The sequence below is a fragment of the Parus major genome, chromosome 2 (assembly GCF_001522545.3).
Source record: "Parus major isolate Abel chromosome 2, Parus_major1.1, whole genome shotgun sequence".
Taxonomy (NCBI): domain Eukaryota; kingdom Metazoa; phylum Chordata; class Aves; order Passeriformes; family Paridae; genus Parus; species Parus major.
The window spans coordinates 139,840,963-139,901,335 of record NC_031769.1 but is presented as its reverse complement, the minus strand read 5'-3'; the positions used below and the strand labels follow the sequence as shown (position 1 = coordinate 139,901,335).

Here is a 60,373-nt window from a genome sequence, read left to right as displayed (position 1 = left end):
CAAAACAAAACAACTCTCATTATCTCACAAATGTCAAGTATTCCTATTTGTCAAGTATTCCTATTTATCAAGAATTCTGAATATTTTTTTTCTAACATTTTCTTTTGCATTTCCAAATAGCTCTGTAGAAGTTTCCATTATGTGAAATTTCCTGCCTTTGCTGTAGCAGTACCAAACATGTTTGAGATTTCTGGTCCATTTCAGACCTTTTACTGATTTGCATTTATTTCTTTTCCGAACCTGTTCAGTTTCCTTACATGTCTGTTGTGTCCAGATTTGCCTGCTCTGAAGATCAGTTTGACCAGTTCTCCTTTTAATTTTGTTTTATACAGCAGAATCACACACATTGTTCTTCAGTACTTAAGAAAAACCAGAAATGTAATGTGATGTGTTAGTTTATTTTGTAACCTACCCCAGAGTAAAATGCTAAGAAAAAGTAAACTCTTCAAAGGCTTTCAAGGTTCATTGAAGAGTTTTGTATTTGAAATTCTATTGACTAGTGTTACCCTTCCCACTGAAGTAGATCATCAAACTGCAAGGCCTTGCCAGGATTTTTTTTCTACTGGAATAAAAACTGCTGATACAAATTGGATATGCTCTTAGTATAGTCTTGTTTATTTGTAAACAATGTACATAAATCCCATTTCTACGTAGGTAGAAGCAGCAGACTCTGGTAAGATGTTTCATTGTCTGTAAAAGAGGGTGACTCCAAGGCCTGATCGCAGGAAGATCAGCTCTCAGCTTCTCCTCAAGGTCACATCTGCAAGTCTTTCCTCTGCCTTTCTGTTGTTCACATTCACAGCTTGCAGGCTATACCACGTGTCACTGTCAGACACAAAATGATTCACACAGATGCAGCTCAAAGTGAGATGAAAGAAGCACATTTATTTGTTCTTTCAGTATTTAAAGGTTTTTGACAACAACCAGGGATTGGATAGTGAGGTTACCACCTTCCCAACCACACTGGCTGTGAGAGACATCCATCAAAAGGGATATCTTTAATGGAATGTATAAACACCTATGTTTATAGTTACTTTCCTGAGAAAGTGGCTAGAAATTATGAAAACAGTATCGAAAGGCCTGATTCTCAGGGCAACAATCACAGCCTGCCTTTTTCAACCACTCAAACCTTTCTGAATTTATCTTCCTTAGCTCTGTGTATGCATTCCTGTGCATTTGAAAGCAGGTCTTAACTGACAGTCTATTGCACTGATCTTCTCAGGGAGATAGTCAGGAATTTCTGATGCTTTAAATTCAAAACAGCATGGCAAAAACACTGTTTGAACTTAGGAATTTTATAACCACAAATTAATATTATTCAGAATTTTTCCTTTGTACCCATTGTCTTTTGATAAAACTTAAGTTGGAGATGTCAAACTACCAAAATAATCATTGTACACTTTGGTAAACATATCAGAAAGGTCAGAAAAATTCAGTCTCTGGCTCTTACATAAATCCAAAAGCTACCAAAAGCTACCACTGGAAAGACAATCTTTTATTCAGACTTTCACTTGCTTTTCTGACTAGCAGTCTTTGATCCTTAGATGAAAAATTAAAGCAAGTGTTATAACACTTCATGAGACAATAGAATAGCTGTCAGATCCTAGAAATTTAATCACCAATGCATCAGACCCAAGTAATGAAACATGCACAGTCAGTAAGGGTGTGGTTCAAAACAAAAAGCAAACATTAGGAAAAAAAATAACAAGAAAATGTAAGAAGAATCAGGTATCCACAAAGTTTCATATCATTAAGTAACAGTCATGATTTTTTAAAATTTTATGAGTTATAGGGAAAAATACCAATTGTTCCATAGAAATCTTTATAATTTTTTCCCCAGCTGTCAAGCTATCCCAATCTCAGCTGCAAAAATAGCAACATTTTCAGCATGGAAATAGTAGAAGCGAAATCCAATTTTAAAAGTTTCTGGAAGTATTGAGTACCTTTTCTTCCATCATAACATCTGAGGTAGCCTTTTCTTGCTGTATAGAGGCAACCTGAAAATTGTCTGAAGATGGCAGAGCCCTGCTGAACAAGGTCAGCTCCCACAAGAACTTCACTTGCCCTTGATTGTCACCCTCAACATGAGTCACATGAACAGCAGTGGGCAGAGCTGTAACAAGGTTGAATGCTTCCTGGATAAAATCCCTAGGTAATGACCCTTCCTAGGAGTGGGAATAAAGTAATACTGCCTGGCTTTAATAAATGTGATGGAGAGCAGTGTAAGTATGGGCCAGGGGGCAAGCAGGAAGTGCTGCACTTCACTACCATGGGGTGTTTGTGTCTGTAGTGCTGCTGCTCAGCCCAGCCAGCTCTCAGGACCACATTGGCACAGCTTGGCTGCTCTTCCTACACCTTTGTGCCTACCCCCAGCAGCCTGCAGCAGGTGTCTCCTGTGAGCCACTTCTGCAGTGGTCAGTAAGTGGAGAGGGGAGAAGATACATCAGAAACAAATTGTTAGATAAGAAGACCTAGCTGCTACTTAGTACATTCATGGCTGTCCTGAATCACTGTCTATTTATTTATTTGTTTGTTTGTTTGTTTTTACTTTTTAAGAATTCTGAGGTTTATTTCAGCAACACCTGAGAGACCTTCCCTTGTGATCAGAATGAAACCTCTCATTTTAAATATGGTTTCAGAATTTTATCTTGCTTACTTTTAACACTGCTTGACCAAAGAGGACAGCTTGATGACTTCAAAAACCATTTTTCTCTGGATGAAACTGCAAAGAACCACCCTTAACTTTTTCTTTTATACCTAATTACATCTACCTCCCTTTCTCTAGCATTTCCTGCTTTGTGTTTTGTAAACACTGCAGTGTCCCCTGGAGGCACTGCAGAAGGTAACTTTGAATTTGGCCCAGGTTTGTTGGAGTAGTTGGACCAACCTACCTCCAGAGGTCCTTCCAAACTGAATTATCATATGACTTTAGATTTCTTACCTGCTGAAAAATCACTGTTGCATCAGTTTTACTTCAGCAGTTATTATCTCACCAGGATGATTATCCTCTTGTTCTTAACCTTGCACTTGCTCATTGACACAAATTTTAGTCAACAAGGTTAACTTAGGAAAAATATGTCAGTGTTTTCTCTGCTAATCAGAAAATAAGATCACTATGACTTTCCCAGCTAATTAGGTCCCTTATGAATATTAATATGCATTCAATAATTAATGTCAAGCAGTTGTGTCACACTGAAACTTTCCTGCTTGTATTTTTGCAGAGCTTTTTAAAGACCATGAGAAGGACTCTCCAGCTGAGTGATAGAGGCAACAACACAGTTCCCATTATTTAATAGGCTTTTTATTATATTGTGAACAAAAACTGTGTAAGAAAAAGATTAAATACAGAACAGGCCACAGGTAACTTCACAGATATATACTACACTCAGGCTGATGCTGGAAAAACCAATGAAATTTATATCTGCCAGATTTCCTACTAAAATTAGTATAATTTGCATGTTTAAGTATCCCCCCCTAAAGTCGTTGCTGGATAGTTCTAAGGAGCTAAAAGGAGCAGGTCTTCTCTGCAGCTTAATGATAAGGGTTTCATGAATAAAAAAGGCTAAGGAGCAAGACAGAACGGGAGGGTTTTGCAGTTATCTATGAAAGATGATTATCTATTTACAAGATTTTATTAAACTTGTATCAATTTTGTAATCAAAAAAATGACAGCTTTACTGTACTTGCTGCTTTCAAACCATTTGCATTTGGGGTTCTGATTCTGCAGTTGCTGAGTTGTAATTGTCCTCTTTAGAAGAAAAATAGGATGATGGTCAACAGCCCTTTCAAAGGATAGCCAGGGTTTCACCTTTTATCTAAATGCCCAAGGCAATTGTTTGGATGCCCAGGTAAGGAGGTAAGGCACCCAGAATGTGGGAAAACAAAATTAAAGTGCCATTACTCTGGAAAAGGTGTTAGTCCAGAGCTCCTTCCTCTTTGCTATCACTCTATCCATCTGCTGCAGGATATTCTGGGAAGTTCTGCTTTGTATGGCACACTCAAATATTCAGTAGGACAAGGACATATGTCATACAATATGGTCATTAAAGCATTCAAGTAGTGGGTGCTTTACCCAACTCTTCTGGGTATTTAATCATTCTATGGAATACACAGTTTAGAACTTCTCCCCTGAACAGCTGGATGACTATAGCACTTACCTAGACAATTCCAATGTTCTGAGAGAAAAACTGGAGGTGTTTTAGATCCAGGTGAATGCCTCACTTCTGAGCTATTATGGATAAAAAAGCAGACGCCTTCATCCATGACTGTATAGAAATACATATCAGCATATACATTGTATCAAATCCTGCAGATGAAATAGGAGGGGCAAAAAAAATTATCTCCTGAATCTGGGGTTTCTGTCTAAATTCAAAGTATCTGGGTCCTGTAAAGATACAGGTGTTAGTATCATCAGGTTATGGCAACGTCTAAGTAACTCTCACTAATTTCTTTTTAAAAAAATGTATATACTGTTTTATTACAACAAATAGCGCCTATATTTTGGTCAAAACCACCTAAAATGACATAGAATCCTTTGAATCCTTGTTTTGTAACTTCATTCTGTAATGCTTTAAAATTGTACAGATTTGAATACTAATAAGCCCAGAATACTCAGCAGTCCCTCTCAAAAGAGAAACTAGGAACCTCAAGGAAGAAGAATTCATGGATTAGGAAATACACGAAGGTAATTCTTGCACAACTCTGAAGTGCTGAAGTTTTCTTAAAAAACCTATGAACTAATATAGTTGAAGGATCCTTCTGAGTCTAGCTTCCAGGCAACTTAATTCCTTTCTCTTGTTAAACCAAGACATTCAAGGTGTGAAAAGCCCTAGTCTGAGTACTACCTTGCACAACTATGTCAAATCTGGGATCTAGAAGTACAACACTGAGTCAGATAATACATTTGCCTCTGATATCACATATCAGCATTGCAGCTCTGTAGTCATACTGTACCATTACTAAACCACTGTTTACTGCCATGCAATTCTGTAAAAAAAACCCCAAACTTGTAAAAACACATATTAATTTTCCAAGAAACCTTAAGGTATGTCACAAACAAAGACATTTCTTGGCTAGAAGATTTGGTACAGTATACAAACATACAGAGAGCAGAAAGAAGAGAGTGAAAACAAGAAACTCATCCCATTAGCCAAATAGTATAGCATTGATAATTTACTCATTCCTACATTTTTCCTACTCATTTCCTACAATTTGAATTCCTGGGAAGTTTTGAGTGTAGCACAGTGATGTCTGGTGAATAGCTTTGGGAATAATATTGTAAGCACACCTTCTGCCAAATGGTATCAGCAGCAAGCGGGAGCTAAATTTAAATATCAAAGACATTTAAATTGACACACACATTGGCTGCTGGCCAGAGACCCAAGGAAAGCTGTGTTGTTGGGTTGGTTTTTTAATGAGTTCCTTTTTTGGATCCCAGGGAGCTTGGTAGCAAGCTGTCTGTCAGGATGTAGCACTACGGAGGCAGTGAGATGCGAAACCGATTTGTGGAAGATCAACAGTAGATAAGTATTTTAAAGGTAGTTGGATAGAGGTAATAATTACATACACATCAGCAGGAGAGGTCACCCAAGGACAGAAGGACTGAGGATGGGGGGGAAGCAATACCTTTTGAGAAGGCTACACCTTGAGGTGGGAGGAAAAGCTTTAGGGAAAGATGCTTGAGGGAAAGTCTAGACTGAAACAAAAAGAGCATAGAGAAGTCCTTATGCCCAGTGCTATAAGGTATCAAAGGACAGATATTTAATAGTGGTGTCAAGGGCAACAAATACATCAGAGAGGATAAGGATCATCCAAGATGTGCAGGCTTGAACCTTGGTTAGGAAGTAGACTTTCAGTGATGGTACAAGGAGGATGTCTGCGAAGAGGAGCCATCAGGAACAGACTGAAAGTGTCTAAGACTCAGATCACAGCTATTTATTTCCTTATTACCATCACTGTCACTTTATTCATCTGCTTTGTGTTTTGTAACAGTTGTAAACATCAAGAGCTGAAGAAACAAGTGTTCTGTTTCTATTAATTTGGATAGCACCAAAGTCAGATGTGAAGAGATGCACAATGGGCCAGGAAGATTTGGTTTCCCAGGAAACAATAAATCAACAGGGTAACTGAAGGATTAATGCACTGAACAGAGGAACATGGAAGAAATGGCAGAGTCAGCAAAACAAGAATGGAAATAACAAAAGCTGTTGATTATCGTATTACATTGTGGTTAGTGGATCCAATTAACATTTGTTACCTTTGCTGTGTGTGTTTACAAAACCTACAACTAGTACAGAAAGTTGCACATTAATTTAAAATAAATAAAGAAACACAGATAATATTGTTTATTGCTAAAATAAAAGTTGTCACTTTGTAGCTTATCTTGATAAGGCCTTGCTGAAGTGGAGTGGCATCTTCTCCACAGACATCAAGCTGAAGAAACCTCTCAGGAGCCACTTCCTTAAGCAGACCTTCTGCTGCCTTATTTTATTTAGTTTGCATATTATTTTCTAAGCACTTCTTAATTTATTAACATATTTTTAAGTACATTAGGGTATAGCTAATACTGGCTATGCAAATTTGGTAAATCAAAGTACAACCCACAGCTCATCTGCAATACATTTTGAATTTGCATTGTGTTTTTCAGGCCATCCTTTCCCTTCTTGCATTCTGCAAAGCAAAATTCACCTGTAGGGAAGGACAGAGGGTGAAAAGATATCCAGGGACTCCTCCTGTACCTTTCAACAAGGTGCAGTAGATCTTATTTCCCAGTCTCTCCTTCCTTGGGGCCAGCATTTCAAGAAACCCCAGCAAGTATCAAACTGTGCAGACAGGAATGGTCAGACAAGGGTCCCTACCAAGGTCTCAGAGACCTTGAGCTTCACCTGGCTTAATTCTCAGTACTCTCTGCTGCAAAATGGGTATAATTATACCCATCTTCCATGCAAAACTGTTATGTTTCCATTAGCTAAGATGTGCTAAATGCGTGGAAGAAACTTGGCTCATGTAAAATGATTAAAAGAGAGCACAAAGGCAGTAAAAGTTCTCAACAGGTGTGTTCAGAACGACGAGCTATGCTCAGATTAAATAGGTGATATTTGTTTAAAAGTATATCGGTGCTATGAAATACTGACACCCCATCTTCTCCTTATGCCTTACAGGAGCCTGTGCAGAACATTCAGGATGAAGGGATGAGCCAGCAGGTGGCTGTAGATGGCAGCGGCTGCCTGGAATGGGGCAGGTCCCAGGATGCCAGAGAAAACCCGGGGTAGGCTCACAAGGTACCTTTACAAGCAGTTTTTCGGCAGTCTCCGGTCCTTAGTTATGCCCCATATAGGCTCAGCCAAAATCAATTTCCCCCGTGTTTTGAAGTCAAACCATTCACACTAGGGAATTTCTACTTCAGAAGTGCCTAGTACTGAATAAATGGTTGCTTTGTACTACATAAAAGGTAGTGGAAAATCATAAATATATTTATCAAAGCATTTCCCAAATCAACAAGCCAGTATACCTCAATTCTGAACTCACCCAAACACGTTCACTTACACCACTCCTTGATACTTTAATTTTGTCAGGCTCTTTATCAGAAATTTGGATCCTGCAGCCTATCAACCACACTCATCTCATTCATTATGGCAAGTGAGACTTCAAGGAGAAGGAAGGTGGCTTGCAAAATATTCTCTCTAGTCGCAGCAACAGGGTATAAAAAGGCAGGAGTATTTCAGATTTTTCTTGGAAAGAGATTGGGAAAGATTTTGTATTGGTCTTCCTGCTGGACTCCCATATTATGCAATTTCAAAACACAGTAGTTCTTTTGGGGGGATCTGTCTGTCAGAACGTTCCCATGTCAAAGGATGAAGAAATCACCAGGGCCGGTGGAGGCATTCGAGAAGGGAACAGTGTGGAGCCTATCGCAGCTTCACAAACCAGCACTAAACCAAGAGAATTACACAAGCATTGCACAAGGGAGGCTTCACTGGAAGTGTTGCCTCTGGCTCTCATTCCTTTTAATCTGTTATAAAATTTTAAATATAATTAATAAATAACCAGGCCTCTCAAGCAGAGATGAGTCCAAAGCTCTGCCCCCTGCGTGAACTGAGGTTGTTATTTCAGCTCTGGATACGCGAGTCCAGCGTATCAGGGCGAGCGGCAGCGCTGCTCCCGGCTGCGGGCCCGCCTGCTGAGGTCAGCCAGACTGGCCCGGCTGCATCGCTGCTGCCAAGGAAACAAACCCGGCGGCTTCAAAAGGTGGGGCAGGCTAAATCACAGCCCTCCTTTCAGGGCAGGATGGAGGCAGGTCCTTCAAGCTGCCGTTCGGATGGAGGGCGAGGAAGGTTATCAGGGGGTTTCCTGCTCCTCCTCCCCTTTCCGTGCAGTATCAGCGGTGGCCTGAGCATCTCCGCTCACAGGGCTGGGAGCTCAGGGCTGGATCTGCAGCCTTCATTGCGGTGCTCCTTCAGGCAGGAGGGGCAGGGTGGCAGGAGAGAACAAGGAGTCACTGGATTGAAGAAAGAACTCTGTCTTTTAGCTGCCTGACGGGAAGGAATCTTCACCTCTCCCACCGTGTCCTCACGGCAATTTTCTAAGGGAAAACTCAGAGTAGTCCTGCCCCTCTTTCTTTTATTTATCAGCCTTTGCAGAGCTATTGATTAGATCTGAAATTAAAACATTCTCAAATTCTTGAAGTATGTAAAGACAAGTTTTTAGACCTTGGTGTTACACTTCATTATTTTTATCCACTCACAGTAATTTCTAAACCATTACAAATCTGTTCTCTGAGACACCAGTTGCAATTAATGTATCGGTATTACCTGTGTTATGGGAAGGGCCTTTGTGCCACAGCCACTGCTGTGAAACATTAATATCAAATTTAGGAACTACTTTTCTAATATAACAGCTGTTTAATGGGAGTGTCTGGGCTAAAGAAGTGAAAGAGGCATGACTAGACAAACACATGAGAGTCAATGTAGACTATTGCTAATCAGAAATACCAATAATTACACTTCATTGATTTCAGCTGGGATTTCAATGGAGTTTTTATGTTTCTAAAAATCTGATCACTTTTATCTAAGGGTATAAAAAAAAGAGTGCAGCTTCTGACAGCTTTGAAAACATTACCTGTGGTTGCTGGTCTTGATTTCTAGAGCTGAGAAAATCTCTATGCATGTGAAATACCCCGCAGAAGGTTAAAAACTGAATACCATAATCTCATGTTTTATATTGTAGTATTTTTCCTAGTAGGTGCAAATTCAATGCATGAAACAAAATAAGCACTGAGTACCAAATACTCAGCAGCCAGATGCTTGTAGGTAGAGGTTAAGAACAGGAATATTACTGCAGCTTTATAAAATGTTGAGCTACTATGAAGCAATAATTAATATCAGCTCTTGTTTAGACTTTTAAATTAATGATGCATGACAAATTGCAGCTCAAAATTGACCTAAAGATGGCATTAAAATTCACCATAAAATATTTTCCAGGGTTGTCACAGAAGATAAAGCCCAGAGTACATTAGATGGCTAATTTGTCCTCTGTTTGATGATCCATGATTTTAAGACTAACTCTTGTAGCAATATATTATTACAATAAATCAATTTAATATTTTACCATGTGTAAAATGGTGAAAAGCACCTTATAATCTGCTAAGAACCTACTCACAAACTCTGGCTTTGAGTTTGGACACATGAGTATACTAAAAGAATCCATGCATTTTCACATTTTATCTAAGAATAAAATACAGTAAAAGTAAAGAATATTACATAAAGAGGAGTTGGGATCAACAAGCAGGTTTATGCCAAGGATGATGTATATTCAGGTAATGCATTTACATATGAGACAATAGGCTGGTTGGTTGCTGCAGATTTCCCTTCTCTTCAAGTGTCATTTGTGACTCATATCCTGGGACGTCCAAGAAGAACTGAGACAGAGGCTGGAAAAGGGACAAAGACAGAAAGCTGGTTTAGGAGCTTCATGTACTTCTTACAATTTTAAAAGTATTTTTTTATCAAAGACAGAGCACTTAAAAAAATATGCTGTGTATCTATGTCCTATGGATGATATGCAATTGCCTTCTCTGTTATTCTCTCTATTTAATAAGCAGCTCTGTGAAGTTTGGATGACTCCAGGTTTTGTAACGTGGTTGATAATCCCTATTGCATTATTGTGCCCAGGAAAAATGAAAAAATTCAGGAAGGAAGGAAGGAAGGACACAATGTACTTTAGGGGAGACAGGAAATGGTTGACCCCTTCTTCATGTGTGTTAGCAAGTCCTTGCTGTATTACCCTGAGAACACTTAAGCTACAAGACAAGCTGTATGATCTCTGGGAGATTTCTCCTAGCCATATTTCCAAAAGTGGTAGTTGTCATAGGAGGAAAAGGATGTTAAAGGTGTTCACTGAGCACAATGACGGGATGAGGCCCTTCAGGCAATTTGGGTAGGGGATGACCTGGCTGTGGAGCTTGACTGGTGCTTCTGAGCAGGCCTAAAAGCAGACTTGTAGGTTGCTGGAAAAATTTATGCGGGAAAGTTTAGATCTCTACGGACATCGTGTAATGCTATGTGAAATTTTTGAGATTTGCATATTTTAAAGTGAATACCTAAACACCACCAAAGCTTAACCTCAATCATTCATGGCCCTTCACAGATCCAACCCAGTGGGCTCAGAGAGTTATAGAGGAAAGGTCATAAACCAAGTAAATTTCAACATCTGTAATAAAAAGATATTGTGTATGTCAAAGTATGTCAAGAAACTCAGTCTTTCCAATTCTGGATCAGTTCCCTCACATTATCACAACTGATTTTATTTGGGCTTACAAAATGCAGGAGACTAAAGTGGACTTTTATACATTTTCATCTACCAAACTATCAGCTTCTGTTTACAAGATCCATTATAGAGAAAGGAGGAAGAGATTTTCATAGAGAAATGGAAAATAAATAAAACCAATTCTTCCAATATTTCTTAAAAATTATTTGTATAGAAGAAAAGATATATATTTTATGTTTCTAAAAAACAGCAAAACATAATCCTGATAATTATTTTTAAGGGGTTATATGCTGAAAAGTGACTGTAAAAAATTTAAAGTGTAGCTCCTTTTTTTTCCCACGTATTATTTGAACACCATAAAACACTGTTCTTCCATGTGTTCTGGATGTCTGACCTGATGATATGGAGGGTGTTGCATTTCAGTGGACAAACTCCAGTACATTATATTACAGTATTGTAATAATTTGAAAGAGCACTTAAGGTGGTTTTGGCTGGGATAGAGTTAATCTTCTTTATAGTAGCTGCATGGGACTGTGTTTTGGATTTGTGCTGGAAACAGTGTGGTTTCCTTACTCCTGAGCAGGGCTTACACAGAGCCAAGGCCTCTTCTGCTCCTCACCCCACCAGCGAGGAGCTGGGGGTGCACAAGGAGCTGGGAGGGGACACAGGCAGGAAAGCTGACCCCAGCTGACCCAAGGGACATCCCACACCATATGGTGTCATGCTCAGCTCATCAAGCTGGGAAAGAAGGAGGAAGGGAGTACATTCCAAGTGATGGCATTTGTTTTCCAAAGTCTCTGTTATGTGTGATGGAGCCCTGCTTTCCTGGGGGTGGCTGAACACCTGCTTGCCCATGGGAAGTGGTGAATGAATTCCTTGTTTTGCTTTGCTTGTGTACACAGCTTTTGCTTTTCCTATTAAACTGTCTCTATCTCAGCCTACAAGTTTTCTCACTTTTACCATTTCAATTCTCTCCCCCGTCCCACCACAGGGGAGTGAGTGGCTGTGTAGGGTTGAGTTGCCAGCTGGGGTTAAATTACAATAATGGTTCACAAAGACTGTTTTTCTCTTGGTCTTTTTGCATACATCTTTATAATGTGTATCTTAAAATAACACAACAGCAGTCTGCAGGGAAATGAGCCTGAGCATGGAATAGACAGGCAAGGACTTTCTTCCCGCTGCTCCTACTGTCCTCTTGGCTGGCAGAATTTGTCCCTCATTCACTCTGCCAGCCTCCCAGTATGTTTTCCAGTAGTATTGATTTCCCTTTAAGTATGCTTTACGACCTGAACCTACCAGCTAAAAACACTTCATAAGAGCAAGATCTTATCACTTGATGACTTGTGATATCATTCATGTGTTTTAACTTTGGTGTCTATCCAAGCAGGTGTTTCATCTTTCTTATGAACAGCTTTCATGATTAGAATTCATGCCCTGTTTTCATGTCAGTAATAATAAAAAAAAAAAGCCCCTTCTTCTACTTAATAGCTGGATACTGTTCACTGGAGAGTGAATATTATAGATACCATTACCAAACCAAAGAATTTTTTTTCCTTTTAAATTATCACAGGCATCAACACTGAGTTGTACTACAAGTATTCTATCTGCTCAGACATAGAAATGTATTGAATGACAAAATCTTTATCACAACTATAAAAAAAATCAAAATAATTAAATAGGACATGAAACAATTTGTCCACCTTATGTTATACCTGGTGTCAGGAAAGCAGATGATGTAACCTCAGGCATTTTCACTCACACCTTTGTTGTTCATCACTACTAAACACAGAAGACTGGCTTTAATAAACCAAGAAGCTGATCTAACACTGCAGCACCTAATGTCACTGGCTAATTAGAAACACTTGAAATTGACTCTTTCTGAGGTCCAGCAACAGCTGGTACATTCAAATTGGTAGAAGCAGATCTGGTGTATTAACTGCTATAACTGAGAACTGTCAACCCCCCCCCCCATAGAAAAATGAGTCTTTAGGTGTTAGTTCTTTCTGAACTGGTGCAGTATGGTTCTGTTTTAGGGGAGCCTCTAAGTGTTACTGGGAATAGTGAAAAAAAGCAATTTATGCAGAAAACAACCATAGCTACCCTAATGAGGCTTCACTGCTTAGAAGGGTATGTTTTGCTCAGCTAATCAGTTTTCCTTCTGCCTTGTACTTAGGTTGGGGAAAATTGTCAGCCTGCCCTTTGTACAAGAGTGCCTTTAACAAAAACAAAGAAAAAATATTTTTTCATTCCTTCCACCCTACTTCAGTGTTTGTTCTGCCTTTGCTGTGTTACTGTGTAATCTTGCCTACTGCTGGTTATTTGGGTAATGTAGACATTTACAGTTTGCCATTACAGAAATATAAGATTAGATATTGTAAAGACTTAGCTTTTCTTATATTATCCAATACTGATTTGTATTTGATAGCCTTATTGCTCTCCATTCCTGTTAGTCTTTGATGAGGTCTGGTAGCAGTGCTGGCTTACATAACCTACCTGAACCTTCTTGCCTTTGCATTGAGATTTGTCTGTTTGTTGACAGAAGAATTAGGCCTGTGTAGCTTCTCTTCTCTTTGAACTGAAAGAAACAGCACAAGAAGATGTGAGATTTCTAAATCATTAGAATTCACTCAAAGGCCAAGTTTAATTTTATTTTGGCCTGAGTTTGGCTTGGGTTATTACTTTGGTTGTTTGTACCAGCCCCAAACACTGACTACTCCTGTGGTACCCTGTCTCTGTAAAGGAAAAGGCAAAAAAAATTACTAGCATAACTGTGCTTGTAGTGAAGGTAACATAATAAGTAATTTACCTCAAAACATATTTTTAAAAAATTTACATCTATCTTAAAATGCAGCTGGTTTAACTATTAAGATATATTTGATTCACAGTGAAAAACTGTGTGAAGAACATAATTATGTGTTCATCCTTAACCCAGATCTTAACTCTGAGGGAAAAAAGATTCTTATATAAGAAATAGAGGAACAAAAAAGACGATTGGGTCTATTCTATTAAAGCTCACTACATTCAGAAAACATTTCCCTGCGGCCAGAATCTAATTGCTTTCTGAATAACCATTATGTATTTGCCTTTGCCCACTGGGCCATTCCAAACGTGACATTCCTTAGAGGGGAAAAATGACATCCAGCTGTTGTGTTTGAATTTATTTTGTGCTAGCAAATACCAATATTTCATCCAAGAAGCTGTATTAGGAAAAAATGAGTTACAAATGCAGTAATTCTGATGATAAGTGCTAAAATTAGCATTTGTCACACTCCTTTGTTTATTACCTGTCTTGTGTTATGATACAGGTTTTCATGGCATCGCTCTGTGCCATGTGTTCCATATGATGCTTGCTTTGCTTAGTGCTAAGGAGGGGTGATGTCTGCTGAATGATTTGCTTCAGCAGTTTCACTGTGTGGTTTCAGTTCTATTTAATACTACACCCAAGTCACAAATGTTAATTTCCTCACAGGGTCCTCTGTGGTTCTTGGAACTACCATCAATATTGAATTAATTTTCATACCTTTCTGGAGATGAATATAATTCCTTGTTTTACTAAGGCAGAGCTGAAGCCCGGTTAAGCAAATATCAAAGATACCCTGTTGTTTTGGATTTCCATTTTGGGGTCATGAGAATACTAAGTGCATTTGGAATATTTTACATGTGCTTTAGATAAGAATATATTATTACCATGGAGAGAAAACACAGATGAGCTGCAAAGCAGTAAATTGTCCACCCAGTACAGCCCCATCACAACTGCTTTTCTTTACGTAGTCCCATTCTTTTGGAACCCTTCCCATTCACTGTACTAGTCACCTGAATACTATTTTCCTTGACTGTCAAGATCAAGTCATACCACTGGTGTTCTGCTCTTCTTTCTGCTCAGTCTCCTCTAATTCAACATCACAGGATATGTCTGAAGTAATTGCCAGGAAAAACTACGCTGCTAACAGTGTGGGAAAGGAAAGTATCCCAGTATTAAGGCTGTAGTTGTGGCAGTCTTTGAAGATCCTGACTTTTTCATGATAAGTGTCATTGGTATGGGAGGCATGAGAGGGACATATAGTTCGAGCAGAAATAGCAAATAAAAGGTGAAGAGGTAACTGGTGGATGAGTCCGACCAGGAGTGGGACTGGAAGAAAGCAATGTCTGGTTTTATTTGGGTTTATACTAATGAAACAGCAGTGGAGGAGCACGAACAGGCAGGCAGGTGATAGCAGCAGTCCCAAATGTAAGCAGATATGGCTAAGCCATCAGTAACTGTGCTGACACCTGGGAGCCACACATGGATTTTCAGTTGTTCCTGTGTAACTCCTGTTCCACAGCACCTCGGGCCAGCATAGCCTTGCTGTGGTCATAGACCTCACCTGTGGGATCAAGCAAGTCTTCAGCTGCCAAGGTTGATGTCAGCAGATCATCCTGAGTCCAGCTGGATACCTAAGACAGGTTTTACTGGCAAGGAAGGAATGACATCCTTTGAATCACTGATTTCTTTTCCTGGCAAAATCTGTTGGGAGTTCGCCATCCATCATCTCTCTGTAGGATCCTCGTACTCTTGATGGAAACAAATTCCCAGGAGATACCTGAACTGGAAGAGAGGCTGTGGGATAGCTGGAGTTTTCTTAAAGGAAAGTTGATCTGTATGTTAAGCTTGATTGGTATTTTCCAATGAATCCTGTGGTCTGGGACCTGTGAGACAAGGGGTTGTCTTAGCATTTCTAGTCTTGAATATCTGAGCACTGTATGCACTGACAGCTGCTGAGATCAGTTGGTTTTCATCTCCATGTACCTCCTAAGGCTGTGGTTCCCCACTTGAAAGCAGAACCTGTGTCCTATTGGATGAAATTAGTGTGTGGGCTGCAAGTGTGCTTTTGTTCAGCTCACAAAGACTCCTGAGAAGAGGTTTATACTGGTTTTGGCCAGCTACAGGAGAACAGACAGCACACAACACAGCAATACAATTCTGGTTACCCTGCCTAACCTAAAAAAAGGGTTTTAGTAAAAAAGAGCTAGCAAATTTAGAAGGTATTAATTGAACAAGTCCTTGTGTTCATGATGTGTGAGATATGCAGTACAAGAACTTCGAACACAGACTTTAGCATCTCATTAAATTGTTGTCTGGGTTGGACTAGAGCAGTCCCACTGATCTAATCTGAGAAGTAAAGGTAAATAAAGGCCTACATTTTATGACAGAAGTTTGTGACCTCTTTCTCTTTCTCTTTAAACATATATTTCTTTATAATGTAGAGGATTTTTTCATCTGAAATATAGTCAGCTACAAAAATAAGGTATGTAAAAATGTCAGCAGGAGATTGACCTTTTTGAAACTTCTAAATAGCCATTCTAACTTGTAATCTATTTTTTTCTGAAAATACAGGTCTAAGTTTAAATGCTGGCTGCAGGCAAAGTGTTTGAATTGTTCAGCTGTCTAAAAATATACTTAAAAGCTGCATATGAGGAGACAAGATGCTGATGTAGAAGCAAAGGAAAAGACAGTAAGTCAGAGCCTTCAGGAAGCTGTAGCACAAAAACTCCACAGAAGTTCCTTTCAAATCATCCCTCATCTGCCTGCTCATAGTGCAGATATTCATGTGGAAGGAGCATGCTGAATTCTTCCATGGAAGTTACATAAAAAGAACTAATCCAAAAATAATTTTTTTGGCCAAGAGGCCTAGAGGCAAGGAAGAACAGAAAGATACAAAATATTAGAATTAAAGAAGGTAATTTGCTTCAGACAATTTTTCTAGTAAGCAACCAGGCACAAAAAAAAGTAATGCTGTTTGACATAGCCTCTAAACACAGAAGACCTTGCAAGCTCCTTAGATTTTTTCCTTGCTAACATGACATAGCAAGGCTTTTTTCTTGGGCACAGGGTCTGCCAGATCAGGAACTGAAGAATATAAAAGCAGAAGATTTCAACAGTGACCAAAGGAGCAAGGCTGATGAAATGGGCTCTTGGATTTTGTTCTCTGAGGCAAAGAAAATTTTGCAAGGCAGATCACCTGATTCCTTGCTCCATGTAATCTCTTTTCATTCAGTCACCGGAGGCTGGAGATAGTATGGTTCTTTACAAACAGCTTTGAAAGATTTCTGATCTGCCTTTAATTGGGTTACCATCCTGTCTTTCCCTGCTGTTCTCTGTGAAATGCCGCTTTGTGACATACATTTCCTCTTCCTTTCTGTACAAAAGAAAAAGATGAAGATCAAGTTATTTCTGAATAACAATGTCTAGACACTATTGCTGGACTCCATCCAAAAATGTTTAAACAGGTCATAGCTTAAGCTGGTGTAAACTGGCACAGCTGCACTGGCTTTGTTCTAGTTATCCTGACTAAGGCAGGTGGGGATGTAGCAGATGTTAACCATGCCCTTCTTCTTCCCCGTGCTCTGACAAAGATTTTTCTGAGCTTTACTCAGGCTTATTAATTTTTGGGTACTCTGAGTGATGGTTTAATGTTAGAAATTATGAAGGGGATTTAAGTGCATGACCCAGTGTCTAGACTATTGCTGGCACTTAATCTTCTGCCTTCCACGTAGGCATTGCTTTTGTACATTGTTTAATGTTTTACTGCTGTTCCTGCCTGTTTGTTGGACTGTGTGCTCATTTGTGTGTGCAACTTAAGGAATGCACAGAGGGGTGGCTGAGGATTGCAGAGCAATTGCTCTAAGTGCACTTATTACTTCTTTGTGTCTTTCTTCCTTCCCTCACCATCCTCAACCTTTGGTTGACAACAGCTTCAACAAGTAATTATGAATCATCCAATCTGGGAAGAAATACTTCAATTGATTTTCATAATCACCTCCCTGTCATCACTAACTACAGAAAAACAAAATACTGTCAACACTGACCTCCACACTCTTGTAAACAATTTGGTCTTGCTATTTGCCTGCTGTTGAAACAATGAGGTAGACAATGGCCTGTAGAGAGATGGGCCCAACCCCTCTGCCCAGAGTTTTACAATGACTCATCTCAATACGTGTTCATTGCCGGCATCATACAGGTCTCAGCACGCTGTGCTTCATGACAATCGTACTAACTCAACTTCAATCAGAGGAAGAAATCCTTTCCTTGTTAGCTTTGGAAAGATTTGGGTTCTGTTTCAATGCATTTCATATTAAAACAAAAAAAATATAGAGAAGCGAGACAAAATTGTTGCTGACACAGAGCGGGAAATGAGTGTGTTATCTCACCTAGAGGCACTTCGTTCAGAAAGACTCAAAATGCAAATTTCGTAATCTTGATCGTGTTCCAGGGGATGGCTCTGGTTAAGCAAATGAGTATGTTTTAACTTTGCAAACTGCTGAAAATGCAGGAAATAGAGAAAACAGCATGAGCCAGCAGTTGCCTTGTTGCATGGGGTATGAAGGAGGAAAGGCCCCCCCGTGGCCTCACTGCCTGGGAGCTGGAAGTGGAACACAGCACATTGGCAGGTGCAGACTGCAGGGGTCACAGAAGTGGCTGTGCTGTTCTGGTGGCAGGGGGTTGCTGCTGCTGGTCAGCACAGGTGTGAGGTACAGAAGGAGACAGCCATGTTACCATTGTCTGGGCAGTTTTAGTTTTGCAGGTTTCTCTTTCATATTAATGTTGAATTTAGCAAAACAGCTGAGGGCCAAGGCACCCCCTGAAAAGCTTGCTTCTATATTAATGGATTTCAGGGGTTTGCCATTTGATTACATAACTCTTTTAATGGAGGGAGAAATATTCTTTAGAGACTCAGGGATTATTAGACAGGTTGAGTTCTGCACACAGGCAAGCCTTGTGTAGGCAGGGAAATGATAGATCCCTCTTTGTGCTTCCTTATAGTCTAATAGATAATGTAATGGAACTTAAGGGTATTTTTTTTAAATTGTCTATAAATGATAATGCCTGGGAAGAGGCATCTGAGACATGGTCTGTAGTTAAACTGCTGATACTTTTATAGCAAGATATAAAAAAAGATGTCTAGTCTACTTTGCTCCACATCAACCACCTCAACTGCCAAATTACCCTCCTCTTGTCAAAGCACAAACTTTTACAATGTATTTGCTTTCATTTGATTTGTCTTTTCTCCCTCTGCTGTATCTCAGAAGGCCTCACTCTTCACTGGTGCCACCACAGTGTGTATAGGAGACCAGAACCTGCATCTCTCTGTTCATCACCATACTTGAACTTCACACCCCTACTGCAGTGGGGCCTGTCCTGTCTTGCTGCTGCCAGACTCCTCACCCAGCCTTTGTTCCAGTCCTCCCCTTCCCTGTCTCAGAGCCTCCTTCTCCTGTGACACATACCCCCACTCATGTGCTGAATGTCTCAGTCCCCATTTTATAGTCAGGAGGTTGAGGCGTGGGTTTCTTCAGGCCTTTCCTGCATCACAAAGGGGACAGGAAAAAAAGATTGCACGGGACTTCCTGGTGACATGGGAGGTGGAGGAAGAAATGCCTGGACCTTCTCCAGCAGGCAGAAGCCCTCTGCATCCTGGCTTTCGGGGAAGGGCAGCTCATGGGGCTCCAGTTCAGTGGCTGCTGCATTTCCCTTTGAGCCTAGCAGCTTGCAGATGGACAGGGAGGAAATGAACCAAAACTTTGAATTCTCTGCTTCTGTTGCAGTCTCTAATTTTTCTTCATGGTACAGGTCACTTCTGCCTACAGAGCACCCCCATGTCTCTGCATGAAAGGACCAGGGAGGGCTTTGCTGTAGCTGGGATAAAAAAATCAAGAATTTGAGGGCACGTTTGGCATAATTCAAGCAATGGCTCTGGCTAAAGATTTTACAGAGCAACTTCACTTCTTGTAAGTTGTTCATGAGTAGACTACATTTTTATGCACTTGGTTTCTTGGTTGTTTTTGGGCAGGTTTTTTTACATTTTGGTTTGTGTATTTTCTGCCAAATGTCTCCTTGATGTTTGTGAAAGATTGATTACAAACGTTTAGCAGCTAACATTTGAGCTGCTCCTATTGAATATATAGAGATACATGAGATTTAAATTTCACCTAGTCATGGTTTGAGACACTTAATTTGACTCTTTATTAAGGCTGATCATATGGCCTAAGCAGTTTAAGAAAACCTTAAAATCAATTGATGGTTGAAAATAGAGGCATTAAGTTGCCTGGGAGCCTAGGTCAATGCTCCTGTTTAATTCCCAGAGGTATTGATCAAAAGCCAAATACATTCAAATCTATGAAACTGGGCAGCAATGAAATCTAGAGAGAGGAGGATGATTCTCCCCTTTAGCCTAATGGCAACCTGAGAGGGTATGAGACCATTGTTTCCACTTCCTCAAAGAGTATCTTAACTATCCCCATGTATATTCAAAGAACAACATTTTCTGGTGTCTGCTTTGGCAGGATGCTGTCTTTTGGTTTTGTAGTGCCCAGCAATATATGCAGAAAACTTCTTGTGCACGTTCCTGACAAACAAATCGATGACTAAGAATATTCTTAGCAAGTAAGTTGCAGTTCTTTGTACTCTTCGTGCAGCCTGGCATGATGGGGTGTGGGGCTGTAATCAATACTTCAAGTCAATATACCACTGGGTGTGTACCAGTGATCTATCTTCTCATCATCCTGCAACAGGAATTGCTGGTACTGCGCTGACGTGCTGTGTCTGTTGAAGAAAGAGAGAGCTGGGTAAGGGAAATATTTCTGTTGGATGTTAAATGAAATTGTATAAGAATTTTATAGCAAGGTCTTTAAAGTATAGCCAAATAAAAAAAAAAAAAAAAAAAGCTGATAATTTGAACTATAGTCACAGTATTACCATAAGTTTTATATAAAATTTTATATAATAGGTTCAAAGTGTAATTGTTTTTGCTTCAGTTTCTTAAGCTTCATTTCTCCCTGTACTGTCTCAGCAAATTAATTGCCTCAACACTCTTCTCCCAGTGACAGGAAACATGGTTTTATAGGCACTCTCCTTCAGTTACTAAGAGCCAAGGGTATGAGGCAGTGGTATTTAGTAGGTTTTTAGAAAGGTGACTAACAAGGCATTGCCATGGAAATCAGTGGGATTTAACCAACTGGAAAGCCTCTCCCCAAGACCCATCTACCTCTGCAGTGATCTCAATGCTTTGTAAAACTTGGCCAGTCACCTCTGCTCAGGGCTGTCATATCGTTCTGTAAGGGTATTTCAGTTTGGGCACAGGGCAGGTTTCTGGCCACATCAGAAAAGCACTGCAGTGAGAGGGAGCTGCACTGGATTATGTTATTTCCAAGCTTCCAGTTAGGAAGCACAGGCAGGATGAAAGGCACTGAAGCCTCTCTCCCTGGCGCTCACTCTCTGATTGTAATCATAAGGTTTCAGATTGCGAGGGAAGCGGGATGGTTTCACAGGAGGAAACTACCGTGCTTAAAGTGCCTCCAAGCCCTCTGCTCTCTGCAGGTTTGGGACTTCCTACAGTAGGAAGATGATGATCACATTCCCTCCAACGTTAGCCATCGCAGTGAGCAGCACATGGGACTAGAAGGTGTAGCTTTGGCTGGTGTCCTTCAGCTAGTCCCTCTAGGAGACCTCCCACTGCAGCAGGCAAAGGCTGGAAACAACCCATTATCCTCTTGCTAATGCTGGAGTGCAAATTCCTTTTGCCCTGACCCAGGATAAACACACCTGCATTCCCTTATTGCCTTAGTATTTTATTTTGCCCCAGTGAATAACAGCAAAACAGAAGAGAGAGCTTTGTGGTTCAGGAAGCTGACAGTTATTAAAAGTAAATTTTACAAGAAGGCAAGACAGAGGAAGGGGAATTCTGACAAATCCCTGATATGTGTGGAATGTTTGCTTTTTTTTACATGGGAATAAAGCAGAGTTCAGAGTTTCTTCAATTACATTTTGGGAGTTTTGTTATTTGAAAATAATTGTTTGTAGTTGCTTTATTTTTCCTGAGCCAGGGCAACTTTCATTGATATAACTGGAACAAACAGGATTGCATAAGTCTGCAGAGGTTTCCTGGTATGCTGGCCAGGCTTTGTAGTGATTTTTATCATAGCTGTGAATTTCTCACCTGACATCTGTACTAGCACATCATGTCATTTGCAGTAATGCTAACATAAGGCATTCCCACAGAACGGTCTCCAGCATGTCACTGTGGAGGGATGGGATGCAGATGCTGCAGATTTCTGCTGGACATGGACACAGCAGCAATAAAAACAACATCCCTGATTTGGCAAAAGAAACCACAAAGGCCAGGTCAGCTTTGCATCTATAAAAATGGTCCAAAGTGCTGACAGTTTTTTATATCACTTTTGTATTTAATTCTACAAGTCTTGTAATCTGGAAGAGCATGGGCAGGTGCAAGTGAATGAAATGACAGCTCTAGGGGATTTTCCTAATTTATATTTATTAATATTACCTACCATTTGTATTTATAACTAATTCAAGAATTTCTGGTTTTATAGTCAATGTCTTTTGGATGGTTCTGGGATTCCATATCTAAAGAACTCTTTGAAGGACAAAATGCAATATTCTATTGGATAAGATAAGGTTATTACCTGAAATGTTTGTTTGCATGTGAGAGAAAAACAGGTTTATAGAAACACAAAATAAACTAACACCTTGAATGTTAGCAGTAAGAAGAGAAAGGACATTTGTGCTTCTGATATCCTGAGACTGTGGTGGCAATAATTCATTACAAACAATTGAGAGCTGCAGAAAATCACCTGAGGATAGTCTGTGATGACCAAAATCTCCTGACATTGATGCTGGAGTGATTCCCCTGCAGGTAATATAAAAGTCCTTTGGAACACCAGCTTATAAATCTACAAGACAGATTTACAAAACCTAGAAGGCTGTTTTTCATCATCCATCTGACATACTCTTATTTCTGACTACACTGATATTTAGTACTGGTCACACAGTTAATGGAGAGGGCTGAGCCCACAGTTATGCAGGACTGCCCCTATGCAACCTCACTTCATCCCATGCCCTTCTGGCCTGAGGGAGGCATCCAGCCACCACAGTGATGTCCAGGTCATCTGCAGGGTGGAACTGACAGCAGATCTTTCTCAAGAACAGTTGAGCTTTTAGACAGGTGGGAAAGTAGCTTTGGGGTTTAGGTAAACTTTTCAAAAGCAGCAAAAGCCAGACAAAAAAGGGTTCTTAAATGTTCTTTGGTCCTGCTGATGTGTCTCACAAGGCCATATTAGGACAGCTAAGGACTCCAAAAACCCAGCACTTTGGAGTCTTTGTTCCATTTCTTGTTTGTGAAACTCAAGCTCCTGGCACAGAGTCCCAAAAGTATTTGGGCATGTTGAATCCTACAGATTCCTGTGATCAGGTAACTTGGCTGCAGCTGCCTCGGGGACTTGAGCTCAAGGGCTTCCTATCACTTCTGAGAAGAAGATTTGCACTTTTAAGAATTTTATCCATTATTTATGGAAACAAAGAACCCTTTCAAAAGAGGAGCTTCTAATTCCACAGCACGAGGCCAGCTGTGCCATCATTCCCTGGGGTGAGGGCTGCTCTTGCTTCACTGGGAGCAGCACCAAGCTCCATTCAACAGGGTGCTGAATTAAGTTGGACTTTGGCACTAGAGTAGCCCTGTTGAGGGATATACCTGCCTGAGGTAACAACTGATGTTTTTGTTCCTCATTCCTGCTTATTTAGAAAGCAAGCAAATAGCAATAAGCTTTAAAACAATTCCAAAAAGCTTGTAATCACAAACATACTGTGGGAACTCTGATTTAAATACAATTTATTTTTTTTACTACACAGAACATACATCTTTTTACACCAGGAAACTAATAAACATAGTGTCAACAAGAGGCATCAGATTAATTCTTTAGGATTTGAAGGGTAGTTTGTTCATTGAGTGACTGTCTTCATTCCCTCCCCCTTCTGTGTAAATCTGAGAAACAAAGGGCTCTGAAAGAGCTAGTGGGACCTGTGTCTGCATTTGGAGTCGTAGGGATTTTAATTTCATTCTTCTCTATGAGCTTTGTATAAGCCTGTCACCAGCCTTCAGTAAAGAACAAATAAGCAGCAATAGCTTGTGTGGTGCCAAACCTATAAAACAACTGTCATTAGTGGGAGCTTCTAGTGCTTATGAGATACTTAGGAATGTGAGCTCCGATGTGAAGGACCCAAGGAATGATATTTTGTATTTTCCCTGGTAGTACAAAATCATTAAGTTCATACATTATTTTTAAGAGGCTGTAGCTAAGTTAAAATTCTTGAGGAAAGTACAGGCAATGGTAGGACTGAATAATGACTTTGTGATCTGGATTCCTGCTGTGTAAGAATGATCTCACATAGAATGTCCTATGATGTAGCTGTTCTTTTCTTCTGAGAATAACATCAAGATTTTTTTTTCTATTTTAGAGGTCCAAAGCCTTGCAATAAAAATACTTGCCTCTATAAAAAATACAGAATTGCTTGTACGCAGTAGAAATAATGTAGTTTGACTTTCCCCTTTATTTAAGTCCTATAACTGAATTTCCATTGTCTAAGAAGGGTTGAGTAGTTCCTGCATGCCATTCTCCTGTCATGTCACTCTGCTCCCCTCATAGAGACATTTTTCCATGAAAAATATAGTAGGAACTTTGCATGCTTGAGATAGATATTTCTCTGAAATCAACCAGAAGATTCAGAAGATAGCTTCATGTGAAAGAGCAGTGGCATTGCCTGTAGCTTTGCGTAGGGGTGATGAGCAAGCCGGGAGCTCATGGGTGGGGATTAAAGGGCAGACCAGTGTGAGTAACTGTGGTGAGTGCTGGCTACAGATCATCTGATTGGGAAGAAGCAGCAGGAAACTGGGAGAAGTGTCATGTTTGCAGGTCTGGCTCTTGAACCACCCTGGTAGCTGCTGGGAGAACAACACAGCAGGGCACAAGAAACCAAGGCTGTTTCTGGAGTGCATAGGGGATAACTCCTTTCCAGAAACAGGTGACGAAGAAGTCTGCAAAAAAAATCTGCTCTGCTTGATACTTAACAGTGTGGAAAAACTGGTTAGCAGTAGGGAAGTCAGGGGTAGCCTTGGTTGCAATGTTGATGAGATGAGAATGGAGCAGGGAAATTGGTGACAAAGGACATGGAAAAGATCAAATTCAGTGTCTTCTTTCCCTTGTTTTTTTAGGTAAGATTTGCCTACGGGAATCCCAGGTGCCTGAAACCAGTAGGAAAGTTTGAAACAAGGAAGACTTGCTCTTGATGTATAAGGATTAATTTAAGGAACATTTAGCCAGACTAGACATGTAATACAAGTCCCTGGAATCTGACGGGATGCACCCATTAGTACTGAGGGATCTGCTCAATGTCATTTTGAGACCACTCTCCGTTATTTTTGAAAGATTGTGGTAACTTGAGGGAGTTCCTGAGGCCTGGTAGAAAGTAAATGTTGGTTCTGTCTTCAACACAGGCAAGGAAAATTTCAGGAACTACAGGCTGATTAGCCTCACCACGATCCCTTGAAAATGGAGGAAATAATCCCAACTACACAAATTTGCAAAAGTCAAATCATACTCCAGTAACCCAACAGCTTTTCACAATGAGATGACTGGCTCAGTGAATGGAGAGCAGTGGATGCTGTTTATTTTGCAAGGCTCTTGACATAGTCTCCTGTAACACCCTCAAGACAAAATGTTGAAGTACAGATTAGATAAGTGGACAGTGAGATGGACTGAAAACTGGCTGAACTGCTGAGCTTAGAGGGTGAAGATCAGCAGCTCGAAGTCCAGCTGGAGGCCAGTTGCCACTGGGGTTGATACTGGGCCAGTACTGTTAATTCTCTTCATCTGGAAAATGGGACCAAATGCACCCTCAGCATGTTTGCAGATGATAAAGAACTGGGAGTGATGCAAGAGCTATGATGTCCTTGTGGCAGAGGTGGCCAGCAGCCTCCTGGGCTGCATCAGGCTGAGTGTTGCCAGCAGGTCAGGGCAGGTGACTCTGTCCCTCTGTTCAACCCTGGCGAGACACCTCTGGAGTGCCGTGCTCAGCTCTGGGCTCCCCAGTGCAAGACAGACATGGACCTGCTGGAAGAAGTCCTAGAAAAAGGTCACAAAGATGGTTCAGGGCTATATAAGCAGAGGCTGAGTTGTGATTATTTAGCCTGTGGAAGAAAAGGTTGCAGGGAACTTTATCAATGTTTTTAAATATCTGACAGGAGGGGAGAGGGGAGTAAGGAAGATGGGCCAGAAATTTCCCATGGTGGTGCCCAGTGACACCACCAGACAGGTAATATGCATAGAGAAATATAGGAAATTCTGTGTGAAACAGAGAAATAACTTTTTATTTTTTGTTCAGTGGTTGAACACTGGAGTTTCTTTCCCAAAAAGGCTGTGGAGACTCCATCCTTGGAGATATTAAAAGCCTGACTGGATGCAGCCTTGAGCAAGCTGATCTAACTGCCCTTGCTTTGACCAGGGATCAGACCAAATTAACTGTTTTGTGATTCTGTGGGATGGGCACATCTATGCATTTACACATGTGTGAATACACAGTATGACTGAAAAAACTCATCAGAAAATGAAGTTTACAAAGATAACAGAAATTCTGTGAGGTTTGTTTCGGGAGAAATTAAGAAGTTTGGTGCTCATATGCAGAGCACCATTTTAATCAGTCTGTGTTTAGTTTTGGCTCTTTTGTGCAATACAGGCCTTTTTAGCATATAATATCCAGAAGTGTATTTAATGTATTTTGATGAAAATCCTTCAAAACTTATAGAAGATACATATTAAATGCAGTACCTTGTGTGTCAGCTGGGCACGTTGGACCAGGTTTTTGTTGCCTTACAATGTCCCTCACCAAGTCATGGTGTTCTAGCTCAGTGGGGTCTTGGGCTGCCCAGTCTGCCTTTCATGTTTATTCAGTATAGGGAACCACACATTTGGGACCACCCAAAACTGCCACAGAAACACTGGGAAGGACCTTCCTTCTTAATATCTATCCAGTGCTATAATTAAAAACACCCAATAAATTTCCACATTTTATTCCTTCCTAAGGTGACCAGGCACCAGCATCTTGCTTCCATCACTTCTCTCTGACAGTGTTTAAGCCCTACTGAACAGCAGCCCATGGAAGGCAATGAGTGGGCAGATTATCTACTAAAACAGGTAAGCTATTTATTGTGCAATAAATAATTCAGCAAAAATCATAAAGTCTAGCTAGTCTGTTACTTTGAATGTCTTTAAATCAACACATTCTATATTTTATTTTCCAATCAGCTGCAAAGATGATGCAGAACACAAACAAAGGAAGATCAAAGTCTGCATATTATTACACTGTGTAAGTCTATAATGGAGGTACAAAGGAAAACTATTTCTCCTCTTCAGTCTATCATGTCATTGTAAGTCAAGGATAGTAAATCAAGGCTCTTCTCTGATGCTGAGTAAAGGATTTAACAGGAAATCCTTAAGCTGAGGACAAGGCAGAACAGTTCTGGGGAAGTGTTCTTACTCTCCATCATCTGCTAGAGTCTGCTGTCAATCTCCAGGAGGAGCTTGGATCTTGAATCCAGTCTTGTTTTGAACCAGTTAGTGCAGCTAAGCCAGATAAGCTTAGTCAGTCAGGGGAAACACGGATGTTATAATTGTTCTCTTGAGGAGTTCCTGTTATGTGTAGTATGCTAGTTAGGGTCTGAGTCAAGAAAACATATGAACTTGAGCTTTGTTCACTCAAATTCAGATAGGTATTTTGGAGCTTTGTGCACCTAAACATTCTTCTGGAGTGAGATAGTTTTCTAAGGTAATGTCTATAGCCATCTCAGTGGAGCTAATGGAGAAAGATACTATTGACTCTTGGAATCAACTTTTTCTTTAGTAGCGTTGACAATGCTGAAAAAAACAGGGATCATCCATAGCATGTAGCCCTGGAAGGGGATAGGTTGAGTTAAGCCACTGCTATTGTTTTAACTTGGATTGTCCTGGAGCTGCAGGGACAATCCTGAGGACGAAGAGTGAAGATTCAACAAATTCAGACACTTGTGGAGACTCTCTTTTTCTCTGCCCTCTAGCTGAGAAGGAGCGAATATTACAGTTGTCTGGGTGACTTTATGTGACTGTGGAGATTAAACCAATGAGGCTGGAAGAGATGAGACCCCCAGAACAAACTCTCATTTCTTCACCCCTGTTTCCCCCTAGCTGGTAGCTACCAGAGTGTGACAGAGCAAGGTCTTTGCTGAGGAAAGGGAATATCCTGGCTAGAGGTTTAGAACCTACCCAAGGGGTGGCAGTGCCAGGCACAGGCTCTTTTCAGAAACACCATCCCTGCTACCACATGCCCTGCTTCTCAGAAAGCAACTGTGTAGATGGTCCACAGGAGTCCTGCCCTACCTAGGAACAAAGCTTTCAATCCCCCCTGACACCACTCTGGCCTTTCTGTGCTCTATGAAGTGCTGTGACTTCACATCTCTCCTGTGTGTGTATTGCTGCTCAAACCAAGAATCCCCGTTAGCAACACGCAGCCAGGCCCAGCCGTGGTAACAGCGGATGTACAGTGACCTACTTTTAACACAGCTTATGTAGCCTTTCTTGCTGCTTTATGCTTGAATGGCAGAATTTGCAACAAAAGGTCAATTTATGGCAGCCTTTTATTGCAAGGTTCTTTTTCTGTAGTCCAAACTTATAATGACAAAATGCTCTGTTGAGTAAAATGAGGACTGCAAAAATCAGCCCCACTTTTTATGTAAGGCTTTAAACTTTACCTGTTTTAAACAGCTTTTGATGCTAAGCTTTTTGTTTGTTTGTTTGCTTTCTTATTAAGAGAGCTTTATTACTTGCATGGAGAGCAATACAGAAACATGTCTGAATATTAATAGAGAGGTCAGAAATGGTGAGTTTAAGTAAAATCATAATATGCTTCTGAAGCTCAGCAACCCACCCCCCTGCACAGAAGGAGAAGAGCCTAAACCACAGCAGCCCAGAAAAGGGAAAACTACATGGCAAAAATGAAATGGGAACCTGTCCTCTGCCAAGGGAAGGCACGAAGTAAATGTGTTGTGACCCAACCACACAGGGTCATAAGCCAGCCAGGATAAATACAGGAGGAAGGACACTGTGACAATAGTTAGCCCAGAGGGCTGAGACACATGGCTGAGTTCCTACATGTCAACTCTGCTGCAAGAGCTGACTGATTCATACACTTGGCCTACGGCAGCTGGGAGGTGAAACACATTATGTTAAGCCTCAGTGGAAGAGGGTGAACGTGCTCTCCTTGATTCTTGTAAAGGAGTGAGAGTGTGACCATGAGCTGTTTCTGCAGTTCAGCTAATGTGGGCACCCAACTCTGCACTGAGCATCCATGAATCCCATTTGGAAATTACACCAACCCCTTTCTAACAAGGCTTAGCCAGCAGCAAATAGGGGCTGTGGAGCATGTTAGCATAAACCTTTTCTGCTGCCTGATCAGGGTAAGCATATGATGGAGAAATAGTCCCTGATACCATGTGGGGTCTCCTTAGAAACTCCCTTCCATGACTGAGCCTTTAGCAGGGCCATGCTGCTGGCAAATGTTGCTCTTGGGGAGATGTCCTAAGGCTGTATTGTCCTTGCTGAGCTGACAGGATGATGGCAGCCTGGGTTACACTCTCCTAGCAGGTATGCCAAGGACTGTGCCCCAGTACAGGCAGAGCCTTGTTTTCTTCTCTACTCAGCTTTCTTCCAGATAGCAAAAGCAGCTTTGCCAAGGTTGCTCTGCAGCTTCTACTGCTGCCAGTAATCTGGGTAATCTCTTATCTCTTCTTACTTTGCTGTTTATAGCCATGACAGCTGAACCCTAGACAATGTGTAATGGGTGAGTTATGTTAGACATTGTTGAGCCAACAATGATCTGGAGCCAGAGCATTGGAAGCTGTGTGCTAAAGCTCAAAGCACCAGGGGTGGAAATAAGCAGTGGCAAGTGATTTGAGAAATTGCTATGTCCTGGCTTCAGTTTACTCATTTGGTGCACAGTCTACTCCTTGAGACTGATGGAGAGTTTTGCCTAGAGGCAGTTGAGTGTTACTAGTTTTGAGAGACTCAGCCACAACTTCAAGTGAAAGGCTTGTTAGTCATCTTTCCTTCTATCTCATGTATCATTACGGTAATAAACCTCTCACAGCTGCCGTTCAGGATGCTGGGAAGTTAGGCTCCCTCAGTTTGAGCCTTCACTATCTCTGTGTGTTCCCCATGCTTTGCTTGTATTTGTGCTGGTTAGGACTCTGACTGAAGTGAATCTCCTACAGCACTTGGAGAAGATACAAAGAAATCGTATCTTTCTTAGCTGGAGTGACTCCTGAGTTTTGGCAGTACTAAGGCAGTCTTCCGTCAGTACTGAAGCTGCTAATATAATGAGTTACTCCACACAGAGCACCATCTTTTGCATGTAAACATATGTGTACAGTCCCTTTCTGAATCCTAATGACTAGGTGGATCTAAAGATAAAGGTGATTAAAAAAATTCATCAGTCATGAACTGACATCCTTCTTTACATCAAAGAATTAGGTCCATATTTCTGTAACATCATGAAACCTTAGCACAACCCATTACTGTAGAACTGGTGATGCTGATGGTTTTTCTTATTATAAACAGGGAACAAGAATTCTTATAAAGACCTGATCTTAAGATGGCCTGAACATCTCATGAATCCTTTCCTGGAAAGAGCTCAGTACATTTCTGAATAAGCTGGTTAAAAGAACAGTGTACTATGAAGACAAGGGTCTGGATGAATTTTCTCAGATACAGCCATAACCACATCCTGAGTTAGGGCACCATGTTTGCAGTCATCTTATCAAGCAGCCCGTGCTATTATCACCCTATCAGTAACAGCAAGGCACGAGTGTTGAAGGAGAGATAAGGAGAAAGGAAAATTCTCTGAGCAGCCATCTGGGAAGACAAATATTCAGTCCCCATAGTTGGGTGTTCTCTCTGTGTAGGAGGGTTCCCACATCCTAATGTCCCATAATAACCAAACAATTTTAATCAGGAACTGTTTTGGGGGAATTTGTGCTTTATTCCTGTTCACCATGCTGTTGGGAGAACAGTTTGACCAGGGTGGGTATTGCAGGCCTGCTGGTTGTTAATCCGATTATTTTTGTGTATCTCATTGCAAGATACCCCCAAGAAGAAGAGAAGGGGTGGGCATGAGTCTCACCCCAGTGGCACTTGCTCCCCTTGGGAACACACCTAAAGAGAACTATAAGGTTGGCAGGTTCAAGGCTGTAAGAGTAGCAGCATGGGAACAATAGTACTGAGAACAACTGACAACAGAGGAAACAACCATCCCAGAAGTGGGAAACATTCCTGTGGCATTTTAGAAGACAGGATACAAAGCTGTAAGTGAAAGGCAGGCTGTGGAATGGCAGCCAGAAGGCCCTGAGGATGACATGGGCTAAGGCACCTACAGCACTGCCACAATGAGGGGGCTGGCAGTCCAGAATGAGGCCCACAGTATCAAGGGTCTGAGCAGGACATAGCTAAAAGAGACCAAAATGTGAAGAAGTCAATCCTGAAAATGCCGTCTTTGACTTAGGTATTTCTCTGAAAGCTCAGATCAGGTGTCAGCTTGGGACATGCAGCTGTGTGTCTGCAGAACTCTGATGATCCACAGTTCACCCCATAGACCTCCATACAGACAAGCCAGGAACTGTCTGGGGCAGGCCATGACTTCCTACCCACACATCCATGTCTTCTTCCCATGAAATCCAAAGAGTGGAAGAGAATGGAAAGTTACAACACACCTTGGTGTCCCCATGGCACAGTCAGGATATGGCAAGGGCAATCATCCAGGCTGGGGATTTGCAGAGCACTCCCATACATCACCATAATCCTCCCATTGGCTGGAGATTACTAGGTAGCTTGTTTGTTGTTTGTTTTTTTTTTTCTTCCTGAGTATACCTGAAACAGGTAATTCCTTCTTTTTGTATAAAAAACCTGCTAATTCAAGAACTTGCCTAGAAATGTCAAGACTGTGTTTCAGCCTCAGAGATTTCAGTGCCTCTGTTTCCCTTTCCACTTGAGCATCTTCACAGGTTTCCTGAAAGTGAATGAGAGAAGGAAATGTTCTGTACATCCACATCCCTAATTGTAGCTGGTCTATTGTCTGTCTTGGTCTTTCTTTGTGCAGGGTTCTGCTCCAACAGAAAGGATAAGAAAGATTCTGCCTTGTTGTTGGGTTGCTCCCAAAGTTGGCAGCTTTGGACTTTCCATTATAGTCTTCACTCTTCAGTTGTAAATTTTTCTAGACAAAACTCAGATTTTTTGTGATGTGTCTATAAATCAGCTAGAATACCACTGCCAAGCACCTTGTTATTATCTTGTTACTGTCATTAATTATCTAATTCAAGCCATTTATGTTATATGTTAATGATAAACCTCAGCCTGATTTCTGAGGAAAACAGAAAATTGGCTTAGTTTTGCTAGCTCTGGTCTCATGTAAGCCTCATGTCACTCTCATTATAATGGGATTTTCATGACTTAATCCATTATTTACTGCAAGGAGAATCTGAAATGCACAGAACATATTTACACTGTGAAAAGGCTACTTGAGTGCTGGTCTTTGAACCAGTGGTTTTGTACAAGGAATTGCTTTACAAGTCTGTCTTGTGTCTACTTTTAAAAATAATACTATTTAAAATAGATATTTAAAGGATGAGTAACAAGTCTTGGCTTTGCAAATGCAGACATTAGATCACAGTGACCCTCTGCCTCCTGGGAACAACTTCCCTCTCACTTCTGAGCCATCAGATAATGTGTGTTGAGTAAAGCAAAGTTAGGTCAGAGAGCTACTCACATAGACTGCTAATTGGTGAACTCCTCATTTAGTGTTTTAAGAGATCTGACACCATGTAATGTTTCAGCCTTACTCCCCAGAGGCCTCCTTGATCCTGTTGAGCTTGCTTTTTATTATTTTTCATTTCAAATAGCAATGTTTTCTCCACATAAGTCTTAGTAGCCATAAGCCAAGGTGTTTTGTCTGTTTCATTCAGAACATGGTACCTTGAGAAGCTCTGTGTTTTCCCATCTCTGTGATGGGTTCAGTGGTGACTCAGACTGACATGCAAGGAACAGTCAGCGCCGCTCCCCGCAGTGTCTGGCCATTCAGAGAACTCCCTCACCACCCATATGTCTTTGTGGTTTGAGAGGTCTGACAAGTCTGCCATCAAAAGTGGAAAGTTCGGGGAAGCCCAACTCTGTTTTGACATCAGCCGTTGGTTTAAAATGCCAAAGCACAGAGATAGCAAACCCACAAAGACAGAGGAACTGCAACGCAACTGTTGTCAAGGTAAATCAAAAGCATGGGGTTTGCAGGCTTGGTTTGTCCTTACAGTCTGTCACAATGTATTTTCATGAAGATGCCAGAGGGGAAATGGCACAAGAGTTCCCTTCTTTGTGTGTACCCAGTGAATGGGCCACCCAGAGCCATGTCTCTTGCTCTCAGGAGGAGATGAGTCTATTGTGCCCAAGAGAGATGGAAGGAGCAGGAACAATGTCAAGCTCTCTGTCAAGCGGGTCCTCCAGGGACAGATGAGCAGGCTTGAAGTCTTTTAACAGTCTTAATGAACACGCTTCCTCACAGCTACTGTGCCCTCCTGCCACCTGGCATCCATGGTTAAATCTGTGGATGTTTGATATGCTCAGAACTGATCAGCAAGAGTTATACAGTCTCATTTCTCCAAAGAAAGCAAAAAGTCCCTTATCTTCAAGGCATCACATAGTTTCTAGTGCCTCACTACTTGAATATCAACTCAGAAGTATTTTTGGTCAGGTACTTAGTGGCCCTGAACTTCACAGCCATAGTAAGTGTTATGAAGCACCACGGCTGTTCATGTTTGGGAAGAAGCAGATGCCTGGAGTTGAAACACACCATTTGAGGCAGTCCTTTGAAACACAGTGGAAAGGCAGTCAGCTGTTGTCCTTATATAAAAGGAATAGGAAAGAACACACTAAATTATATCTGGTCTTTGCCTTCAAATCCAGCCATTCATGATGCCTTCTTTTTATTCAAAATGCAGCATGCCTTTAGCTCTTGCTATCTGCTCTGTTTCTTCAAGGAAAATCTGCTTAATTTTACCTCCCTTAAAAATTAACATCATAAAGAGGAATGCACTTTGCTGTACTGGGTTGCAGTACACCAGGAGACAAAATGACCCCCAAGTCTATATCCTTGACCAAATTTGCAGTATCTTGGCATGGATGTATTTATAACCTCGAAAAGGTATCCACACTGAGTGATAAGTGGGCTGGAGCAGCAGTGCCAGAAAGCCATCTCTCTGTGCTGAAGGGTTATCTCTCTTCAGGGAGCTGGTACTGTGCAGCTTGTCATGTGAGAACATTGATAACTGCACAGTGTTATATCTCAAGCCATTGCTTGTACTTGTATTTGGTATCCTAAAGCTGCTTCCCCTTCCTAAAGAGGAAGAAGGCATGACTTCTCTCCAGCCATGGAAATCCCACCAGGTACAGTCCCAGGTGTGCTGAATGCCTGGATGTCCCCATCTGGCCCACAGGTCTGTTGAAGGTTTTAAAGGGGCTGGAGCTTAGTGGTATTTGGGACAGGACCCACAGCGTGGTGTAGACTGGCAAATTATAACCACACCTGTTTGGCTGAGGATGACATGAAGTGAAGCATGGAAGCAGGAGAAAGAGGAAAGCAAATGCCAATGTGGAAATAGCCCTTCACCACCTCCTTCCTCACCCAAATTACAACACCAAGGGGATTTCTGGTAGAAAACAAACCACCTTCAGTGAGAAGGCTGAAAATATAAATTGAAGCAGGGAGGAATGGGGAAAACCAGGCACAGTCATAGTCAGATGTAGGCCAGCATATAGAGGTGTTTCTCAAGCTGCTGCCCAGGCAGGACACAGTGGTCAGGAACAAGAGAACCAGGCTAAGATTTCAAGATGGATTTGAATCTCAGCCAAGTTTTTGTGGCAGAGACGATGGAGACATCATTCTCCAAGTGAACTAGAGAGAACTGAGTTACTTGTATATGATCATGCCAATTCTCCTGGACGGGACAAGAACACCCCCACTGCCTGCTTTACTGCAGGATGATGAAACCCAGCAGTAAAGAGGTGCTAAAATGCTCCACACCAGCCTCTGTGGAAGTGAACTGGTTTTTGGTGCAGTAAAATGCAATCAGATGTTAATCCAAATGGAACTTGGGTTTCTTTTTGTAGAGCCTGATCTCATACTGCTTAATATAAAAAAGGGAGATAAAGAAAAAAGAAAAAGAAATAGCGTTTGATTTTCTGATTAAACTGAGCTCAATTTGTTTTGAAAGAAAATTTTGTCTCTACAACAATGACTCATAAGCTGCAAGCCAAGGAGAAAAGAAAAATTAATCACAAGGGAAGGGAAACACAGAAACAAAACCAAAAAAACCCCAGAAGTTCTTCAGCTCTATGGGGCTGAAGGAATGAGTGTGTATCTTGTGATACACTTGGCTTTATGCTAGTGGTTTTCCTCCTGCATTTTAATCTCAGTAAAATTAGAGGTTGGAATGTGGGGGATGTGATCTCAGCTTTTGATTCTCCACAACTTCCTCTGAGGCATAGGATGAATTTTCAAATCTCTCTGGGTCTCACCTGTAAAACAGTAATAACATTCTTTGTCTATTTAAATTATTTGTTCTTCCTATGAGTTTCTACTAGGCTTAGAGTAACAGGGCCCTAATGTATCATTAGAATCTCCAGCTGCCACTGTGCTATGAATAATAATGTTTATTAATCATAATGAACATGTCAGTGCTGTCAGAGCATGTGCATGGAGCAAATAGAGCAGTGTCTGACAATCACATCCTGCCATGTAAGGCTTGGGGTGGAAAATAAGACTTATTTTGTAGGCAATATAAAACCCATGGATGGCCAAATTCTTCCTGCAGGCGATGCTGAAAGAAAAGAGAAAAGATCATGTTTGTTCTTAAAAATAATGCAAGAATATCATGGTGTCCATCTCTAAAGTGCCAAGAGAGCTCCCCACATTTCCAGACTGCAGTAGTGAGAGATCCAAGTAGGATGTCTCCAATTCAAAATATATATAACAGAAAACTCTAGCTTATATATTGAAATTATCTAAATCTATTCCTTAAATCTTCCCCCCACTTGCTATTCTTCTCTTCCTTCTTTATCCATATCTCTGTTTTGGTGGAGAGGCAATGAAGAGCAGAGTTTGAGTTATTCTATCCGATGATCTCGGTTACTGGTCCCTCCACCTGTGTGCCAGCAAGAGACAGACCAGGTCGTATTTCTGACTCACCATACTGAGAGAAGGTGGGATGGCAGCCTACCTAGGAGAACCTCATATTTTGCATGCTCAAGAAGCTGATCTTATGGTAAGGCACAACTCAAAGTGGGTCAGGTTATCCCAAATTAGACCTTACTTGCCAGAGTGGTGTAAAAACCAGAGATCATTCCAAAACCAGCTGGGGTAGGATCCACCCTTGCCCAGATGAAATCATTGCTGCTGCTTGCAGCAGGGAGGTCAGCTCAGATTTTGGATTATTTATATTAAACCAAGATATGTAAAGCCTTTGATGCTCCTGGAGTTACTTGAGAATCCAGCTGGTGTAAAGGAGGCTAGAACCTGCTTCTAGGTCCTTCGGTTGCATCTTATTGCTTGATCTATGCTGGAGATACTTGCTGCAGGGTTAGTCATCCTTGTGTCCTGAAGAGACCTCACAGCACTTTCTATTACTCAGATGTACCTGCTGGGAGGAATTGTCTGGTGAGCTACAGGACTGGAACAAAAAAGAAGGAAATTCTGTATATTGAGAAAGAATCCAGCCAACAAAAACTCTGTAAAAATGGTGTGCTGCGCAATGGGGAAACAGTCTCTGTCCTTGCTAGGTTGCCTGTGGGTAATAACAGTGGCTGATTTATTCTCCCCTGGAGCACTCCTGGTCCCTTGCTCTGGAGTAATCCATCCCTGGCCACTCCTGCCAGCCCCACCATCTGGGAGCCAAACAGGCCACTGCCACCCTGCATCTACCAACATCAACCTTTGACTTTCAGTGACAGCATCTTCTCAACACTGCAGCCCAAGGAAGGCATCACTGGTCTGAACTGAAGAGCATAATTTTCCATTTTCATATTAAATTTAAGTATGAATTGTCTGTTATTTTAAATGCTGAAAGGTGCTGGGCACTCAAAACCCATTAAAAAACTGTAGGATCTGAAGACCCAGCTCTCTTCTGTTCTTTCACAAAGAATTTCAGAGGTGTCCCAGTATGTGAACTCAGTCAACATGTCACATGTGACTGCCTTTGTAATTTTCTCATTGTGGCACTGCCAATACCTTTGTGCTTTTCAATCACTCTCTGTTTGTTTTGAAACGAAACAAACATTATTTGCAAAGGGTGTCTGCTTAAAGCAATTCTCTGAACTGTTCACACTGTGGGTCTCACCCATGCCAGAAAAATGTGTGTCTCCATGAAAAACCAACTATGCACTCTACATTTGTAAACTTCTCCCATGCTCAGCCTGTGGCCCAACTCCTCTGTTACGCCAGAGGACAATGATGATGCATTCACTGCTGTGTTCCTAATGCTGACAGACAGCAACAATCACAATGAAACAAGAATAGCACTTTTACTTAACCCATGTCCTTGCAGAGAACAGTCTCTGGAATTTCTAGCTGTGGCCACATCATGCCAGGCTCTTGGTACACCTCACTAATTTTCTAGCACCAGCATTTATGCAAGGCAGGAAATACTGTTTGGTGCAGGCAGGAGAACAGCAGGAAAAACAAAGCCTTGCCCTAAACCACCATTCCCAGTCAGTGGTGGAAACTAACAAATGACGGGAGATTCCCAGTCCCTTGTTTCAGCCACGAGGCAAATCCTGTTTTTGCAGAGACATCAGCAGCTCACTAACACCTATTGACTGTACCATCCAATTTGTTTTTACAACCTTTGTGGCACTATGGTTAGCCAAGGAATCCAGAGTGAACAATCACTTTCATTTGAACAATTTTTCAGCTGTGGATATTAAAGACACAGGTGAATAGAAATAACTCCACATGGAGCATCTGTCATTTTTCCACCTTTTTCATTGTCTTTGGTGTGGGAGCTGCACCACTGTGCCCTCCATGTCACTACATCATCTAATAGATTGTTTAAAGGGTTACTGAAATGTGCATACTAAAGAATGAAAACATGTCAGCTTATGTTCTATTCAGACTGAGAGCACGAATGTTTACCCTGCACTGCCCAGGACCAAAGCCATGGTGCCACCCAAACCCCCGCTGATCCTGAGATGTCACCCCTGATGTGACATACCAGTTTGGAGATGCTATTTCCCAAATGGATATGTCAAAAGGGTGGCACTCGTTCAAAAATCAGCCCCCTGCTTTTGTTGACTGTATGAGATAGGTGTGGATGTGTTTAGAAGCTGGTCAGATCCTTCACAGCAGGCTGTAAAACAGAAAATCTGGAGTACGGAGGAAACAATTTAGAAAGAATTGAAGAGGACTGAGATGGGGAGAAGGGCCCTCCCAGCTGTGCCAATATGGTATCATCATGAGATGAACTCTCTTTTTACAGCAGCCTTATGAGAATTAGCTCTGGAACAGCATCATCTATTCTCAATCCTTTCCAACCTGGCTTAGCTGCCATTTGGCTCCTGCTGTCTCCATGCAAAGGGCACCTGGGAGCCAGGCAGATGGAGTGGGAGCACTAACACTGGCACCTCCCTACAGACCATGCTATAGGGGCAGTCAAGGCCTGACAGCACATGCAGCAGCCTTGCAGCAACACGGGGCTCTTCCTCTCAGTTCTTCACCACCATGTACCAAGAAAACACCAGACATTCCTGACACCTTTCTAAATAGCATGGAGGGAAGGTCTGTTCCTAAAGCATTTCCAGATCCCAGCTTTCCAACCAAATTAATAATAAGCATGAAGCATTGGGTTAGCCCCACTCCTCTTGGAAGCATCACTCACTTGGCCAGCAGAATGGGAGGACACAATAAGATATATTATGGATGATCTGTGTGACAATATCAAGTGTTTCTTTTTTCTTTTTCTTTTTCTTTTTCTTTTTCTTTTCAGTTTGGTGCTGGATGAGATTGCTTCTGGGATGCTTCTGTAGCTTTTGGCTCTGGCTAAATAGCAAGAGAGCTCCCAATAGCAGGAGTCATATGACATGCTCTTGTGCACTTGTGAATGGAAAATCATATGTCTTCACAAGTCACAGGAATATAAAGACCAGATGTGATGTTCTGAGCTCCCACATATTCACATGAGAATGGGCCAAGGCTAGCAAAGAAATATGAAAGGAGAATTATCTGCACTATGTGTTTTACTTTGCTTTAATACTGAATGTAAGTGGAGAAGGGAAAAAATATAAATAAAAGAGAATGTCAAGAATAATGAAAAAAATGTGTGTTCCAGGCTTAGAAAATTTTTTTTGACACCAGCTTTCACATTTTTTTATTATCACCCCTTTGGGCAAAGTCATTCAAAAGAACAAACAGAAAATCATACCTCAGACTAAGATATAGAACCTACCTCTCTTAGCAGACTGGATGTGACAGCAGAAATAAGACCCCAGGATCCAAGTATGGTGGAAAATAAAAATGTTATTTTAAATTATTTTAGTAAGTGAGGAAGTGAGGGGTGAACCCTCTGTTATTACAAAGGTGATTACCTTACTATTACCTCACCCTAATTTTTCCCCAGTTTTAATACAGGCAGACTGAACCACTACCTCCTGAGTGTGATAAGCATCCGCCAGGATTTGCTCCAGGACTTACTAGGGCTATCTCTAAAGACCTGATTTGCCCTTGAGTGTGTCTGTCCTCTTTGGATGCTGGAGAGCCACCCACAGTTGGTGCAGAGGGTGCTCATGTGTTTGGAGCTACGTGTGCTACTTCTCACCTTCACATGGAGTACCTACCTACCAACCACACCACACTACAGCTAGCAAGGATTAGTTGGACTTCCCTTTGTAGCAGTCCTTTGCAGACAACAGGGTGCACAGCTGGCCTTCCTTGCTCTTGTCCATTCATTCTTTCTGTTTTACAGGGCTTTTATTTTTTTCAGCCTTCTCCAGTATATCACTGTCATGGAAGTTGTTTTACTCACCTTTGATTTGTAATATATGAACACACATACAACCAAGACCTTTGGACCATTAAATTAGCATTCCTCTGCCCTATAGGGCTCCTTCTTTTCTCTTGGGATTTGCTTTCTGAATACTTTTGAAGCTATGACTCTGGCCTATATGAATTAAGGTTGCTCCCATGTATTTTACAGAGAGAAAATATTAAGGGACATAAACATCGAATAGTTTGGGTTGGAAGGGACCTCAAAGATCATCTAGTTCCAACTCACCTAAACATGTGCAGAGACATCTTCCACTAGACCAGGTTGCTCAAAGCCCCATCCAACCTGACCTTGATCACTGCCAAGGATGAAGTATCAACAGCTTCTTTGCACAACCTGGACCAGTGCCTCACCACTCTCACAGAAAAGAATTTCTTACTATCTTATATCTTAATATCTAATCTGGATCTACCCTCTTGCAGTTTAAAGCTATTCCCTCTTGTCCCATGCCTTTATTAAAAGGTCCCTCTCCAGCCCTTTTTTAGCCCCTTTACAGACTGGAAGATGCTCTAAGGTGTCCCTGGAGCCTTCACTTGTCCAGGCCGTGCAACCCCAACTCTCTCAGCCTGTCTTCATACAAGAGGAGCTCAAGCCCACTGATTATCCTCATGACCCTCATCTGAAGTCATTGCAACTGGTCCATGTCCTTCTTGTGCTGAGAGACCCAGAGCTGGATGCAGATACCATGTCATGAGGCCATCACCTCATGAGGTCCCATCACCTATTAAATTTGACAAAAATGTGCTCCAGTGGCTGCTGAGCTGGCTTGTCTCTTGGAATAGCTGTTTCCACATCCTATTCAAGCTTTCCTCATGACCTTTACTGAGCTATTTAGGACCTGATCCTCCAGGCTTTTAAAACTTTGGAAGGCCTGGGGCATACGATGTGTCTATCTTGCAGAAATACCAGCTGGATATGCAGCCTGGTATTCAGCAGGGATTGGTTTATCTTGCTGCAGATAAATAAGGGAAATTGTGGACTATGGTTTATGATTACTTTAAACCAGAGATTTCTGTTGTATCTCTACAAAACTGCTGCCACTTTTTAATTGTAGTGAAGATACACACATAGTGCTGCTGCAGATAATGCCAAGGGACACATGGACTGAAAACTGAGATACAATGAGGGGATTAACAGAAATTAGCACCAACCAAACAGGGAAAAAAATCCTCCCTGTCTGAAAATAAGATATTGCTACAAATAAGAAATTGCTACAAATCTTATTATCACCACAAAGCAAATTGGCACTCATTTGGCATAAAGAGCACTGGGGACTCTTTATGGGGTCAAATAAATAGAGTACAGGGTCAAATACTAAACATCAACACTGCAAAAGCTCTGGAGTGGTCTTGGCCAGAACTATGGCCCAGGGTAACCAGCAGTCTCCTCAGGAAAGGCTCAGGAGTTAGCCTGGACTAGGGACTAATAGTAATAGGAAGCAAGGAAGTTTGAAAACTTGTTTGGGAAGCGAAATGAAAAGTAGGAAGATGTCTAGATGATGCCAGCTGGCCCCAGGACCCATGGGTGGGCACTGGCACCCGTTCCTCAGCACAGGTGTAGCCAGGAGAGGCCAACAGACCCCACAGCCATCAGTGACTTGGCCCTGCTCTGGGCTGTAATTTTTTTATGCCCTAAAGAGTGGCTGGCAATTCCACAGAGTCAACAGGTTTCTGCTCCACCGAATATCTGTTAAGGTGTAAAGGAGATGTATCTGGGCCAAGGATGGAGGGTGAGATACAGAAGGATATCACAAAGCTCTGAATGCTCAGCCTAAGTGTAGGCATATTTCAGGTGAATAAAAAGTGGTGGGCAAAAGCATGTAAACACAGCCCAGTCAACATAACAAGGAAGAATATTAAAGAACCTCAGTAAGTCTTTTTGCCAGGTCCATCATGGTTTCAAAGTGACCGTGTCCTGCACAGACTTAAAGAGTGAAAGATAAGAGGGTTTTTAATCCATCTCATTACATGAGCTGTGAGAAGACCAGCCAGGTCAAGCTAACTGCACACAAGTACAAGAAAACCTCTGTGGAATCTGACAAGGTTTAGACATGGTTTAAAAAGACATTTCTGGTTTCACCCCAAGTCACACCTCACCTGCAATAAAGAATTGTGGTTCTAGGTCCTCTCCCCACCCTTTACTTCACTCCCTGCATCCCCCCTATGTCACTATGTTACATTCCTCACCAAAAGGTACTTAAAACAGCAATACACTTGAATTCTCATAGATGAAACCTAATATTTTGACTTAGATTAAAATTTCCTTCATAAACAGAGCTAATTTTTGCCTTATTTTCCAGCAGACAATTCGCTGAGGTGTATCTTTTAGGCACACCTCTGGATACAAGGGAGATATCTATGTAATAGAGGAGTTCTGAACTCTCAGCTCTGCCTGAGCATGGCCAGAAGTCTTCAGAATGAGGCCTCTGATCTGCATGTTGATGATTGCTCACAGAAAATTGGATGGACTTTGAAACATTAGTCAAGGCTCACAGAAAAGGTTCAACAGAAAGGATGATTCACAGCAAGAATAAATTTCCCCAAGAAAATTAACCCTTCCACTAAAAGACACTTTTTGGGAACACGAGAGTGAAGTTTAAACAAAATACCTTGTTAAAAACAGTTATGAAAGAACTCATCTAGTGCTTCAAATGTCTGGTCTTGCTGTACTTTCACCAACTGTTGGGCTGTATCAGCTGCAGGTGGATGGTTTTACTTGGTTAAATCAATGTGATTGTCTTTGTAATGCTGGCCTCCATGGCAAGAGACTGCCAACAAGCCCACAACAGAGCTGAGCTTTTGTGAGCTGCAGCAAAGTGATACTTAGGTCTGAAGGGGGACAGGTAAATGGAAAAATAGGAGAAAATGTAATGATAAGCTCATGTGGCTGTATTCTTAGTTTGAGTCCTGTTTGGGGCTTGTCATTGTTAACCTGAGTCCTGATTTCCCTGTGTAGAAATATGATCCAGAAGAGAAATTCTGGTTTTGAAGTTCAGTCCCATGAGTAATGCATGAACTTTTCAACTTAGCACTAGTTTTCAAACACTAACTGCAAGTTTGCAGTTTTTCATCAGAACCAAGGGAAAAAAGCAAAACATAATTTGCACAAGAAGTGTATTAAGGCTATCACAGTAGAGCACACTAGGATGGAGCTCCTTAGCCCCAAACTTACAATGTAATATTGTAATATAGATATTCACATTACTTTAATAGTGAAGGGAAATGAAGAAATAGGGTAAAAAAGAATCTCCGAATCAGTGTGTAACTGTGCTTTACTTTATAGATGAATGATGATGCTTAATGGCTTAGAATGAAGCAAGGAGCTCAGGGTCTCCATTGAATGTCACCGTTTAAGGCTGTAGTGCAATATTTTTGATATAATTCGAATCTGTGAAGGTCTAATTCACCCATGCTTCAGCCCCTGAAGTGAGGAGGAGCATGAGTAGGGTCACAGACAGAGTAAAAGCAAGTCAGTGAATTTAAAAGAAAAATCACATCGGTAGATCAGGATGTGGGGTTAGTCCAAGATCATCATGAATGGTTCCGCTCACTGCAGCACTCAGGCTCAATGGATTCATAGATGTAAACTGCTTTGAGATTTCAACGGGAGAGGAAAGCAGGTGTCAAACATTGTTATTTACACTAAGTAATTGCATAAAGAAAATCCCAGAATCAGATCTTTGTTCTACATTCACAAATGTATTCCCTTAATGATTTCTTTTCAAGCGTTTTGAGCTATAAATAGGTTTGCAAATTTAAGAGCTGGAAATAAGCCACCAGCAATTGTGACTGGGTATTGTGAGAAGGGTTTATTAATTTTGTGTTGTGAGAAGGGGCCAGGCTAAATCAGAGTGGAGCAGACATGCTGAAACCAGCCTATGCCTGTTGGGAAGGAGACCATGGGCTAGGGTCCACTGAGGAGTGAGGGCAAGGAATGAAGGGAATAGGGAACAAAAGCAACACAAAACAATTGGGACTAATATGATACTAAATGTTAAGGTAGTAAAACCATGTTAAAGTTTTTGAAAATAAGCAGAGATAACAAAGAAAGTCCTTGCCTTGCTAAAAATAGTTGTAGGTCATGTAAACAGAGGAAAAGCACAAGCACATAGACTTATGCTGTAGGGATTTCTTGATGTAAGTGGCAAGGGATTCTATTTCTCACAGCTAAAAAAATGTTTCACCACCAGACACTGTCTTTGTAACAATGGGTCAGTGTGGCCAAGCAGGAACAGCATGTGAGAAGTGAGTGGCTGTGATGGAAATCAGGGGAAAAGGGTCTGCTGAAGGATCTCTTCCTCTCCAAAAATTTGCAAGTGTACTGCCTACTATGCCAACTCCACAGACTCCAGAAACTAAATTCAGGACATCATCTGCTGGAGATAAGCTGGAGCAAGCCAGCACCCAGAAGGAACACAGCAGAATCCTGTGTTAAATTGAGCATACAGCACACTACTGGTGCTTCTCCCAGGAGTGGATGCTGGGCTTCAGGCTTTGGACCATTTTTACCCCTATTTGACAAAGCTTTGTAGCTCCTCAAGGTCAAAATTTTGGTCCTACTCATTGTGAATTTAGTAGAGACTAATCAGCCTTTCCCTATGCAGGGAAATGTTTATTCTCATGTTGCAACTCACATAACAAAGAACTAAGTAACTGTATCACCAAGGACGTTTTTTAATGAACTGTGCTAGCAAAAATAACTCTAATAATCTCTAGCATCTTGTATGCATACATTTCTCTGGCCAAAAACTGTCTGAAAGGGACTTCAAAACCATCCTACTCCAGCATTGCTCACAACAGTGGAGGGCTGAGGTCTGCAAAATGTCCCAGGCTCCACACCCAGTGTGACTCCTGTTGAAGACACCAATGTAAGTTTAGTGATGTCAGCAGGAGCCCCTCTCTTCTAGCCTTTGGTTCATCATCCACATCCTCTGTCTTTCAGAAGTATTTTTAATGAAATTTGCAGTTAACTATCAGCTACATGATAGGATTCCCTGTGCATTGCACCAAGGTTTTGTCTATCAGTGGGACAAACAAGTTTGTTGCTTGTGCTAAGAGATATACAAGAGCCCAGGGAGGCAGGCAGAGGTTGTGGGAATTAGACAGCAGTGGGATGAAACAAGTGAAAGAGTTTTTTCCCAGTTTATTTTTTTCTCTTCCCCTCTGGCAATGATCAGCTAATAAGATACAGACCAGGCTCTTGAGTTACTTTAAATACAGTAGGTCAGAGCTGCTTTTATAGCCTTCCAATACAGAAAATAGAGAAGACACCTGCTCTTATCACCTCATGCAGTGTGAGTCCACAGCAGAGGTGGGGATGTCTCTGAGCATCGTGCTCCTGCACAGCCAGTCTGTTCCCAGTCCCACTGTGGTCTTATCCTACAGCACACAGCCAAACCAACCTGAGGCTAGGTTTGGGGGTGACATAGCAGTGCAGAGGGCAACCTCACTTCATCACATCATCCTTTTGTATAAAATGTATAAAAGCTACAGTCCCATCTTCTCTCAGGGGCTTCCCAAAGTGCTGCTGTCCCCTACTAGAGCTGAGGTCTGCAGAGAGACACAGGTGCCAGGCAAGCTGTGAGACAGGAAAAAGGCAGGCAAGGGATCCTCTGCTGCAGGCTAGGAAAGGATTGCAAGGGGAGATCTGCTCTGGATGCTTGGCTGCTGAGGATGGTGCTGTGTGGGCACACAGAAGAGACTGGCAGCGGAGGCAGATGTTGTGAGAGGAGCGGCTGCCGTCCCCTCTTGCCAAGCCGACGTGTTTGCACACACGGGCTGGTTACTCCCTCTCAGAGTCACCGTGGGAGGCAGGTTTGGCTGAAAACCACTTCTCACTGCTGAGTCACCCCTTGCTGCTGATACACTCCCTGATCCCAGGCCCCTTGGAGGATGGTGAAACAAACGTTCCAGAAGTGCTTTTGAAAGGTAGCGCGGATGTGAAGAAATCAGTCTGAGTTCTTCTCGGAATGGGAAAGGCAAATATTGGGGTGAGGAAAAAGATAAAACATTTGACTTCACAAATTTGGGTGGTTCCTTCTTTGGATCTAGCATTTGAACCACGAGTGTCTGGTCTCATTTGCTGAGAAGTTGAAGACTACCAGCTTCAGATCCTCAGATATTCAAGTACCTTGGAAAATCAGGCAAATCACATCAAAATCACGAACACGTGGGCTCTGCACATTACTTTAGGAGCCTGTTGTCGATAGACCCAGACTTGACACTTATCAAAAAGAAAATGCTTGTGCTTTTTCAATCATCAGAATTATATTATAGATTCAGAGCTATATGGCTGTTGGAAAGAGCATAGAAAGTGAAATATAGCATAGATCCCACAGTGTAACACATTCCTTAATGGCATTTTTTAAGCATTTCACATTGGCAATAAAATACAGAGGGAGGGAGAAAAGAGTACAGTCTTCACTGAACATGAAAGACAAAAGAAAAATAATAATCACAGGAGCTTTCCACTGATGTGGGCTGTGGCATCATGCTATCTGCTGCTCAGTCCAGACAGTGTTTCCAAAATACACACAGCACAAATCCAGCAGAGCAAAACTTGAATAACTAGTCATGATCCCCTGGATTTAAATAGGTTGCCAACTCCCTATGGAAAGGGACACCAAAAATAACTAAATCTGGATCACTGGAATATTCCAGTTGTCTCTTAAATAAACAACTTCTGTAGTAATATGTGATTTTCAACCATTTCCCACTGAAACTACAAAGGTCTGTTCATGGTATCCAGTGATTTATGAGACTGTTGATCCCATTTTCAGGATGAATAGGAGGTATTTATTTGTTGTTACCCCTTGAGACAAGAATGTGATTTATCACAAAAGAATGGTGAATTTCACAAGAGGGTACCAGGCTCTGTTCAACTGTGATAGAGAGGTCAGCATTGAGCAGGCAGTGTTTTTAGTACAACCCTGGAAATGTTTTAGGACAGGATTACAGCAAGGTGAAATTCAGAAACCACTGAAGATGATTCCAAAAGTCCTGTTGACTTCACCAGAGCCAAGATTTCCTCAAAAGAATCCCTACGAATATTTTAAGTCCATGGAGCTTTATTTTAATAGCAATGCTTTCCCAATGGAACTAGAAATAGAGAGGAGAAAAAAAGGGAAGTGAAGATGTGGAAGAAAGAGGAATCAAAGGTTCCTTCCCCCATCTCTTTCATGGGAAGATGCTCCTTATTACCCACAGAAATCCACATCTCTCTTCTCTCCTCTTCCTTTTGCTGGTACAGGTCTCATCCATTCAAAGCAAACGAGCCCATGGGCAGCTTGAGCCTGGTAATGCTCCACTGCTGGCACTTCTTGCTCCATGGGACCAGTCAACAGCTGAACAGCATCCTGATTTCTTGTTCACCTTTATTATAAAAGGTTGACATGACAGAAATGTGATGGCTTCACTGCACCCATAAGTGCAGTGACAATGACTTCTTTCAAGTGAGTCCTGCTGAAGGTCCAGCTTACAAATGGGCTGAAATGGGGCTTTAGCTGAGGTACCTAAGACTCTTCACCAAATCCCTCAGTGTGTTGTAGGCAGTCAGTGCTGAAGAGGGAAGAAACATGACCAGCTATATGTATGACAGTCTGTTTCTCATGAATGCCTTACCTTTAATTACAAATAATCAGAACCTTACTTAATCCCCAAACAGGAAACCTCTTTCACTTTTTCAAAATGTTACTGATTACAAACTGTGATTAGATGGCCTTGATACCCATAGAATTGTCAAGGTCTCTGATTTGATTCCAGAGTCAACCTACAGCTAAGCTGTCCACAGCAAAACAGTATGCGAAATAAAAGCAATTTTTCTTATTTTGGTGAAAGCTATTTGCTATTTCAGTCACCTGAGTGATAGTGCTTTGAGAGAATCTGGTGGCTGGAGTTTCAGAGGATGTTTTGCCAAGAAATCACTCACTGGAGAAAGCTGCTTGCAGCAGTACACCTTGCCTCTCCTCCCTTTTTATCTTTTTTTAATCTATTTTTTCCCCCAGAAAATTATCATTCACCCAGCCTGGGGAAGGAGGGAGTGCTGCATTTGTAAGACCAGCAAAGAGAGCCACTGCTCCCAGTGAGCTCCTGCAAACACATTGCAGCAGGTGAGCAGCAGCACTGTCTGTCACTGTGAGCAGATCCCACCAGCCAGCTGAGAGTGATTTCCTGCTTCTGGGACAGGCTGGAGCAATTGGTTTGTAATCCAATTGAATTTTGGCCAGAACGCAGCCTGGGAGACTCACTGCTGAACCACTTCACTTTGACAGCTGGCAACGATTTGTGGAGCACAGGAACGCCTGCTGAGCTCTGTGCTCAGAGGTGGATGCAGGCTTTCACAGAGCTTGCCAATGTGAGAGACACCTGCTCCTGCCTCCCAGCTCCCACCTGGAGATAAAACCCTCAGCGCCTCTTGAGACAGAAATTCTCCTATTACTTGTGAAATGCAGGAGCCCGTGGCATATAAAGCATCCCTTTTTCTTTTTTCTTTCTCTATTTTGGCCATTGCAGAAAATAATTTTGTAAAAGCCTGCTTTAATTTCAAGAACTACATTAAGTTCTGAGTCTTAATACAGATCAAGGCATGGACATTAAATTGATTAAATAATGCAATGCCATATCTACAAAATCCTCATTATCAGATTTCACATACAATATGCTGTTATCACAATAGACAGTTCCTCCTCCCAGCATTTGTAGGTGGGAGACTTGCCTATAGCACCAATAGAAAGTGCATTGAATACTAAAGAAATAAAATAGCAACCTGGCAAAATAAGGCTCAGGCATTACATAGACTGCAATAGTATAAATAAACACCCACAGCTTAAAAAATTAATGCTCCAAAAGTTCTGTTTTATTGGGATATCAGAAAGACAAGGTGACACAGTGTTTCAAAGAGCTTATGCTGCAGCAGCTGTGCATATACTGTGCCCTCTGTGTTTGGTCCACGTGGGAGCAGAAGGACCAGGTTTCACAACACAGACACAAGCCATTGTTCCTCCTTGGCACATTCATCTTCTCTACCTGGGATGAAGGAGCAGGATGGAGAAGGAAAGCAAGCCCAGTGAGTGATCACAGTGGGAGAGAAATAACAAAACCTGGAAGCATATTTCCTGTTTGGTACCACTATCTCAGATTGCATTGGCAATCAATGAGTGATTATTGCAAGGGAATATTATTGTGCTCCTTTTAAAATTACTTCATCTAGCTGCATTAAAGTAAATTCATAAATAAAAATGGGGGAATGGAATATATCTATTGTGCTAGCCCTGATAAATATTTTAAATGCAATGCTTGCCATCTTTGCATTTACTTTATTACTTGGAAAGCCCAGTACCTTTAAGAGTAAAGCTGCTAAATTCAACTGAAAGTTAAACTTGTGCCAGGTGACAGACAAATCAGCTCTCTGACTTCTCATATTACCTTATTTTTAATCCACTGATGCTTCTGCAATGCTATGTAGTGTATTTTGTATGCAAAAGTAAATCATCTACATTTTTCAATGAGGTACTCAATTCCACAATTTGAATAGAACACCTTCTAGTAACATTCTGTCCCTCAAAATATATAAAAAAATAAAAAATAAATCCTAAATATAGTCTATACTGTCAAATTATATATGTCTGCTTAAAACAGCCTCCGGACCTACATCTCTGATCATATCACACTGTCTGCCTTTGCAGCCTGGGAAAGATGGGCCTTGCAATGTGCACTGAGAGGTGGGAAAGGCAAGTAAATTCCCAGCTTCAGGAGCCCTTTGTGGGAAAGATGGAAACAAAAGATTCAACTTGTTTGTCCTGGGGCAAGCTTCACCTCAGTTTGGTTCTGCTCTGCTGAAATAAAGTTGGTGGCACTGGTCAACATCAAGCCTTTCCCCAGAGTAGTGGGGCACCAAACTTTTAGGGCATTGTGTTCTCTGTCACCCAACAATCTCCACAGAAGTCAGATGGGCACTGGCTTCCAAGGCTGTCAGTCTTCCTTTGATAAAGTCCAGCCTCTGTCCCTAACCACACAAATACTCGGAAGTCCTCAGGGAGTGAGAAAACATCCTGTAAACATTTGTTCCTTGGGGATCTATTCTCAAAACCCAGTCCTGTTGCCACACAGCTTCTCCATCACTCTCTCCTGCCACCCAGATTTGTTACTCTAACTTCATTCTACATTTGAGGATTTGGCCCTAGCAAGACTGTGAATGTAGAAGAAAGATCAGAGGTTAATCAGAGGTTAGTGAGGTAGGAAAAAGAAGTGGCTTGAGGCAAAAATGAGGCTGACATTTCCCCAGACCAGTCCTTGTCACAGTCCCTCCATTGGCAAGAGCTCTTCAGGAAATATTGCTATTTTTATTATCTCAAGAAGAAAAGCAGCAGACAGATCATAGGCCAGGGTTCTCAGAACTCATCTCCTTTTTACTTCCTCCTTCTTTAGGAAAATATGTCTCCTGAAGTCAGGGAATCCCTCACTTCTCTTGAGATACTCATCTTTACAGCATCAGGTTTTTTAAATTTTAGGAAATGGTCAGGCTCCAAAGTTGTATTTTTATATAACCTGGAATAAGGCCGCATTGTTTCCCCTGGCTTCTGCATTATTCACCTTGCCCTGCAAATCCTGCTGAGTGGATTACAGTGTTTATTGCTCTGCCTTGCAGAATTTTCTTGCCACTTATCTAAACAACCTAGTCTGCAAGAAAACCTGCCAGTAGTGGTCTCTTCTGTCATATGTGTCTGAACAATGAGCCCATCGCTTCATACCACCAAACATGAAGCCAAAACCACATTGTCCATCCCACTGGACAAACACCACCACAGCTCTGGTGCAGCACACGGGGTCAGCTGGAACCTCTGAGGCTGCAGCAGCATTCTAATGAAGATAGAAGACCAAGGGATGGAGCTTGAGTAGTCTGATCTGAATGATTAATTTCAGGACACATGGAAGTGGCAGGAGGAGCAGGGAACCAAGCCTGTGGCCCCACATGGTTCAGAGCAGAAAGGAAAGAAGGGATTTTATTCAGAGCACTCAGTAGTGCACCAGGTTCAACCAAGGAATCTGCAGGCCCAGGCAGCTCTTCTCCTTGTACTACCAAGGTAGCAAGGGAGTACAACACCGTGCTTCATCCTGCTTCAGGATGCTGTGTCTTCTCAAGATCTTGTGCTGTCACACGAAGCAAACCAGGAGGAGGAAGTTTGCCTTCTGGGATCTTCTACTTTTGTTGCCCTGTAGTCCTCTACAGGAAGACTACAATGATGAACATCCCCCTTTACTAGTGTTCCCAGATTTATCTTTATACCTGTTAAATTTGTTAGAGAAAAAAAATTAGATTTGACAATGTAATTTGATTGTAGTGAAATTTCTGAGGCAATTAAAGGTTTGGTTTTTGGGTTTTTTTCAATTCCTCTCTAGCAGAGACACTTTATAAAGACACATTAATATTATCCACTATATTTCTTAAAATTTCAGAAGCATTAAGGTTGGAAAAGACCTCCAACGTCATCAAGTCCAACCTTTGACCAATCACCACCTTGTCAAATGAATCATAGCACTAAGTGCCACATCCAGTCATTTCTTGAACACTTCCAGCAATGGTGCCCCCACCACTTCCCTTGGCAGCCCATTCCAATACTTAACAACCCTTTCCATGAAGCTCTTCTTGCTGTCCAACCTGAATGTCCCATGGCACAGCTTGAGACTATGTCCTCATCCTCACTCACTGCCTAGGAGAAGAGCCCAGCCCTTACCTGGCCACTCCTACAGGTAGTTGTAGCAATAATGTTTCCCCTGAGCCTCCTTTGATCCAGGCTAAACATCCCCAGCTCCCTCAGCTGCTTCTAGTGTGACTTTCCCTCCAAACCCTCCACCCACTCTGTTGCCCTTCTCTGGGCACACTCCAGCACCTCAGTATCTTGAAGTGAGGGGCCCAGAACTGGACACAGGACTCAAGGTGAATCCTCACATGCTGGACTGAGTGCACTGTTAACACTACAGCCCTGGAGTGCAATGTGACCTTCTCAGGTGGCTGCTGTCAGGGGCCCAGGCTTGTCCTCACTCCAGGCTCCCTTCTTTAGCTCATAAATTGCTCTCCCTACTCTCTGTTGACATACTATGGCACACATAGGAAAGCAGAGAATGGAGATGGCACATTTCTCTTAAGGACAGTGTTATGTTGGAAATGTGTCAGGATTCCTGAGTTAAAGCAGCATAATGAGATGCCAGGGAAGACGAACAGAAGGGGAAAACTAAGGCAACAGATTTCCCTGGGAAACTCTGTTTTGCAGAAAAATCATTGGAGGAAAATGTTATTCTGATTAACATTAATTTGTCCCTATTTTTTTTTTTTTTTTAATTTAATCTCCGAGGCAAGATATAGGGCAGAACAGAGATCAGGGAAATGGCAGCCCCGTTGCTGAGCCAGTGCTGCAGCAGTGCTGATGGATATTTGGGTCAGTGTGCAGCAATTCTTTGCAGATGACTGAGATCTACAGAGCTGAAGGCCGGCCTTGGCAGTAGAGCCAAGGGCTCCTTTTTTAACTGAAGGGATGTAAAATCTGCTCCTCCTTTCAAGCAGCATTTGCAGGAGGGAACCCCATGCTGCAGCCTCCGTCAGCTGGAACTAACACCCGTCGGCTCTGCTCACCCATCCCTGCTCAGCAGAGCACAGGCTGGGAAACTCAGCGTTGCCATGGGATTCAGCTACAAAAGGCCAAAAGATGTGGATGTCAACCAAGCACCCAGATATACAGGGAGGGTATTTTCTACTCTAAAACTAAATCTGATGTGGAAGCTCTTCTCTAAGAAACAACACTTTGCTTTTTCAGTCACGAGAGCAATGTCAAAGGTTACCCGGAGACAAGTCTTTTATTTTAAATGTCCTCACTTAGCTTTGAAGTTCTTTGTGTCTCAGGCAGGTTTTAGGAAAAGCTCATTCATGCATTCAAACATTTGGCTACTTTTTCCAAATATCCTGCTTGGCCTAATGAGAGACATTACCTTTGCTGACAGAGCCCTCAGAAGAGATACAGCTTTGGAGACCAGCACACTGCCCACTGGGCATACACAGATCATGTATCATGCGATCTTGCTTCTTTCTGCTTCTATGCCTCAACCCACTGAGACAGGAGCATGAAAGGATCAGTGCTTTCCTTATATATCATCCCTGAGCATCAGTAAGACTGGCAGCTGTCTCTCAAGATTTGTGCTCAGCCCTTCGTTAGAGGTTGATTCACACAGCCACAGCCTTCGAAGTCAAATGGCACTGCTAGATCATCCTGTCGGGTAGCACAGGCCATCAGGATTTGTGTTGATTTGTGTTTTGTTGAAACTTGTCCTTCAGAAAAGGTAGTCCATTCTTATTTTGACAGCCACAGAAGAGGGAAGATCTGTTATTTCCCAGTACTAACCAAAGTTTAGAAAGTCATTCAGGAGGTTTTTTTCTCAGATGTTGAAAGCACCAGGAGAATTTTTCATATCAATGATCTTGATTCCTGGCAGAATACATCAAGTTTTGTGCTCAGGACCTAAAATTGTAAAATGTGATTAGCCAACCAGCTAACTAACCTGCCTGCCACACATTGTTTAAAGACAAAATATGAAAGAAGTGCCTGATTTTTCAGCAGTAATATCAAGGAAAGGTCAAGGCCAGAAGAAATGTTTGTGTTTCTAGAAAAAATGCAACTACTTTTGTGTATGCTTGAAAGGAGGGTGGATATTAACACAAAGATTTTGAGGAAGTAGCTATTTACTACTGGAATTTTGGATGACAACTGCCACAGCATACGTGTTTATCTAATAATATTCACCCTAATACTGGTATGCATTGTCTGAACTAGTCAGCCTAATGCAGATCACTCCTTTATTTCTGCCATAGCAGAATTTGCTGGAACAGCATTTTTTATTATAAACATTTCTGCTTAAATCCTTCATGTTCTGGTGCTGGATAATATCTTCTTCAAATTGACAATATAGGACAAAAGACATAAAGATTTGGAGCAGAAAACACTTAATTTAGTGAGTAAATAGTATTGTACTCTTTTTATGTGGACACATAGAGGTACAGCATTTGACAAGACATAAGGATTCACACCAATTTCAGATCTGTCCATGCACTTTTGCCTTGGTCCACAGAGATGACTTCATATATTAAGTGCAGAGATGGTTGTTCACAGTCTGAGTGATAGAGATACACATTCTGATAGCACATAATGCACATTTAATTGTATTTATTTAGTGGCCATGGTTGCAGAGACGTGACTTTTGTACTTTTTTCACATTGTAATGTGTGACATTGAAAAACTGTCTGTCCATCACTAGCTCCTGCACAGGTATATACCTGTGAGAGGTTAGCAAAAATAGGAAGGCAGGAAAGACCTCCTGTAATCTCTGCATTCTGCTGAGGCTTCACACATCTGCTTACTGAGAAAATAAAGGCTATTATGTTCCCAGACATGTTCACTCAGAGTCTTGTGGAGTCAGGAGCATTGCAATCCACGTGGTAAAACTGGTACAAAATGTTGCTAATCAAAGGATTGGAAAAAAGATGAAGGGAAGAGGGAATGAAGCTGTGATTACCCACTATTTTCACTATTGAATCTGGACTATTCATAGTAACACACTAACTGTATCTATCCAACTGCAGTAACGAGTGATAGCTCACTATTCAACAATTAGGTTTTCCTTCCCCACCTCTGCAATTAAGGTCATAACCTTTTCTATTTACTTTTGGGATGTGGTAAATTAGAGCTTTGGCTTCATTACAAAAATTAATTAAAACAGTCACACAATGGCACCATTCATGGCTGTGCTTGTCCTTCCCTGCAGTATGTCCTCATGTCAGCTCTCATTGGTTTTAGTCCCAAATTCCAGTACGTGCTAGTCTGCCTGTATTATCTGGATCAGTAGACTAGATTTTTCTTTTTGTCCATCTTCTTTGACTCATTGGAAGGGCTCCTCTTGTTTCTAATTGCTCTGTTTCTTTCTTTTTTCTCTTAAGAAAGTGTACACTAGCAGGCTCTCATCATGATCTGATGTCCCCAAAATGCTTTCTGGCCACAGAGTTTGCAGTAGAATTTTAACTTGGTCTCACAGCAGAGACCTCTGCCTGACAATTTCTTCTTACTGACATACCAGGTATCTAGGTCTGGAAAAGAGGATTAGTGCTCTTTTCCTCAGAATTTCAAAAACTATACAGAACTTCAGAGGTAGGAGGAAAAAAGCCTAACTATTCCCCAGTTACACAGAGCTGGGAGTCTGCCCATTGAAATAAGGCTGGGTTGGTTTTTTCTTCCTAAGCCATTTCTTTATGAATGTAGTGCTTGTTTTAAAAGCTGGATTTATGAACTGGCAAAAAATAATATTTTCTTTTGTAGGAGAAAGTGTTGCATTATGTTTCACATGACCATGTCCTGAGGTGGTTCAACATACCACGTTCTGTGCATACCAATAAATACAGATCTCAGAGATTTCAGGAGCAGTGATTTACTAAATATTATTGCTCTATGGGAAGTACAGAAGATCTCAGATTCATTTATATAACACCTAAAAGGAGAAATGGCCAACAAAGGCTTGAACTAATATAGGTGCTGGTGACAGGGCCCAACTGGCAACTTTGATATATATCTGTGTAACTATACTAAGTCAAAGTTGATGTTGCTCTGAAGACGAGCACATGAGATATTTGCAAGTGACATCTATTATAGGCTTTATTTCTTCAGAACACTTAAGCATGTGTGTAGCTGCAAGTACAATCACATTTTTTTAACTTACTGCTTAACTACACAGGTGCACTCAGGAAATTTTATCCAAGTTAATTTAGGGCATGACTTCAAGATGCGTTAGCTTTAAAATGTAAAAGGGAAGCCTGATTTTGTAGGGTGAATATGTCCATGCCAGAACCTGATATAAGGTAATAAAGCCAGTTTGAAAAAGGCTTCAGATCAACAGTTCCATTTCTAAACCTGTGTTGGCTGCAGATGAGAAACAAGAAGGTAACTACTGGGGAATGAGCATGGTGAAGGGTTATACAAGCTGTCCCTTCTTTGTGAAACACAAAGAGGCAGGGTTCTCCTCTGGCCCAAAATTATCTTTCCTTGTAGGTTTAGTTTTCAGACAAATCAGGTCGCTGTGTGACCCATCCCATGGGTGCCTGAGCTGGTGCTGGTGGCATGGGATGGTGCAGGAAGAAAGCCATGGATAGGAAGGGACTGTGGAAATACAGTCGGTGCTACTGTGGACTTGCATGGGATGAAAGCACTGACATAACCTTGGCCATGGGACCCCCTTGGACTTTTACTGAGGTTGATCATGGAGGAGATTCAAAAGCAATGACAGGCCCACTGCTTGGAAAGAGGTGATGGACCTGAGCTCCTTTTCTGAACCTACCAACCTCAGATGGCACATGTGAGCAAGGACATCCCACCTTCCCACTACTCCAAAATGCGGCCTCCCTGTAAAGCCCTTGATATAATACACAATTTTCAGATTTTGTGCCTTGCACAGAGATACCTGGGGGCAGAACTTTTTCCCCCTATTTGTTAGTAAGGGGGAAATGGAAGACAAGTTTAGTCCCTTAAAAACAAGCATCATGTCCTCTATGTGCCCTGAATAAATGGCATCCCGTGTAGAACTTTGCTGAAAATGCTTTTTTTTTTCCCTTCTGAGAAAAGCCAAAAATGAGACTGCATTGATATTTTGCTGCAGAGCTGTTGCCTGTAGGTAGGCTTTAGATGGAGCTGTTCTGTGGAAATCAATCCTGGTAAAGCAATAACAGCTGTTATTTTGCCAGCACGCAGCAAGCAGAAACAATTGCAGAGGTACCCCCACTACAGCAATGCTACTTGGTAATTTAAAAACAATGCATGACATAAAATAACCCAGATAAGACTGGGGAACCACAGCATTGTGATTTCTCCTGTTCTGAAGCTGCAGACTGTAAACACACACTCATGAAAAAAAAGGAAATTATCCTTCACCTCTATGTCTGGCCAGTGAATCATATAATATTTATAATGCCGTTGGGACAGCTGTGTGAAATGGATTCTTTTTGGTTTGCTCTATTTTTTCATCAATTCTTTTTCTCATCCTGCTGGCTGTGTTGCCTGCTATTCTACCTCTCCATCCAATAAGGCACTGCAAAGTGAGCTCATCTGCTTCCACGGACAGAACACGATTGTAGCCTTTGAGCACCCTGAGGACTGGAGGGATGTGAGAGACTATTTCTTGGAAGCTCTTGGGCTTTTTTTTTCTTAATCTATAAATAGGAAAACACCATCATCCTTCAAAATATAAATCATTATTAGAAAGCCTCAAATGGGGACAGAATACACTGGTTTCAGAAAAAACTAAAGTATTCATTTTCTTCTCAAGTTTATTGATATATTTTATGAAGGCTCAAGGATAAAAGATTCTGAGGCAATATAATAAAGTATTATAATATTAATTTGCATCAATTTCTTAAAGAGATAATTCAATTAAATAGTTCAGCCTTTAGCAACCTATTCTTTTAAAATCGTATCTCTTTTTGAACTGTCAACCACTTGAAGGAACAGCCCTTGATTCTTTCTTGATTGTAAACTAGATGAGGCAATTTTTCCTTGGGGAATAACATTAGCTAAATTAGGAACACTGTAATTTAAAGGTGATTAAGTACCTTTTGTGATTATTGTTCTACGACTTCAATCTGATAACACTTAAGTGCATGTGTAATCTAGTCTTCCACAGGGCTACTCTCATTCATAAATGGGTTTAAATCCTCCTAGGATCAGGACCTAAATAAGTACCACAGTTAAACCTTTTATGGCACATTGACAGAGCATGTATTTGTTCTGATTGCAATGACATTTCACACTTGTGCTTGGTGCATAAACAGCAGGAATGCTTTTTAAATCTGCGATTTTCATTTTACAGAAGGAGAAAGCAAGGAACAGGATCCATATGAATGGATTCATTCTGGTCATAAGACAAGTCTGATGGAACACCTGGGAGTACGTTGTGGACTCCTGACCCTCATGCATTTGTGTCCAGCTTCACTCCAGCTGTACTTTGTGCCTTGGTGCTCAGCATGGGAGGAGCAGCCGAAACCATCCAGGCCAGGCAAAGTGACCAAGTCATTGCTCAACCTGCCCACTTTATGTCTTCTTGAGGTTTCAGTAGAATTTTTGTCAGCAGAGCACCCAACATGTTGAAGGATGTCAGAACATGGACTACTATTGCACCATGGACAAATTTAGGGTTGACATCTGTTGGGGGCTGCCGAGCAAGATGCACTCAGCTGACCCATTGTCAAGAAGTGGTGCTGGCATTTGTCCATGCACCAGGATATTTTACAGAATGTCATCACTTGGTAATGAAATGCTCCCTGGTAACGATGGCTCACGAACACAAATAGCCTCTGCCCATAATAAAGTTTTGCAAATAATGCTTGCAGGAAGTGATTTGCTACGAATCAATCAAGCAGATCCCAGAAATAATGTGGCAGATGGTAACCCGACATTACTGCAACATCACCAAACTACTTCTTACTCACACTTTAAATAACCATTTGGACTCAGGTCTTTGAAGAAAAATGTTCACTCTCACTCTACAGCTGGTTGAAGCTGAATTGTCACCCCCCAGAAAATTCTATCCTTAGAAGTCAGTAAAAGGCAGAATAAAATTAAAAGTCTGAAATGTCCTCCAATGCAAAAGAAAAAAAAAAATCAGTTATCAAGACTCTATTTTGATGCCTTCAGGCTATATGCCCTTTCTTTATTTTTAGCTATGTTAGGCTACAAACAAATAAAAATTCTAAATATAAAATGAACAGAATCTTTGTTCAAAGTGATATATAAGCAAATAGATTTGAAAAAGAATATGCTGGAAAGAACAAATACATTCCTGTTTGCATTCTGATTCTTTGTCCTATAAATATTAAAGTTTGTTGAAATCATCATGTCTCCATTTTTTACGTCCTAGCACCTTCTGACAGAAAATATATTCCACCTGAACAGTTTTGATTAGGTCTCTCCAGGTTGTGACCAGGTACACTCAAGTTACAGTGGTTTAAAAAGTTACTCATCATAACCAGCGAGACGCACTTTCTCATTTGCAAGGTAAAACCCATTACCCTACATTGTACACCTAACTTATATGTTACAACTGGTTGAGATTGAAAATTATTAATTATTTTTTTCTCTTTATCTGCATATTCTTTCGTCACTCTATGAAGACTTGTTGCATGTCACAGAGCTGGCACCCCTGATTTATTTACTGAAGGATCAATGCATTCCTTAAACAACTGCTTTACTTTCAGAAGGAGATGTTTCCTCCTCCTCTCGCATGTGCATCACTGCACTCTGAAATCTTTCCAGAAACGAGGTTAGCCAAGCCACTATTTGCACTAAAATAAGGATTAGCCCAGAAATGGGGTGGCTGAAGAAAGCAAAGTAGGCCACAACTTTCCCTGCCGGATTGCTGGCTGGCTCTGTCCCACAGGAACGCAGTCATGCTGGTTATGCGACGGCACCCGGAGCTCGGCATGCGATGAGCAGGTGTCATTATCACAAGACACTGAGGACATTTGCTGGGCTCGTCTTCGGGAGTGAGGGGCATGCAGAGCTCCAAATGAATCGCCTGCTCAGACCCATGCGGCTCAAAGCAGAGGGAAATTGCTGCCACAGCTTGTGCTGCCATGGCCCTGCTGGAGACGGGGCACCTTTCCAGCCTTTTCCCTCAGATAAATCAACACAGAGGATGCAATCCCTCATGTGCACCTGTCTAGGTACTTGCTGAAATGAAGCAAAACGCACTGGCACAGACACTGGCTCTTCTCGGGCACAGTTTGTAGGATAAATTTTAATTACTCAAATTCCTTTATTTCCGCCTCAGCCATGGTTATTCATGCACCACTGTGTGTGGGAACGGAAAGACAGACCCCTTGCACCTCTTTCCAAGTCTAAGGCTTATTCTTCTGAACATCCACGTTCCTGGTTGTACAGCAGTTTCTTACTAAAACACGTAGCAGCACAGCCCGTGTCCCTGGGGGAGCAGCAGCTGGCCCTTTGGAGCTCTGTACCCCGAGCCATCCGGGCCGGGCCCCATCGCCCCCAAGGGAGGCTCCCGGCCCCCGGTGTTTGGCCTGCGCTGCCGTGTGCCGGCGTCACATGCGAGCAGGGAGTGAGCCACGGCCGCTCTGCGAGAGGAAACAGAGGGTTTTGACCACGATGTTTCGTAAAATTTGGCAGAGTGAATGTGCAAACTGAATTACTTTAAACCCCCACGTTTCATACAACCCACTCTCACAGTCTTGCCTATCGTCTGGCATTTGTGGGAGAGGATGAATGAGCAGCCTCACAGCTGCTGCCGGCTGCACTCCCCAGGCTGCAGCTTTGCTGAGAGCTCTCAGCTCGGTATCGGGAGCCTCAGGCAGACGCTTGTCACCAGAAACAGCCGAACTTCGGCCATTTCGGCCAATGTCACCAGAATAAAACAGTTCCTTCGCCGAATGCTAAACATGCAGTCAGCTTCTGCCCAGAAGAACGGGACCGGGACCAGCGGGGTCCTCGAGGTGACCCGTCGGCAGCGGGCCGCGAACCCGCGGTCCCCAGTCCCCCGGCCGCGCGGGGCCAATGGGCGGCCGCGCCGGTGACGCGGCGGGGC

At 41.8% G+C, this 60,373-nt stretch overlaps 2 long non-coding RNA genes across 5 annotated transcripts; one reads left to right on the top strand and one right to left on the bottom strand.

Annotated features, from left to right (window-relative positions):
• Window positions 1-592: 592 nt before the first annotated feature.
• LOC117243984 lies at window positions 593-7,775 on the bottom strand. Its single transcript, XR_004496250.1, has 3 exons — window positions 7,528-7,775; window positions 4,158-4,306; window positions 593-825 (listed from the first exon to the last, which is right to left on the bottom strand). It is a non-coding gene; the product is annotated as an uncharacterized LOC117243984 (long non-coding RNA).
• Window positions 7,776-8,112: 337 nt separating this feature from the next.
• Window positions 8,113-39,006, top strand: LOC107201074. Of its 4 annotated transcripts, none has more exons than XR_004496246.1 (4): window positions 21,791-21,922; window positions 22,303-22,454; window positions 26,674-26,784; window positions 38,697-39,006. It is a non-coding gene; the product is annotated as an uncharacterized LOC107201074 (long non-coding RNA). The 4 variants fall into 4 exon arrangements; XR_004496247.1 differs by lacking the exons at window positions 21,791-21,922; window positions 22,303-22,454 and adding exons at window positions 25,135-25,726; window positions 25,836-25,906; XR_004496249.1 differs by lacking the exons at window positions 21,791-21,922; window positions 22,303-22,454 and adding an exon at window positions 8,113-8,247.
• Window positions 39,007-60,373: the final 21,367 nt, after the last annotated feature.